A 72089-nucleotide genomic window follows, 5' to 3' on the forward strand; every position below is an offset into this window, starting at 1 on the left:
ACTTGCTGAGGTGGGTTTAAATAGGTAAGAGTGCAAACAAAAATAGACTGTTCAAATATCATGAAACTGGGATCTCAGATTCTTAAAATATATATTTATATTTTTAAGTGAGGTACCAAGCTATAACTCTCAATCTCAAACTAGCTGTGTGTGAGAGATGTCTTTTCGTTTTTCTTGTTTTGTTTTGTTTTAGGATTGTATCCATAATTCAAAGATGAAAAGAATAAAAAGCACATTCAAAGCAGGATTCTCAGGATTTTTCACTTAGACTGATTTTTGGCTCATTCAAGTAGGAAGATACCCCCCCCACACACACACACACAAATTGCTAAGGTTGATGCAAGACGTGAAGCTAGTGAAGTTCAAGTACCGCCTGGGGATGAATTTAACCAGCATGACAGGTGCAGAGCTGTCACTTTAAGACATCTTAAGAGAGACGAGGTTATTTTAAATGTCTTTCTCTCAGCCTTTTGATTACACAGGGAGCGACTAACTTTCCTAGTGAAACCAGCTGGCCGGGACGGAAGGAATAGAAATCCTCTGCTCCGCCTGCTGGAGGGAGGTGATTAAGGGCTGAGTGCACTGATTCGACCTTTCCAAAAAACGTAGCCTAGGATTGCTGGACACCCCGCAGCGAGTTGCGCAGCGGGCTCCGCTCTGCGGTGTCTGGCGCGTGCGGCCGGGCACCTTCTGGGCTGCTCTTCCTGGCCCCTAGCCTCGCGGCTGTAACGTCAGCTGCCTGCCAGGCCTCCAAGCCAACACAGTGGGACATGCCCGAACGGACAGGGGGCGGAGCCTAAGGAGGTGGGAAGCACCCAGCCCGACTGCCCAGCTGGAAACGAACTCAGTCCCTGCCGGCTCTCCACTCCGCCAGAGTGTAGCTCGGCGGTGAGGACGCTGCAACGCGCGCCCACTCTGCGGCCAGAGTGGATTCGCGCGACGTTGCGGCTGCGCGAGGGGCCTTTTCCTGGGAGCCATCCGGGAAAAGCCCGGCTTAACTACGGGCCCTTCGGCCATTGGACGGACCCTCCAAGCCGCAGAAGGACGGCGAAAGGGGACTGAAGCTGAACTGAGCTCTTTCCTAGTGGGGAGAGCCCGCTAGGGCGAGGTGGGAAGGGGGGGTGGGGCGTGTTGCGAAGCTCACGGCCAGCGGTGGATTATCCGGGACACTTTGCGCCTGGGGGCTGCGAAGTGAGCGAGGAGGACAAGGGCATGCTCAGTGGTGGCGGCGGTGATGTGGGCCTTTCCAACGCCGCGGCGCGGGGGCAAGTGGAGGCCGTGCGGCAGCTCCTGGAAGCCGGTGCGGATCCCAACAGACTCAACCGCTTCGGGAGGCGCCCGATCCAGGTAGCTGGGGGCCCCGGGCCTCGCCGGCAGGGGGCGCACAAACACGGCCCCGCGGCCTCCGTGGGAAGCGGCTGGGGACTGAGATCTCCACCGACTTAGACCTTTGTCTCTCTTGCTGGAGTATTGAGCTCAGTTGTAAAGCAGGTTTTCACCCACAAAAAAATCTAAAGAAAGGTATTGGAAACCCCACTACTTGTTTGGTTTTCTTTTTAATGAGGGAAAAAAGACCAATATCCCCTCTCCCATTTCATAAGAGATGCAAGGGATAGGTTCAACTGGAGAGGAAAGGGGGAAACGAGGTTATTTGGGAAGGAAAATTGTTTTGTCTTATCTGTTTGTCTTTCAACAAACAGCGGTCAACTTTCAACGATAGAGATAATTAAATTACAAGGTACACAATTTGGACTGAATTTAAGGAATCATACAAAATCACAGCACGTGAAAAAAAAATCACCCTGAATCTTTAAGCTGTGATGTGAAATTTTGTATTCTTTCCTCATACAGACGAATTGAATACAAAGAAAAAAGACAGGATTCCTCAACTACAATACTTAATTCTTTTTATGTTAGCAGTGTCTCTTGAGTGTTACATAAGAAAAAAATGTGCTTCTATATATTTTTGTTTAGTTATACTGAATGCTTGGATTACATAAGCATTTGCTGCAGCTTTGTTAAATGGCAAAGGGTCTTCATAAATAATTAGCCTCTTCATTGTTAAAATTCATTTATTCAATATGTTTAACTATTAATCCCACTTTAGTGCTAAATATATTTTTTAATTTCTTTAAAATCTAAGGTAATGTTTTGTGTTTTACTGTTGACTATTATGGTCATATTTCGTATTCACCTCACAATCACCTTCCAGAACCAAGCCGTTATTAAGGAATCTTGTTAATTGTGTAGATTTTAAAGAAAATATGTATTCATTCATTTTGAATTCATAGAAAATATTGGAAGAAATGACGGATTGTTTAAAGCAGCAACAATATGTAAAGTAGCTCTTAAAGACTTCAAATTATATTAATTGTAGAAAGAGGTTTGTCGTTTTTAGTTCACCATATTCTGAGATATTAAGAACCACTTTTCCCCCTCTTCTCTATGTATGAAATGCCCTTTACATCACTAATAGAAATCATATCATGGTTTCTAAGGGAGGAAATAGATGTTTTTAATATCCATGAAACAAACAAAAAAAATTTTGCATACTATCTTTTGATTCCGTGATACATTTTAAAACATAAACTCACAAGAACATATAACAACATTTTGTATATTTAATTATCAAAAATTATTTTATTATATATGGAATCTAAAAAAAAAATGGTTCTGAAGAACCTAGGGGCAGGACAGGAATAAAGACGCAGATGTAGAGAATGGACTTGAGGACACAGGGAGGGGGAAGGGGAAGCTGGGACGAAGTGAGAGAGTGGCATGGACATATATACACTACCAAATGTAAAATAGATAGCTAGTGGGAAGCAGCCACATAGCACAGGGAGATCAGCTCAGTGCTTTGGTGCTTTGTGACCACCTGGAGGGGTGGGATAGGGAGGATGGGAGGGAGACGCAAGAGGGAGGAGATATGGGGATATATGTATATGTATAGCTGATTCACTTTGTTATAAAGCAGAAACTAACACACCATTGTAAAGCAATTATACTCCAATAAAGATGTTTAAAAAAATAAAATAAAGGAAATTGGAAACTTGAATGGATAAACATTTTAAAAATTGTTTTATTGTTAAAATAAGAAAGTAAATACTTGCATAATATACATGTACACAAATGGATACTATAGGATTACTGCTCCAAAACATCCTTTTTCTAAATTATGCATTGCTCTGATGTGACTGCTAAGATCCAAGCTCTTTTTTAGATAGCGAAATGTTTACTATTCAACATTATAAAATCCTGTACAATGTAAATATAGTGTTTATTTTACATTACCTCAAATATATTATCCTCTAAACTTTAGCCTTTATCTATAATGTTAAATATTAAAAGTGGTGAACCATTCATTAAAAACAAATAATTTGTTTTCATCATCTTATAAAACTATGCATGACTTTACTTTTTCCCTTCTATCTCCAATTTTGGCTCCAATTGTGGGACTGTATTCCCTTTATGAGCAGAGACATATACAACAGTGAAAAGCAAACGCCTTCCACAGGGGATTTACTGCAAGAACTAAACAAAGTAAACCTTGTTTTAGACTTAGTTGTTTCTTATTTTCTCTCCTAAAGCACTGCTCTTAACTTCTAAAATAAATATATCAGCTGACTGCCTAGTAAATTTTTTAGACTGGGATTATGGCTGGGGTAGAGGGAAGAAAAAGGAAAATAATTTAAGACTTTAAAAGTCTTTTAACTCCACCCATAAATCATTTAACAAAATAGACTCCCCTGTTTCAATGGAAATTTTAAAGAAATCTCCCACAACGGCGATAAGCAGTTTATCATCAGCTCTTTCTTGTCTTCCCACGTTTGGAGAATAAAATGGAACTAATTAGGGCTGAGTAGAGTATAATTGGGGCTGGGGCCGGGGGGGTGGGGGTGGGGATGGTATTGCGTCAGCAAATGAAGCTTAACTAGACTCCTGAGGCTTGTAAGAGCCTCTGGATCATGAATAGGTATTTCTTTGAGAAGACTCTACCTGCCTCCACCCCGGTCCTGACCGCTCTGCTCTCTCCGGCAGGTCATGATGATGGGCAGCGCCCGCGTGGCCGAGCTGCTGCTGCTCCACGGTGCGGACCCCAACTGCGCGGACCCCGCCACCCTCACCCGACCCGTGCACGACGCGGCCCGGGAGGGCTTCCTGGACACGCTGGCGGCGCTGCACCGAGCCGGGGCGCGGCTGGACGTGCGCGACGCCTGGGGCCGCCTGCCCGTGGACCTGGCTGAGGAGCGGGGCCACCGCGACGTCGCCCGCTACCTGCGCGCGGCCGAGGGAGACTGATGGCGCGTGCACACAGCCGCCCCAAACGACTTTTCTTTTCTCTCCAGTTCCCCACCCCAACTTAGTTCAATGAGGTCTGCAAACATGGAGCGGCGGAAGTCTTCCTGGGCGACCTGATTCCCTGCAGGGAAGGAGGGGCAGACCGGGAAGAAATTTTTTTTCTCTTTCTTTCTCTGGGTGGAGCCCTCGACACTCACCGTGAAGTGAAACGCAGAGAGGTGGGGCAAATGGATTTCCAGCGAGATTTTGGAGCCGAATGTGGAATTCCCAGGTTTATTTTTCAGGGTTTTCTGGCGAAAAGTGGCACGTGAAGAAATCCGCGAAGGAACCCAAGTGCTGCGAATCTTCACACAAAAGATGGTGGGGCGGAGTGGGAGGCGGCGGTGACTGGCATTCGGGTGGGAGGCAGGTGATAACGTTCGCCCCACTGACCTTGAAGGAACCCCCCTGTAAGCCCCCACTTCAGGCGTTAGGCCCTGGGGATATGAGGGCAAAGCTGAAGACGGAGGACCAAGCAATGATGACGGTCGCCGTGGGCTCTTTCTTTACAAGCTGCACGGAGCAGAGCAGGTCACGTGCAAAACGCTCCATACTGGAAGCCTTGGGGACTCGCGCCCAGCTCCACCGGATAGTGACGGGGAAGAGAGGACCCGGAAGCCACCTCGAACTTGCCCGCTTATTCTAAAGTCCCCAGGGCAAGGTGGTTCTGAACAGCTCTCCGAGAGGGGCGCTCGTTTGCTGTTGTTAAATCAAGGCGAGATTCTTGCGACGTTCCAGCAGAGTCCGCGCACAGACTGAAGTCGGGGATTGTAGCGAGAGCAACTGTAGGTAGGCCGTTAACTGTAACGATTTGTTTAATCTATAAAGGGTAGGATACAGAGAGCCCCCTGTAAATTGCCACTTGAAAAGATTTCGTGATATTTTGTACTTCTGGGTGGTTCTTCAGTAGCAGTCTTACTTACGGAGACTTTAAAAAAGTAACTCGTGGCCCTTGGAAAAGAGGTGAGGAAGAACTACAGTTTTTACAAGAAGCTATGGCACAGTGGCAACGCCCAGATTACTTTGATCCTTAACCTATTTATTTCTTTGTTAAATTTTCTGTTTCCTTTACTACTGTCTCAGGGGGTCAAACTATGAAATATTACAAATGTATTTCAGAAGATCCATGCACTTACCCAGTAAATTATCTCGGGATATTTCCCAAAGGACTTTGCTAAAAGTGTAGATTGAATATAAAACTGTTGAAAATATATGATGATGGCTCGTGGAATGTCTTAATATCTGCTGAACAAACTAAAGGTGTACTGTTTGGGGATTTAATTTCCAGTGTTGCTTGATACATTACAGCATTGGAATAACTGATATTTCACTGTTTAATGTAAAAAAATTGAGATTGGACTCCAAGATTTTGGCTTAAAACATGATTCCATTCCTAATTTAAAGAAGTTGTGGAATCTGATGACAACCTGATATTAAGGGAAACTAAATCAAGAAAATGTGGTTGGGTATATAATATATATATATATATTTGGCAAAACCAAAACATCACACATTATTGGAAAATCAAGTACCACCTGGTTGCACTGAAATAGTAATTTATGAATACATGTAAAAGTAAATTCAGATTTCAAATCCACCTGGTAGGCAGATTTGGTCAATGTGCTTTATCAGCAGCACAAGAAGTATATACTGTTAAATCTGTTTAAGATTTCACTTTGAAGGATACATGCAAGCAAATATAGCTCTATATACATGAGCCCTGCTTCTGGCTCTATTTTGCAATTACAGAAAAATATACATGTTAATTTCTGTATCTAAATCTAAAATATTATCAAGGTTTGTACACATCTTACTACCTGACCTTCATTGTAAGATCTGGAAGTGAAATAAATTCAGAATTCAATAATGTATTAATTTGACCTCATTTTTATATTTTTTTCAGCCGAGTGAATGGATGAGAAAACAAGAATGATTTACTATGAAAGCAAAATCTATTTAAAATTTCCTGTGTTCTAATGGCTAAAATTAGTAATTTCAGATATAAGGAATGAAATAGATTCAAACAGAGAGCTCAAGATCCATACAGCTCCAAATGGCTTTGGGAAAGTGTGTTCATAGGAATGCTTTATGATATTTTATTTCTATATTATGACAAAAGCAATATGAATATGGTGTCCAGGACCAAATTAGTTCATTTTATGAAGCTAGGTAACTGACCTTCAGCAAATAAATAAAACTAATTTTACTTAGACCAACCACATTGAGATTCTGTATTGTCCTTCCTTTATGGGAAATGTTAAAAACAAACTACTTGTGTGTTAATATGTAATAATGAATAGGGATTTTTTTTACCACCTCTGCAAGTATCAATTATTTTAAAAAAACAAAAGAAATGCTTATTTTCCTTTTATGCTTTATCAGAGGCTGATTATTTTTATGATAGGGTGTAATTTTTCCAATGTTCAAGACGTTGCCACTCTACCAAAAAAAAAGAAAAAAGATCAAGTAGAATTAGTAATCTTCAAAAATGATAGAAATAATATTGGAAGCACTCTTGTGGACTGCCTTCTGAAACAAATGCAAAAGCTGGTGTCATCTACAGTCATCTTCTTAGCAGACTAAGAAGTCTGCTTTGTTATTTATGTCAGCAGCTAATCATAACCAAAATCTGACATGACTACTAAGTTTTCACTATCAACAAACTATTTCATTATCTTGTGAAAACTTGAAGAATAAATTTTAGGTTGGCATAATTTCACAGTGTTCAATTACCAAGCTTAAAAATATGGGAAGGGGGAGAAATACATAAGAAAATAAGAACATTTTAATTTTAAAAATTACTTGAAGGAGCAACAAGAGTTGAATCACAATACTTTCAATATCTTCTCCTGTTCTATTTATAATCCCAGGGAAGAAAGAGGGAATGAAGCAGAGAGAAATTAGGACTTGATTGGAAGGTAGAAAACCTGGGTTCTGGTATTAGTTCTTCAACTAATTCAATATATGACCTACGAAATCATGTGACATGATTAGCCCCAATTTCCTCATCTATAAAAGATGGGAGTTGGACTAGATTACTTCTAAGCTCCCTACCATCACTAAAGTTTTATCGCTTTATAAGTTTGTTGCATACATGACTGTAATGGGGTCTTGTATTTTATTAGTAATGATTTTGCCATTTTGCTTGTCTGAGCCAAGAAAAGCTATATAAAGGAATAGAGAGAAGAGATGCATTTTTAAATTCTGGAGCCCTGCGGGGTGGGGGATCTTCATAAGCACCACCTCCACCAGTTAGTTGAGAAGTTACCAACAAGTTTGTGGAAACTAGCACAGAAAAGATGCTTTGCAAAATAAATATGTAGTTTAATTTTAAGCTCTTTCTTACTTCGTCTTACCTCTGATTTTTTTTTCTGTTGCATTTTGCATTTCTCTCATGTGACTCATAGCCACCAAAAGAATTCACTTCTTTAAGTGAGATAAGCAGGTAGACCCAATAAATTTATTAAAATAATGCTGAAGTAGGTGTTTACAAACTAATGTAAATGCTCTGAAAGAAACAGTGTTTTTTAAGTAAACATATAACAAGTGATACTGACCTAAATGAGGTTGGTATAGGAGTTGGAACCAAGAAAAAATGTTGGGGGTATTGGAAGGAATAGAAAGTGCAAAGGCACGAGAATGCTAAAATATGTAGAAAAGTCATTAGAAGATGAATAACTCTCTGTAAATAGCTGCTGTGGAGTTTACAGACCCATTTCTAAAGGTCCGTTCTTTCTTGTTTGTTTCCATTGGATTCCATGAAGTTTTAGGTCCCTAAATGTTGCCTGGGTGATAGTAGGAACCAGCTGGTCAGGGAAGAGCTCTGTATCACCTCAATATCAATACATGTTGATTTATATTACTGTGCTTAATATGTAATCCATGCCAGTTACATATTATTTCATTAGTAGCACTGGCTTCAAAGCAAAATTTCCTGTATTACATAATTAACAAAGGGATGATAGATACAAGTTACCATTTCTATAAAGTATTTTTTTCCTTTATGGAAGGAATGCTATTAAAGTCTGAGTGAGGAATTCAAGAGGCCAAAAAGGACTCCTACCATTTGTAAAAGCTGATCCTGAGAAAAGTTTTATAGAAAATCAAGACAGTAGGGAATGAGCAGATTCCCATTATTTCAGGCCTGGGAATATTTCACAAACCCCACCAGCGTGTAGACCATAAGCAGTTTGTTTTGGTTTTATTTGATTAATTCTGTTAAACTACTGATCCATCTTCCACAAAACACCACGATGCCTCTCCTCCTTCTATTCCTTTTGTTACTTTCTTTTCATCTCATTCTCTGCCCTCCTGAAATGGCTGACTTGTATTATAATTTGAAGTTTGAAATCAATATAAACCAAAGATTTTTCTGGGGAAAAAAAAACTATGAAGATGATACACAGACTGTCTCACAGATATCTACGTTTTATTGGAAATTTACAAAGGAACCCCAAACACCTGTTAATGCCCTTCTCATTCAGAAGCCCCTGACATTAGACCTCCAGTAGATCTATAGAGTCAGTGCTGGCACATAAAATGTTTTACAACAGAGTTAAAGTGAAAACTTTAAGAGCAATTACAGTAATTAAACCATGGCTCATTTCCCTTTCAAATTTGGCCTTCTCCCAAAATGCATAAACTATTTGTCTATCTTCTCTTTGGAATACTCTACATTATGAAAGGATTGGTGCTACTTCCTTTGAACCCTTTCTTGTGTGACCTCAGGGTCTCCATTTCATTTTAACCAAACGCCACTCTACCTTCTTCTCACTTTACAAATTTCTTCATCCCCTTGCCTTAGCTGAAAACTGGGTCTCCCTGAGAATTCCACTTTCTTCTGACCAAATAATAGGTACTGAGCTGTGGATAAGAGTGGGAGTCAGAACCAGTCATGAGTGTCTGCTGTTTGGGTGGCTTTAAGTATAGTCCTAAACCAGATAGGTAAAGGTTATTCATTGTTCTTCAGTTTTCACTCATCTCATAGTATAAATAATTGCATTTTGTTTTCCTTATCAAATTAAGTTGTAAATAATTTCAGTGTGTGTCATTATGTATTTTATAATATGTTTATAAGAGATAACATATAAACATAAAACAGTAAACATTTTTTCTGTTCACAAAGCCACAGATAGGTCAACAGATTATGACAACACACAGAGTTTTCTTCTGAAGGGTGAATGTTGGAAATATTTATATCCAATGGCTTCTCATTCTGTCTGTGGGTTATGAGTACTAAGCTCTATCACCTTTCCTAGGGCACAGCAGTACCCTGTACAGTCTCCTATATCTGCTCCCAATATGCCACCTTAGAGTTATAAGCTATAAACTTGCCTAAAATATTTTGTCATCCTCTACTACTCTCTAATGTCTAGACTGCCTTGGACAGTTAGAGAGATCATATATGGATCCATTCCAGAGCTGCAGGAGCCTTTTGATCTGTTTAAATCCCACCTTGAACAGAAGAATTTAATGTCATCCCCTTTCTAGGGAAAAATTACATGACATTTCATTTTACATTCACCCCCAGGTATTTATTATATCTGTACAATGATGGTGCTGTCCCCATCAGTCATTTGAGACCAACATATAGGGAAGTTGTTCTCAACCCTGGCTCTCAATCATTCATGTTCTAAATTTTGAATTCACTGACCAACTTCAGGACTACAAAATTAGAATCTCTAGTTTTGGAGCCAAAAATTTCCATAGTTGTTACTCTGAAATTCTTGTTCATGGTAAACTTTCAAACAGTACAGAAAGTAAACAGAATTAATATCTCCTGAAACCTCCCTATCCACCATTCTCACTATCCAGGAGTAACCACTATTTTTAAAAACTTTTAATCAACTTCCCAGAAATATAGGTACACATAATTGTAAACAGCCCTGCCCCAACACACACATTTAGGAAACCATTCTGCAACTTTTTTTTGATAGTAGATCTTTGACAACTTGCATTAGGAAATAAAGGTGCAGTTCATTTTTTGTATAGCTGCATAGTTTTGTATTTTATGGATAAACCCATATTTTTTAAAACCAGTCTCTTATTGACAAACATGTAAATTATTTCTCTTTTTTTTTGCTACTACATATGCTGCTATAAAGAACCTTTTTTTCATCCTTGTATGAGCAATCTGTAGCAATTTATAGAAGTGATATTGCTGAGGCTAAAGGTACATCTCTCTTTTTCTCTCACACAAACACACACATACAATGTATGTCTGCACATATGTGTGTGTGTAAAATCTTTCCATACTTATGTATGTATATATATGTGTGTATGTGTATATCTTCAATAATATATATACATGTATATATGCATATATACTTTTCATACTTAGATGAGTTATAGGAGTGGAACTGCTGAGTCAAAGGGTAATACATATATACATGCATATGTAATATGTATTTCTTTCCATACGTATGTACACACTACATAAACAGTATACATATTTCCATACATCTATTTATGTATGTGTATATTTGCATACATAAACTCAGTGGAATTGCTGAGTCAAAGGTATGTATATGCACATACAGTTTTAATAAATACTGTAAAGTTGCCTTCCAAAATGAATGTACCAAGTTAGAATAGTATGTAAGAAGATTGTTTTCTGACAACTTTGCCAATGTTATCACTCTTTTGATTTTTGCCACACCTGTAGGTATATGTCAGTGTTTTTGTTACATTTCTTTACTAACCAGTAAAACTGAATATATTTTCATAATTTTTTGACCATTTGACTATTTGAATATCCTCTGCTCTAAACTGCCCATTATATTATTCGCTAACTTTTCTACTGGGTTATTTTTTTACTTATTTATGTATTTATATATTCTATAAATTAATATTTTATATGTGTTCAAATAATAGTTTTAAAATCTTCTAGTGTTTTATGTCTTATACCTTTGGGGTTTTTAGTTTGAGCATGTGCAATATTAGGGAAGTTTCTCACAGAATTTTGATAATCAAGAGATACCTGAGGTGGTAAGACGGGAATAAAGACACAGACCTACTAGAGAATGGACTTGAGGATATGGGGAGGCGGAAGGGTAAGCGGTGACAAAGTGAGAGAGTGTCATGGACATATATACACTACCAAACATAAAATAGATAGCTAGTGGGAAGCAGCCGCATAGCACAGGGAGATCAGCTCAGTGCTTTGTGACCACCTAGAGGGGTGGGAGAGGGAGGGTGGGAGGGAGGGAGATGCAAGAGGGAAGAGATATGGGAACATATGTATATGTATAACTGATTCACTTTGTTATAAAGCAGAAACTAACACACCACTGTAAAGCAATTATACTCCAATAAAGATGTTAAAAAAAAGAAAAAAAGAGATACCTGAGGGAAAAAGCTAGTGTCCTAGGACATCACGGCTAGGGGGTAGTTGGGTGGCGTGGCACAGACAAGGTATTAGTAAAATGCCCTCTCCTATCTCTGCCTGTGGGATGAATTTGCTGATCGAAAATAGAAAATCCTTTTAAAATATAGGAAATAATTTTCCTCCATTCAAAAACTCAGATCTGCCAAGTCAGTTTTTAGGCCAAAGGAAGAGAGCAAAGAAAAGCTCCGACATTCAATGATCCTTTTTCTGCAAAAATGACCCATCAATAGCTCACTTCCTATTGACTCTGTTTAGTACAACAGAAAGGGCACAAGGCTTTTAATCCAAAGACCTTCTTAATGATTCCAGCCCTGGCACTTGCTGGCTATAAAGTATCTAAGATTTGAGTGCCTCTAGGCCTCAGTCTTCTCACCTGTAAAATAGGGTAGTAATCCCAAATTCAAAGAGCCGCTGTGAAGATAAGTAATACAAGCGAAAGTGTGCACAAATAACACTGCTCAGCTCTTGATCATACTGTTCTTGAAGAACACAAAGCCAAAGTCATCTGGAATTCCAAACGTGTTTGGAATGCCACAAATTAGTTGTGTTGCTAAAGATTCATCTTCATAATTGTATTTTGCTTAGTCTAATATTAAAATTAGATAGAATTCCCCTGCATACCACAACTAACAAAACACAGGTGTTGGGTAGCAGGGGAAAACCAAGATGGAGTTTAAGTTTTAAATTTTATATTCATTGAACACAGAGATTACTGTATAGTAATCTTACTCAGTGCTCTTACTCAAATGGCATTCCTCTGAAGTGGGTAACTCCCCTTATCCCCAGAACAAGTTTGGGCGGAGAGGAAATGGTTATAGGTTAAGCTATACAGGCCCAATCAATACAGACAGATCCCAGAATTTAAACTTGGTTGGGAAACTGAGGCTCAGCAGACCTTTCAGGCATAATAGGATAATGTGAGGTTTAATTTTATGTGTCAACTTGGCTAGGCTGTGGTACCCAATTGTTTGGTCAAACACCAGTCAAGATATTGCTGTAAAGGTATTTTTTTAGATATAATTAACATTTAAATCCATAGACTTTAAATAAAGCAGATTATCCTCCATAATCTGTGTGGGCCTCATCCAATTAGTTGAAGGCCTTAAGTGAAAAGAGGTTGCCCAAGGAAGAAAGAATTCTATCTCCAGGCTGCCTTCTGACTCAAAACTGCAACAACAACTCTTCCCTGGGTCTCCAGCCTGCCTACTTGTCTTGCAGACTTCAGACTTGCCAGCCCCACAACTGGGTAAGCCAATTCCTTAAAATAAATCATACAAGCGCACACACACACACACACACACACACACACAATTGGTTTTGTCTCTAGAGAACCCTGACTAATAATTTCAAGAAATGTGTAATACAGGTTTTCTCACCCTCACGCACCATGGTTTACTGCCACAGCTAGTAACTCTGCCTGGGTCCAGGAAACCCTTCTCTCTTCCACTTCTCCAGGGTCCTTAAATGATACTGTGCTGAAACTGGGCAGCATTTCCCCTCCAGGATGCTTTCTCTGATCCCCCACCTCCTAAAGTACCCCTCTTCTGTTTGCCATAAAATGAAATCCCCTCATTATAATTGTATGTTTTTACTAGTCCATCTCTCTCCTATGAGGTTTTTTTTTGGGGGTGGGGGAGGAGAGGAATCATAGGTGTGGTGCAAGACCGAGCAAGACTCGCCTTCCACGGAGTTTACATACTAACTACTGACAGACAAACAAGTAAACAATTACTTATGATAACTTCTGTATGGTAAGTGCTTTAGGGGAAAAAAAAATACGGTGCCTGGAGGAAGAGCCTCTGAGGGGGGCGGGGGGCGGATACCTGAGAAGCGACCTGAAGGAGTAGGAGCTAACCTTGTGAAGAGCCAGAAAGCGCATTCGTTCTGTCACAGAGGAGCGGCAAGCAGCCTCAGCATGGTGCCTGGGTGTTCCGTAAATTCTGAGGGAGTCCTACAGGAGAGGGGAGAGGTGCATTTGTAAATGTTATTTAGAGTGGCTATTTAAGCCTGCTCCCTAAGTCTCACTCCAGCCGGCGGGTCAGGAGGCTACGTCCTGCGCGGAGGTGAGGGGTGGGGAGTGGAAGCAGCCTGCGTGCCGCTGGACCCAGTCTCTCGGTTACAGTTCAGTGGCTTGCACCATCCAAGCCTCACTTGCCTCCTCCAGATAGCGAGAGGCTTGGCGTCTGATTCATAGGACCTGTCGTCTGTCTCGCTACGGATCCACTCCTGCAGCTCGGCCAGTAGGCTCGGCCACAAGTGAAAGAAGCCACTTCGAGGCGGGCCACCTTTCAGGCTCCGAAGGCTGGGCCTAGTCCCACATCCTCTCTTACACGCCGGGCCGGCCAGGCCGCGCCTCCAGCCCGCGAGGCTCTCGGCCCATCGAGACTGACTTCAGGCCCGGGAAGTTGGGGCATCGGGTCAGCACCGCCCGCCTGAAAGAGGCGTCCTGGGCTCGACCACTCGCCTTCGGGGAGCCGGCGAACCCGCGCCAAAGCTCCATCCAGCCCGACAGCCGGGACCCGTCAGTCTGCGCTCTGGAACCCGGCTCCTGCGTGTCCTCAGGCCGCCTCCGTGTCCTCGACTCACCCCTCCTTTCTGCGGCTCTTCCCTTTCCTTCCCCCGCTTTTCCTGTGCCGAGTGGACCCCAGCAGCGCGGGGGGGCGGGGGGTGTCCAGAAAGAAAGGGTCAGTGATGTGGAAGAAAAGAGGGGGAAGAGGGAGGAGGGGAGGAGAGAGGAGAGGGACCACGCTGAAGAGTCAGGCAGCAAGAGGGAAGGGTGTCGGAGCGCCGGGCGGAAGGAGGAGGAGGAGGCTGCGGGAGGAACGACCAGTGGACGCGGGGACAACGGGAGAGCGGGGAGCAGCCGTGGGGGAGGGGAGCACCGTGGCAGGAGGAAAGAGGAAGAAGCGTTCAGATGCTTCGCTGAGCGGGATGTTAAAACCGAAAATAAAAATTGCCTGGTGAATGGACTGCTGGCCTAGCCCAGAGCCCTCCGCAACGCGGGGAGCAGGCAGGGGAAGGGGCGCCCCGATCCAGCAGGGGTTGGGGTTCGGCTCCGCCTACCTGGTCCGGCGCGGGGCCCGCCGCCCCAGCGGCGCCAGCGCCACGCAGTGTCCAGATGTCGCAGCAGTTTCCTTTAATTTCGCTCGTTTCCCAAATCGAGAAGTGGAGCATAGCGCCATTTCTTTTAAAACTGACATCCAGCCTCCTGAATGGCGGATAGACCCATGAGATAAATTTGCTTTTTTTTTTTTCTTTCTTTTTCTCTTTTAAATAATCCGGTTTGGAGAAAGGAAGAACCCCCAGCGTGGGGAGCGCGGAATAAAGGAAGGGGGACAGGGAAGCAGGGACGCGAGCTGGACCGCGGCGGTTCCTGATATGGCAGGGTCAGGTGACGGATGTTGCGAGGGGGCGGGCTGCCTGGAGATGCGTTGTGGCGTCAGGACCTTGAGCTGTCACCGCGTGGGGCGCCCGCGCGGAGGGTGGGAAGGTGGCGGCGCGGGCGGGGGGGACGCGGACAGGGCGGGAAAGAGGAGGTGGGCGGGAGGGAGAGGAACCTAGGACGCTAGCTGCCCGCGCGCGCGCCTCCAGGCGCCTCAGCCCGCCTTTCCCGCGCGCGCTGGGCGCAGAACGGTTCTGGGCTCTGAGGAGGTGGGGGGCGAGCGGGCGCGCGCAGGGAAGGCGGGTGCGCGCTTGCGGGGCGGGGATGGGCTGGGGGCGGCGCGTGGGTCTCAGTTTGCTATCGGGGGGCGGGCGCCGAGCTGCCTACCTCTGAAGTCAAAAGGCGGCGCAGCGACCGCCGAGCCCGGCGGCGGCAAGAACATGGTGCGCCGACTCTTGATCACAGTGCGGATTCGGCGCGCGTACGGCCCGCCGCGAGTCAGGGCTTTCGTCGTGCAGATCGCGCGGCCAGCGCGTGAGTGGGCAGCGCCGGTTGTGCGGGCCGCTGCGGACCTCGTGCTGATGCTAGTGAGGAGCCAGCGCAGAGCGCAGCAACCGCATCCTAGACCAGGTAGGAAAGGCCTCGAAAATCCCGGGCGCAATCGGCCCTTGGGTGACTTTGATGTAAGCTAATACACAGATAAATCATCTCCGGACGAGGTTGGAGGAGGTTGTTTCGGGGGGGTGGAGGCTCCTTCCACTTTCTCTCCATACGGGTTACAGTTACTTAGAGGTGCTGTTCTCCCATTATGTGGAGCCCGGAGCCGCCTTCACACACCTCCTAAATCCCGTGAAACTCTGGGGGAAACCGGGAGATTCTAAACCCACTTTAGAAGTCAGTCACTCCTGAATTTCCTGAGTGGGAATCAGTAAACACACACACACACACACACACACACACAAGGTGTATTTCTAAGGCACTTTATTGTGCCGTGGAGGAAAGTAGCACTAACGGTCTTAGTTTTCTGGAGGCCGCCTTTTTTCTCCCCAGTCTTCCTGCCTGGTCAACCCTCCCTCCTTCCAGTAGTGGAGGACGTTTGAGGGTGCGGGCTCGCACAGAGTTTGACTTCCCGAAATAGTAACATTGATCTTGATCGAAGGATCAGTAACTGCTAAGAGGAGCAAATCACTTGCTTTTGCAGTCAATGGAGAGTCAGACTTTCGCAGTGAGATGGAGGTTTCTTCTTTAGCGGCCTGGTGTATCTAAGTACTTGGGACAATGCCCGTATGTTTAGCAGAAGACAGAACTACAGTGGGGAGTCTAAGGATCACACCGATCATATTTTAGTCATCTCAGGCCCCAATTAACAGGCCCCAAATGAGGCCTACTTCTTGAAAGACAGAATTCTAGGTAGTTTTGTCCCCACAGAAGATAAATCTTTACATAGTCGATGTAATTTCCTATGACCAGGATAGTTGAAATATATATATAGTTACAATATATAGAGTCCCAGTTAGAACTTGGGTAATGAATCCAAAAACAATTTAATGAGGCTTCATTTTTGTGACCTTCCTCGTGGCATTATTTCCCCATGAATATGTGTTTTGAAAAAGCAAAGGTCAGCAGAGGGGGAATTATTTTTTATTGTAACGTTAATAGACTTTTTGACATGTAAATGTAAAACTGTTAACACTATCAGTGTTTAATCAGGTGCCTCAATTTCTATTGGCAAAAATCTACAAACAATTTATAGGGAAAATACACATTTTCTTTTTCATATTATTATTGAAGTTCAGAGTTTTTTTTGGAATTAGTAGAAGGAGCTTGTAAAGAATTTCAAGGCATGTTGCTGGTCTTGATTTCAGTTCATTATAAAACATTAACAGGATCCATTTTTTTTAAAACGGTGCTTTATCCGTACCAGCAAGCATTTAGCCACTATGATATGTTTTTGAATATCTTAGTTTTTAATATTATTCTCTATATAAAGTTATTTTATTTAAATTATTAAGTTGCATCCAAAACTCTAGAGTAACAAAGTAGAAAAATTTAATCTATGTAAATACTATAATTATGTGTTTTCTATTTTAGGAATACATAATATAATATTGTGCTTATTTTAAGTTAGAGAAATATTCATTTTATAATATATTTATTGTATAAGTGTTAAAAATATAAAAATGATAGATTCATTGAAAATAGCCATTTATTTCTTGTTATTTAGGTATAAATCAATTTTCAGGAATGAAAGTTATTTTTACATGCATTGACTATGTGAAAAGCCCAATTTTCAGCAAATATCTGAAGACAGAACACATGACGTAGATAGAATAGAATATGTTTTGAAAATATGTGCAATTCTCCAACTTCATATATGAAATTTTACACATATACAAACATCTGGAAGTATTAATTATAAGTGACATGTAATTATATATTTCACATTAATATATGTCTATGGTTATACTGATTTAAGAATATATATGGGTGGTAATTATGTTGGGACTCATACAATTCCTTGAGAGCAACAGTGCTAAAAACTAACTTGTATGAATTATTTAATACTAACGCAGACCTGTAAGGTGTTATTATTTTAACATATTTTTAGAGTTTTGCAAACATGTTCATTATGACTTTTTTTATATAACTGGAAACTGTATATAATAAAATTCCACATTACTAGTTTCTTATCCACACGTGCCTGATGAATTACACTTATTGACTCGTTACTTCTACCTTGGTGTGTTTACAGACTAGTCATATTTTTCTGAAATTAAATATTTATTTGTTTACCGTTACGTGGGAACTCTTAGGGTTTTTCCGCTCCTTTAACAGCATAGTGTCCTCTCAAGGTAAGCACTATATGGTTAGCATAAACCATTATTCCCAATGTGTACATGATCCCTAGCTTGTATTATGTTCTAAATGAACAATAATTCTTTCAGACATCAAGACTTAATATTCACTTACTTCTTTGGGGACTCTTGAATTTTAAAAAGTCCATTCTCATCCTAAGGTAACAACAACACAGCCTATTGCTGTCTATGTCCAACAGTATTTTACAGGTCTGCTAATTACATGTTAGTTCATCACAAGTAACTAACACGGTAGGGTTAAGCTAAACCATTTTCCCAATATGTGAATGACACCTGATAGTAAAGTGATCTACATCATCTCAAAAATACCTTCTTAAAGGAAGGCTGAACATTTGGCCCAGTGTTTTTGCTCTTTTAAAACCTTTAGTCCTTTTTGAGAAGCATGACAATCTCACTTGCCCCAGTCCATCCTAAAACACCCTAGGCCAGAGAATCCTTCTCTCTGCTACAAAATCCAACCTCATAAAAATTTTTGTGGTGCTTTATTTCTACAGTTTAAATAATATAAACAATGGGTATAGTTTCATTTTCTAAACATATAATTATAATATTGAATAGCTTTAAAAAAAACTACAGTTTTCTAAATTCTGATTTTCACATACCTGATGACTAATATTGCGTCTGTTTATTGACTGAAGATTAACGCACTTTCCTAAACACCTCACTGGCAAGAACATTTTTACATTATGTATCAAGAACTTGTAAAATAGCCATATACTTTTATTCAGTTTTTCTATATGTAGGCATTATTTTAAGGAAAGAAAGATTCTGACAAAGAGCAATACAAACAGATAAATAGTAGCAGGAAATTGAAAATTGCCTAAAATTCTAGCAATCACATTGTTAAATTATGTTCAATTATACCTATACTCTGGAATTATGGTCTGAAATATTTCAAATCTGGAATATAATAGACAATCATCATGTTTTTGAAGAATATTTAATAGAATGTAAAATTATTACATTATAAAGGTAGGTGATTTCCTTTTTTTTAAAAAAAAAAGCAAGATTTAAAGCAATAAACAATTCTTATTCTTGCTTTTCCTCTCCGTCTCTCTCTCTCTTTCTCTCGTTCTTTCTCTACACATACACATACATACACACACACACACACACACACACACACACACAGAGCAATGTATCAAAATATCTATAGTGGCTTCCTCAGGATGGTTGGTGATCTTTATTTCTTCGTTACACTTTTGTGTCTTCCAAAGTGCTATGACCATCACCAGTTAAAAAAAAAAAGGAAAAAAACCGTTATTTTCATACAGTACAGATGAACTAAGAGCTTACTTAGCGTTAGTTGGGGAAGGAGTGAGAAAGGGTGAGGAAAATAAGTTGTACATGTATCCTATACAAGAAGGTGGCTTTAAGGTCTGGAGAAAGCCTGAGAGGGTTCTGACTTCAGACTGTAGGGCACGCTGTGCCTATTCACAACGTAGTTCGTTTTTAAATAAATGATAAATGGGTGGCTATACCTGTTTCCAAGGCACCTGGGTGTTAGGCCTCTCTGGTCCCAGCACTTGCCCCTCCTCGGGATCCCCTTCTCCCAAGTCCTCTCTGGACGACTTCAGGGTGGGGCTCTCCACTTCCCAGAGCTGGGCTGGGGTCGCAGCGGGTGTCCCCAGGACCCCAGAGTAGGAAGTGAGACTCGAAGTTGCTCGGACCTCGCCTCCTTCACCTCTCAACTACAACCACCCTCCTTTGACTCATCCCTCACCCTCTCAATTCTTAGAGATGCTTCGGATGCTGGAGATTTTATTGGCCGCTGGGGTAGGACACAGGCCCACTTATCACCGAACTCCGCGAACGCACCCACCCCTTCTATTTTTAGCCTCCTCTGGGCCTCGCCTCTCACCCCAACTATTTCCGCAGGTAATATTTCATTAGAGTAACAGAGCAGAGCAGGGGTTAAACGCAGAGCAGGATGGGGGCTGCCCTGGGTGAGGAAGGGGTGGGGACAGGCGGAGTCTGAGTGGGCTTCGTGGCTTCCAGAGGGGTGCAAGGTATGACAGGGGACATCTCTGGGTCACCTCCCCCAGCGTGAAACTGACTAGGCCTTTTTTTCTGGAAGGGAGGGAGCGGGATGGGACAGGTTCACTCCGAGGGACGGAACGAGAGATCGTGAGGTGCACTTCCAAGCCTAGGCGGCTATTCCATTACCTTCCAGGCTAGGTGGCGACCAGAGTATTGAAAGGCCTCGTTTTCTTTGTTTCTCTGTCTGGGGTGCAAGGTGTAAAGAATGGCCCGTCATATTTTTCTAGTGATGATGTCTCTCAATAGTTTTCTTCTTATACTGAAGCTTTCCTCATGTTTGAAAACTTTCTCCTTTAGTCAAGACATTCAAATAAAATCATTTATTAGAATGAAAAAACATCAGTCAGTATTAAAATAAGGTCAACTTCTATGTCAGTAAGACAACCGATGGAGAAAACCTTAGGAATAAATAAAGGCTTTGTTCAGTAGGAGAAGGAAGGTCCTTTAAAAGACTGCTCCATCTTAGAAAATGCCCACCAATCTGGGGTCTCCGCAGAGTCACCATATCCTAATTCATGGTATTTCACTGTGTGTTCAGCAATCCCATGTGTATTGACAATTGTTGAATTTACTAAATGTCAATAACATTTGTTTTTTAAAGAAAGGAGGATTGAAGAAAATCTCTGCCTGTCAGTGCAGTTTTATATTTCATAAACCCTGGAATGATTATTGCAGTTGGGTAGAACTACATAATCAGAAAGAAGTCATAAAGGAGAAAAAATTAAAATGTCAACTACAAGATTTAAAATTACAGTGCCTCAGAGGTCCTTTGAAAAAGAATAAGTTGATTTTTATTTTTTATCACAAATGACTTTTTAATTCTTCTTCAACTAGCTCTCAATTTCCCCCTTTACCTTCAAAAAGAAAATCTCAGAATTTATTTAAATGGTTGCGAAGCCAGTAGGAGTTTTTTCTCAGGGAAAAAAAGTTTTGTAGATTGTAGAGGTTCAGAACTATATGAACAAAGACATGTAATCTCTTAAACAAATTGCAACTAATAAAATTGTGCAATCAGAGTGGTGTTAATAAATATGCCCTCACTTTCTTAATTTAAGCATGAGAATAATGTGACGTCTAAGAAGTAAGGCAAAGGTTATCAGCAGCATCCTTACCTGGGCTGCTGTTTAAAATACATATTTCTGGAGCTCACCCTCAGAATATCTGATGCAGCAGATTTGCTGTGGGTCCCAAGAATCTGCATTTTAAAGCATCTAAGGGGGATTCTGTTAGGAGGTGGCTCCTTGGGACAAATATGGCCAACATTGCTTTTTTAAACCTTATTTTTGCTCACTTATTTTTGAATCGAGGTTCAGGCTTTTAGATAAGATTTAAAATTTTAGAATCACACTTTGGGTGTCAGGAAGGACACTGAGAATCTGAATAAATCATTGGAGGAGCTATTTTACCAAATGAAGGAGACCCTTTATTATTATTATGTGATCCTTCATCTGAATTGGAAAAGATTATCTCTTAGATGCCAGATCTCTACAATCAGAACACATTTTGGCGCGAAGAATGTAACAGGATACACTTGTGCATTAAAGCTTGTAGCACCAGCCAGAAAATTTCCACAAAAGACATCACCTTTTTGAAACACTACATACACTTACTGTTGTTTACATAGGATGGAGGGTCCTCGATAGATAGATAGATAGATAGAGTAATAAGTAATAAGGGATTTCTTTTATTTTACTTTATCTTCCAAACCAGAAACCAGGCAGTAAACATAACAACGTAAAATTATGTAAGAGAAGAAAAAGAAAACATAAAAGTATTCCACAGATTTAAATTATATTTATTTATGATCAAGGCAAAATTGCAGTAGAATGTAGCCATAACAGAATAAGGCACTTATAGACAAAATGAGGGGTCTTTGTGTCTATAAAAGCACATTGATGAGGGGGAAATATATAGAATAATGTAAGCTAAAGAATAATTTGCCGTTTAAGTAAAACAAAAATATTATGCCTTCCAACTTATAATTTTTCTGCTTTTAAACTACATTTTTCTAATGTTACACCTATTACTTTGCTGATGTATTAGGGGGAAAAGCTTACGTTTTACTTTCTTTTTTTGAGTGCCACCATTTTCTTGCTCTGAATCTCTCAGGCTGCCAGACCATCTGACTCAGCAATTGTACAACTCTTTCACCCAATTTAAAGAAACAGCAACTATCCAAAAACAATGAATCCCCCCAGTTGCAAATCTTTCCCAACCTGTAGAACTAGCAGTATATTTTAATTCTGAAATAATTGTTAAATGTACATACAACATGGGACACTTTGAATTTTACTCCATTCAATTTGCATGCTGAATAATTGAAACTGAATATATTTTATGTAACACAATTTTTAAAAGAAGTTTATTGAAACTTTCTTCTAAAAGCATATGGTCAAGTTTGCTTTCTCTTTTCCCTCAAAATAATTATGAGGAGCTTAACAGTAATAGAGCACATCAACTTACATTATCTTATTTAATTGTCACATTATCCTTATGTTTTAGGGATTTTATTCTCTCATTTCATAGACTGGAGACTGAGGCTCTGATAGGTTGCATGGTCTGTCAAAAGTCATTGACTAGTAATTCGTGCCAAATTGAACTAGGTGTGCTTCTTGCCCCAAATGCCCTAACTTAGCCCTTTATAACTGCCTCTTGAGTGAATACATGTGTTATATATATATATATATATACACACACACACACACACACACATATGTGTGTATATATATATATACACACACACACACGTGTGTGTGTGTATATATATATATACATACACATATATATAACCTATATGTGTGTATATATATATATGGTTTCAGTTCCATCTCTTATAGTTAGTTGTTGTTTTGTAAATTGCTTAACTCCCTTGGATCTCTGTTTTACTCAGCATCAGCCACATATGTTCTAGCAAATATTGATTAGGTGAATGAAAAGTTCTGAAAAATAAGGCAGTTTAATAATGGAAGTCCTAAAAGCCATTGAATCTCATAATAAAACAAGAAAATTAACTTCTTTCAGAAATTCATTTCTTGCCCAGAATAAAAGTAATTGAAAACTCCCTTATAAATTAAGTATAAATTACTCACTTACACTTCGATTTAAGAGCAGTAAATAGGAAACCTATGCACCAGCATAGGAATCACTTGAAGCACGAAGTAGAAATGTCACTTTCTTGGAATATATGATCTGTGATTAGATTCCATTTCCTTTACTTACTGGCTGTGTGGTATTAGGACTAAGTACTTAAAGCTCTCAATGCTTCCACTTTCTTATCTGTAAACCTAAGGTGGTACCCTATAGTACTCATTCATTAAGAGCTAGATAAAATAGTATATGCAAAGATATGTTGTAAACTTTCAATTCATCACATACATTTGTCAATTATTGTTAAAGTGCCTAATTAAACTAATCCTTAAAAGCACATTAGTTTACTTTTACAGTAAATGCCTTCTTAACTATAATTTAATTATTTAGAGTAGTAGAAACTCCTCAACTCCATTTTAAAGAATATCATAATAAAAATATATTTATTCAAATCCCTGGCATATTCCAAGGTGTCAGGTAAATTTGTACAAAAAATCAGTGTAAACTTGTACAGAAACCCTATATGATGGCCTTTACAGTGTGATTCTAAACTTTTCTAGTATTCATAATTACTAAATAGCTATTAAACGATAGTCATGAACTTCTGTTTTCTAAGATAAGAAATTAAATTAGTTTTAGAAAACTGAAAAAAGTTATTAACTTGCCTTCAATTTATGAAAAAATTCAGTAACTCCAAATAATAATTTCTGGAGGGAACACTGAGATAATGGGCTCTCGATTCCTTCAGAACAGTTGCTGCAGTCTGAATATCTGAATCAATAGTTTCGGCACAGAATTTTCTAAAAATTCTTTAGTGTGAAGAGTGTGCATGCGTGCGTGTGTGTGTGTGTATGTGTGTGTGTGTGTGTGTGTGTGTGTGTCGTGGAAGGAAAGAGGGGAAGAAGCATTAAAGTCATCCTCAAAACCTCCAAAATGTCTGCTTTGGAAGGTGGCCTGCAACTATTCTTATTCACATTTAGTAGGATATCAAAGAGACAAAATATGTTAAATATACTTCCTTAGGCAAAATTGACTTAGGTATATAAAATTAGTGCAGAGAAACATAAAGTATGCTCTGTTATCATTGCCTTTAAAAACTGAAGTCTGGGAGTTATCATCTTAACCATAAGAAAGAGAAATATAAAACTATACCCTCAACCCAGAGACTCAAAGGAAAACATGAGTGGGAATGTTAAATCTGTAAGTGAAAGGTGCTAAAACATGAATAGGAAGCATTTTCTGATTTATTCAGGATTGATGTATATCATCATGAAGTTGATTCCTTCCAGAGGAGTGTAATCCCATATTGGGTGAAGAATGTGACTCCAGGAAGAGTGAGCCAACACAGAAAATTTTCTTATGATCTTTTACAATATCAGAGGATAGTTTGGCTTCAGAATTTTCAGAAGTCCAGGAAAGGCAAAAAAAAACAAAAAAAAAATGAAGATAACAGACTCTAGAGCCCAAAGAAGGCAGGCTACTCTTAAGGGATAGTTGTGGGGAGGGTGGTAACTAGGTCTCCCTTTGAAGAGGAAAGCTTCAATATAGATGTTTCCCCAAAATTAGAGTATCCTAAATCATCGTTAAACCCAATCAATCAACCATGAACACTCAACTTCCACCAAGAGTGAAAACTGAACACAATATTACTGCTCTGTGAGTTTCACTTTCTCAAGGCAATAATAGCACATACAAGCATCAGCAGGATAGGCAGAAATGGAATACTGTATGTGTTCAAGGTTAGCAATTAAGAGAGCAACACGTGTTTGAAAGGAGAAAATCTGTGCAATCAAGGAGGAAAACGAGGGAGGTTGGGAATAGAGGTTTAGAGAAGGTAAACTTTATAATTTCTCAGTTTTGCCTATAGTTTCCCCATTGTACTTTCTACTTGAACTGCACTCCAAGGAATGGTTGTGGGTAGCAATGAATGCAGAGGAAACATTGAACACAGTGACACACTCCATTGTCACTTCCCATGATTTAATGAAAGTTTTTGTGGAAGTACTTTTATTATAATACAGCCAACTTTATTACAAAGAAGCTCTGTTTTCATGGGGTTAGAACTCAAAGAAGATAGAGTTAATCACACCTTCTGGAAGGGAGTTTGCTTGTTCAAACCACAGATACCTGCCAGAATGTATAGTAATGAGAAAAAAATACCCAAGAGGAAATTGACTTTGATGGCCTAAATGAATAAGAAGATAGTAAATGTCATATCCTTAAAAAAAAAAAAAAGTAAGTTCCATTTATTGAGAGCCCACTGTGTGCCTAGATTTTTCTATATCTGACATTCTTTATTCCTTATAATAACCCTATGAAATATGTTTTATTCCCCACTTTGAGAGGTGAGGAAATGGAGGCTCAGAAAGTTTATTCAAGTCTGCAGAACTGGTAAATGAGGGATGAGGGCTACCTGAGTATGAAGACTGAGATTGTCCCATTACCTATGCTGCATTTGTGTCTTCTCCAAGATTATTATTTAAGGCTGTGGTTGACATCCTCACCAACCACATTTGTCTCAGTCAGTGTAAGTAGCTGTGGCCATAGAAAGAACGTGAAGAGAGGACTGGGTTTAAGACCTGCAGGAAACACTTATTTGCTGGGTAACCATGGCAGTGCACTACCCCTCCATTTCCTTATCTATAAATCATAAGGGTAGCTTTTTGAAAAGCAATTTTTCAATATGTGTCACAAGACTTAGACTCTTTGAAAACCTGCAGTACTATTTGTTGTAGCAGTTAGAAGCACCTTAAATATCTGACAACAGGAGCATCAGTAGGTAAACTGGAGCTTTTTTCCCCCCGTGGAGTATGTTGTAGCTTTTAAAAGTAGTGTTTATAAAGCAATTTTGGAGAATTTGGGAAAATGCTCTAATGATGAGTGAAAGGAAAAACTCATTTCAAAATTGTATTATATCCACAAGAACTGAGCAAGGATAAAAGACAGGAAGGAAATATTTCAAAATGTTGTTACTGTTTCTGTGTAGTATAATTTTTCATTTTCTTTATGAAGCTCATTTCTTACATTTTTTACGTATGTGAACTATAATCAGGAAAAAGTCATTCAAAAATGAGGGGACTGGATTAAGTCACTTTGAGGGACTTCGAGATCCAAATTTCTATCACTATGTGTATTATTATCCAAGAATAATCACACAGAAGCACAGTAATTCCCAAAGGTGGAAATCCTGTCACCTTGGTCCAGAATTTACAACCTGCCTGATGGCACAGTTCTCATAGAAAAGGAAGCATTGCTGAGTTGTCCACCATGTCCTGTACAAATCAATCAGCAGGGAAACAGTGGGGAGAGTGTGCACCTCTCAGACAGAACTGGGAACCGTGGGCTTGAACTCCATCTCCTTGTACCTTGTGACTTAAGCACTCTGGGCTTCTTTTTTTCTAATTAATGAAGAAAGGATACTACTCTCTATTCCACAAGACAGTTGTGGGATTACAAATGACATATGTAAAGCTGCTTAATGCTTATCACATAATTGGGGTTCAATAAATGGTAGCCATTATGATTTTGCTGGCAACTTTAAATGAATTTTCTGTTGTTTCTGTTTCTGTCTGTCTCTCTCTCCTCTAATTATATGCTTTACTTATTTTGTCCCTCAGGATGAGGCTAATTCTAATTCTCCATATCTGTGCATGTAAACAAATTATGCACGTATGCACACAAATACATACTGTATCTATTGATATATATATACATACCATATATATATAAAGCAAGAGAGAGAGACACACACACACACACAGTGCTAGTCTTTTAGTTTTTTTCAACTGGCCAAGTAGCCACAGATAGGCATAAGTAATTCAACAAAAGAAACTTCTCAACAAACAAAAACAGACATTTACAAAACAATTGAGTTAGGGAGTGATTGTTTTCATGAGCTTCAAAGCTTCCTCATTTCACAAGCCTCCACTCTAGAGATATTTTTAATAGTAAACTCCTTACATAGATTTAAAATTACATTTGTTTTGCACACAATTTCGAAAAGACATCTGCTATATAACAAGTTATCCTCAAAATGATCTTGGGAAGATGATGATAGATACTACAGATTCTATACCCAGTTAATACTTTGGAAAATAAGACTGAAAAATTAGGACTTACCTATAATTATGTATCAGGTTTATAATAAGTTAAAGGGATTTTGAGTTTTGTGCTCTTTGCCCAAGTCCTGTTTGAGCAGGAAGATAAATTTTACAATAATTCTGAGTGAAAGTGAAAAGAGCTATCATAGAGTCCCTAAAAGAGTGCCTTATTCATAGCAGATACTCAATAATTGTGCTGTATTGAATTTAGTTAGAGAATAGTAAAAAGGAAAAGAAAATATCCTCCACCTTGAATTTTCCAAAGATCTAATCCTTGGGGGCACATTCCCTTGTCTTAACTAACCTGTGACAGAGGTCTGCTCTTTTTCTCAGAGGTCTCCCTTTTTGTTAAAGTTACCTTTTATCCTTGCGGAAAAATAAATAATTAAAGGAAAACCTTGCATTCGTTGCCATTTTTCACCCAAGAAAGTCCTTCTTTCCCATTTAAAATACCCAGATTGGACACTGAGCCCTCAGAATTCTTACCCAGGGGCACTTTGAGGGGCACTTTTCTTAGCTGAACAGCAATCTCTTGAGGCACAGTTGCTATTATGCCCACTTTGTAGATGCAGATTTCAAAGCCAGAATAAAGTATTACTTTCTCAAGGTAATAAAGTCGGTGGTGGAGCTAGGCCTGTGGTCTTTACTTTGGTAACTCTTTCTATATTAAAAGGGGTACATGAAATTATTCTTCCGTTGCTTTAGTCTTCAAATAATCCTCTACCGCACCCAGCATTCCACCCTAGAGCCCATCTATTCAGGCTTAACCCAGCTATGTCCAGAAGCTCCATTAACAGAGCATACCTGCTCTGATAAGCTATTTCATAAGGAGGTCTTGTTAATTATTGGATCCTCTCCAGACCCTGAAATACAACATCTTTTTCCTAGTAACACAGGTCTGAAGTGTCAGTTGTCAGAGTGCATCCTCCTTCTCCTATACTGTTAATGTAGGCTCCCCTAAAGCGTGCATTCCAATTCCAGACCAACTTCCTCCTCCAGAGAATCAAACATGTCGATGGTTGTTACCAATTTACCCTACCCTTGGCTAAGGACCCTTCTTTTTTTGTATACACAACTTAAAGCCAAGTGCCTGACATATAGTATGAACTCAGTTACTCTTTCTCAAATAAAGTTATGAATGATGGTTTTCAGAAAAGCAATGCTCAATGCTTATTTGTCTAATAAAATGTATTACGTTTACTTAATTAATTATATGGCTAATATATGCATATAGTACAAAATCCAAACAATACAAGTTGTAGAGTGTGACAAGAAAATCACATGCCCATCCCAGTTCCCCATTTCTTCTCCCCACAGTTAACAGACTTTTCTATATCTGTCCAGAGGTATTCTATATATATTTTATTTTTAACCTCAAACTATATTTTGAACAATTCTTTTATAACAATACTAATATTAAATATGGTAAACAGATGTATGCTTTTGTGTGTATTGCCTCACTTGATATAATAACCTCATGAGATATAAAGGTAGAGCAAGATAGAGTCCATTTTAAGGATATGGACATTGAAGCTAAGAATAGCCTCAAAGGATTTCACAATCAAAAAGCATGTTGTTAGATAGTCAAATCAGGACTGTCACTTGGTCCCAATTCAGAGCTGTTTATCCAATACCCTTTATTTTCCTGATAAAATGATGTTAGTTTACATATGATGTATTTGCATATCATGCATATCATACCTTGCCAATCCTGCAGTGCCTTGTAAGAACCAGAACCTAATTTCAGAATACTACCTTCTCAAATATCTTTCTTTCTCTTTCTGGTGATGTGTTGAATTAATGTTCACAACTAGAATTACTATTCTTGGATTTGTAGGGTCACAGGAGCACCATCATTGCAAGGCTTCCTTTAATTTAAAGAGTCAGGTGCTCCTCTAGTGTCACCTACCCTCAGCTGGGTTCTCCAGGCTGATGAAAAGCCTTCTAAGTCCGACTTAGCCCATCCCTCTTTCCTCATAACAGATATCCTAAACCTTCACCACTCTCACTTCCTAACCCACCATCTTATCATCACTGAAAACAAGCCAGCCTCTTTGTTCATGGAAGGAAGTGTTTCAACTTCCTCCCTGCCCTGACCTTTTCTCCCTTCTCAAATCTAGCTGAATCTCCTGCATCCAAATTTGTGATGACTCCCTGTGCCTTATATTCCTTTGCTTCCTTACTTTTTAGGTGCCTCAGGTCCTCAGAAATACCCTATCTTGCCTATGTCCTCAGTTTCTCTTTTTTTTCTCTCCTAACTGTTCTTCCTGTCACCTGGCACTTTTCCTTTAGGGTACGTGTGTGCTCAGGCCTCTTGCACCTTCCCTCTGCCTCCCCTCACCACTCACTGCCTTGAGCTGTCACAGCTAACCTGTGAAAGAGTAGCCTGCACAGAGCGTCCCCACTTCCTCGGCATCCCATTCACTCCTGGTTTTCCTCCTGACAATCTGAGCAGCACTTAGCAGATGCCTTTGCAGGCTTTTCTTCCAGAAGTTTATTTTTCCAGTTTCTCACCATGCATCCCAGTAAATTACTTTCAGTTTTCCCAAACTTCTTTGCTCTCACTTCTGCCTGGAACATCTTTCTTCTTTTCCATCTTTATACTCCTACACTTTTCAAGACTAAGGTGAGCTTTCAGCATCCATGACGACTTTGCCTAAGCCACCAGAATGAGTTTGGTTCCATTTGCATTTTCTTGTGTCACCCTCTGCTTCCCTTTGCTCTTCTACACACATTACATATAGTGCCTCATTTAATCCCTACAACAACTGTTTGAGGCGAGTACTATTATCCCAGTTATACAGATGAAAAAACTGAGGTCCAGGTACATTAAGTTACTTTGTTATAGAGCAATTAAGTGAAAAGTCTAATCTGAACCCAGGCATTCCAACTCAAGCCCATATGTTTAACATCTTCTACCCACCCCCTGCACTTAATACTCTACCCTTAACCTGTGAGCTTGTTGAATGAACATTTTTTTTAATGAATAATCTTAAAAAACTGATCAGAATTGAGACAGATTTTTATTTCATAGTATAGATTTTCAAAACTGCGAACACAGCACAAACCTAAATAAGGCCATGACATCCTCAGGGAAGAAGAGAAGAAAGAAAGTTTGAGGAGGGTAATGTAAATAACCAACAAACTTTAGAATTTTTGAAGCTTTTTGACATATATCATCTTATTTTATCAATCCATGAAATATATTATAACTCCATTTTACACATGGGGAATCTGAGACTGGCATAACCAGCACCAGGATCCTGGGCTTTATATTTTATTTCTTCTGAGGGTTTTCCCCTCAAGACTGAGCTGATATACATGAGTAAATTGGGAGTTTGGTAGTTCTTTGAAAGAAAAACTAGGAAAGCTTTCATACTATTATTAACTACTTATTTACACAAGATTTCCAGTGGAGTATGGGATCAACTTCCAGAACAAAGGGGCCATACTCAAGGATACCATAATCTTTGGGGAACTCTACTGTAAGTGCTGGAGCTAATGCATACCTGTCTGAAACCTGCTCTTGAAGAAAGTCAACCTCCATGTCTGTATATAACGCATCCAAGGGATGTTTTTTGTGTTTTTTTGTTGTTGTTTTTTTAAAATTTATGGCTGTGTTGGGTCTTCGTTTCTGTGCGAGGGCTTTCTCTAGTTGTGGCAAGCGGGGGCCACTCTTCATCGCGGTGCGCGGGCCTCTCACCATCGCGGCCTCTCTTGTTGCAGAGCACAGGCTCCAGACGCACAGGCTCAGTAATTGTGGCTCACGGGCCCAGTTGCTCCGCGGCATGTGGGATCTTCCCAGACCAGGGCTCGAACCCGTGTCCCCTGCATTGGCAGGCAGATTCTCAACCACTGCGCCACCAAGGAAGCCCCAAGGGATGTTTTTATATGATTCCATCACCCATTTCCTCCAGTAACCGTCCAATATACTGCATGAGAGTTTAAAGAGTTCCTGATGTAGGAATCTATAGTTGAGTTTTAGAGGAATTTCTGAATTCCCTAAAAGTTATATGTGCCAGTGAACACACTTTTTAAATAAAATTGCATACTTTATTTTTTGAGGAGAGGATATATAGCTTTCAACAGGTTCTCCAAAGGGCCTACTCTCCCTGCCCTAAGATTAGGAACCATCTTTTTAGTGATGAGAACTAATTTTGATATTAGTCTAAAAAGCCGGACATATTACAAGGGAAATCTGTTCCCTCCATCCCATCACCACAATGGCTATTTTCCCCTCCCCCATATAATACCTTAAGCTACATTAAAAGAATTTTATGTTCTCTACCACAGTTTGAATTTTCCACACCATTGTTGCCCTAATAATTGAGAGGTGCCTGGGGGAAAATATAAATGGCACAGTGATGGATTTTTATAATGGATTTGATATCCCATACGTGTTTTAATTGGCATCACTTAAAACTTCATGTGTTGCCTAATCTAACAGCAACTGAAAGTACAGTCAGGTATTCTGGGTCTTCAAGAGGAGTCAAGTCTGTCATACGGAGTGAAGTAAGTCAGAAAGAGAAAAACAAATACCATATGCTAATGCATATATATGGAATCTAAAAAAAAGAAAAAGGTTCTGAAGAACCTAGGGGCAGGACAGGAATAAAGACACAGACGTAGAGGTTGGACTTGAGGACACGGGGAGGGGGAAGGGGAAGCTGGGATGAAGTGAGAGAATGGCATGGACTTATATATACTACCAAATGTAAAATAGATAGCTAGTGGGAAGCAGCTGCATAGCACAGGGAGATCAGCTCGGGGCTTTTTGACCACCTAGAGGGGTGGGATAGGGAGGGTGGGAGGGAGAAGCAAGAGGGAGGAGATATGGGGATATATGTGTATGTATAGCTGATTCACTTTGTTATAAAGCAGAAACTAACACACCATTGTAAAGCAATTATACTCCAATAAAGATGCTAAAAAAAAAAAAAAGAGGAGTCAAGCAGGTATTGAAACATAACTTTTAAAATAGAGCTGGGTTATGTAGTAGACAGATGAAGCATGTGACTAAGGCATCTGCAAAGCCTGAGCAACCCAGTCTTTTAAAAAAGTATATATATGTGTGTGTGGTGTGTGTGTGTGTGTGTGTGTATATATATATATATATATATATATATACACATATATATGTATATATATATATGTAATAACCACAGGATAAATTAGAACCTTGTTGGATTTTCTTTTGCTTATTATCCTCTTCATTTTGTTTAACTTTTCATTAAATATGTCGGTTTTTGGAGGATGTCTATCATTGTTTCGGTGATTAAGGTCTTCTTCCCTTCCCTTTTATATAATATTGATAATTCTACCCAAAGCATTTTCTTCTTTGTGTCTCATAACAGGATTGCAAAAGAATCCTCAAAATGGATAATTTAAGAGCTAACAGGCATATTAGCTTAGGATGTGTGACACTGTTCTAAATACTTATGTGTATATCAATTCATTTAAAACTCAGAACAGTCCTATGAAGTAGGGACGACTCTTAACCCCCCATTTTATAACTAAGAAAATTTTAAGGTCTTTCCAGTAGGAAGGAGAGGTGTAGGGGGCGGGACAGAAGCGGCGCCAGGACAGTGTGTGAGCCTGGTCTCTGAATCAACTCTGAATGCAACTCTGCCCCTAGAGCGCTGAGCACTTTTTCTGATCTAGGAGGAATTATTTATTAAGAACGGAGCCTATCAGCCCAGTGACTCCCTTGCCACTTTCCTATCTGCTTATACGCAGAAATCTCCACCATCCCTGTTAAACAGACCTCATCTTCTCGGAGCCAGCCCGTATACTAGGCACTAGTACCAGGCATTGTGTAAGCCTCGGAAACGCTCTCTCCCGACATCCGTTTTCATGTGTGTGGAGGGAGGGAGGCACAGGCTGGCGGGTGAGCACTCTCCAAAATGAACGTTTGAGCTAGGATTTCTGGCACAGCAGAGCCAGCGCGCGAAATCCAAGTGCAGAGTGTTGGAGGGGGAGTGTGTCGTCTTAAAGAAGGGAAGCCTCATGGTGGGATGGGTGATACCGATCCTCGGCTCTTACCGCGAGGACAGGCTGGCTGTTTCTTCTGATTAAAAGAGGAAGCAATACTTTGCCTAGGACACCAAACACACTGGTTCGAACTTGGCGGTTAGGAATCCCGTGCAACTCTCTAATGCCAGGCGGGGTGTACACGCGAGGAATTTCGCTTTGGTGGAACGAACTCGCTCAGAGCTGCGCGTGCGCCTCTGCTGTGGGTGGGGGCGCAGCGCTGGGAGGAGGGCGCGGGGGACGCGGGGAGGGGGCAGGTGGGAGGGCCCTGGGCGCCCTCCAGCCGGGGCTCCGCCGCGCTCCAGGGGCGGGCCGCTTCCGGCCGGTGCCCCCGGGCGGGCGGGCTGAGGACTCGTGACTGCGGAGGCATGAAGTGGGGCCCCTTCAGAGGTGTCTCATTTGCAGCGCGTTGGGAGCAAAAGGCGCCTCCTGGAAGAACGCGCGGAGGGCGCTCTCTGGAGTGGAAAAAGTTCGCGGGAGGAGTCGAGGAGCCGAGTCTGGGGGCCGCTTCCGCGGGCCCCGGAGGAGGAAAGAGGAGGGGCGGGCTGCTCCCGGGCGGCCGGGGCGGGCCGCCTGCACTCCAGGGAGGGGGGAGCGAGGGAGCGAGGGAGCGAGGGAACGAGGGAGCGAGGGAGCGAGGGGTGAGCGTTGGGGAGCAGCATGGAGACCTGGGCTGACTGGCTGGCCACCGCCGCCGCCCGGGGCCGGGCTGACGAGGTGCGGGCGCTGCTCGAGGCGGGGGCGCCGGCCCACGCGCCGAACCGTTACGGTCGGAGCCCGATTCAGGTAGGTCGGCAGGCTTGCCGCGGGAAGGTGGCGGGGGAGCGGGGGGGGGGGTGGCGGGGGGGGATGGCGGACGACTTAGAAGGACGAGGTTGGCCAGTGGATCGGAACCAGGTAAGCGATTCTTGGTAAAGGGGAGACTTCCTGGGGAGTTTTCAGACCGAGGTCGGAGTCGGAGACCTCCTTTCACCGACGCCCAGGGGGCTCAGGAAGCCACCGGAGGACTGAAAGGCACATGGGGTTCAGATCTGTAGACTGGTATGAAGATCTAGAGGGGAGAGCCTATTTGTGTTCATATAAACCGAAGTATGTTCTTCATCAGATGCGAAATTGACGAACGTTTGGGGTAAGAGTTTAAAGAAATGGAAGATTTGCTGGACCACTTAACCCCGAACTCACTGAATGGGGAATGGAGCTGATCATCCTCTTTGTTGGGAGTGGGGGGAGGGATTTCAGTGGAAATCTCCTGCTGTGTATGTTGGAATAAAGGTCGATTGAAATTTTTCAGAAGTAACTACACATCGTGTTTATTTTTTTTAACCGAGTAAGAAAAATATATGCTTGTTAGGAAACAGACATATCTGAAGAAAAACGTTAATGTAACCTTGACTGAAATAATGCTGTCAATTTAGTAAACCACTTGGGGAGTATCTCCTATCATTTTGGGTATTTTAAACTTACTTGATGTAGGTTAATTTATTTGAGAGTTTTCAATTCCTCATAGTTTAAAAATGTCATTTCTCCCCTCCCCACTCCAGTTTTGTGTGTGTGAGGGTGTGTTGAGTTCGTTTTTCTGTTGTTTTTCGCCTTCACTAACTTCCTAAATCTGAGGCTAAAGACACAATCTTCCTGGCAGTCACTACCCTTGTTTTACGCCCAGTTTCGACAATGATTTCTGATTCTGAAAAACAAAAGTTATATGAAGCAAATGCACATTGCAAAAACTCCAGTCTAACAAGACAAAGGAAAAGTAACTGCACTTGGAACTTAACAGGTTTCACAAGTGAATCTTCCTTTCCTGAAACTATGCTACATAGGATAAATTTTACACACTTTTAGATACAGATATAGAAATAAAACTAAAATGCCTTCAAATTTGAGATTATTTGGGATTTGAAATGTGGAGAGATTTGGGGAGAGAAAGGTTGAATGGTTGTAGAAGAGAAGCATTGAGTCCTTTTTAAAAAATGCATGCCTGAGTCATAATTAGATATCTCTAAAATTTTGCCGGCACCTTGCAGACTGGGCGTTCAGCCTTCGAGTTCTAGAAGGTGTTAGATGAGACCTTATTGTTTAAATACAAAAAGAAAGTTGGATAATTAATTTTAAATCATTTTTAAATAAGATAAAAGCATAGACAAAAGGGGGTATGATTTTAGTTTTGAACCCTAACCAAATTTGTGCTTAATAGAAAAATACTTAGTTTATAGAAAAATTTTAATTACTAAATTAAATTTAGGTCATCAAGTTGACTTAGGCACCCTATAAATATTAGTTTGTTTGATTAAGTTTCTTTTTGCTTTGGATTGCTATTATTTAAATATTTAAATGTTATGTTACTTTTCAACCTTTAATACTGTGGCATATAATAAAACATTTAAAACCAGTTTTATGACTAAGATGAAGGACTTTATTTATCCAACCCAACTAATATATTTTCACCTGCATTATATACAGGCATGGAAGTGTACATACATGTACTAGCTCTGGCACTTGCAGTAGAGCTTCCAAAACATTATGACATCATCCTTGGGTGTGGCCCCTTTGTTTTGGAAATTAACCCATAATCTATTAGAAATCTAATAGTGTAAATAAGTAGTTAATAATATTGTGACAGTTTCACCAGTTTTTCTTTTAAAACAATTCTTTCTTCTAATGCACTGCATTAGTTTTTCTTTCTTTTTGTAGCTGTAAGTTGGTTCACTTATATTTTCTCTCTGTCTTTTTGAAAATTAAATCAGTTTCACTTTCTCCAGGACAGGAATCAACAAACGTACTGTAACTTGTTATGATTCCTTGGTTTGGACAGATTCATTTATGTTTAATACAGAATGTAACTAAAAATAAGTAATTCCTCTTTATAGTCACTATGGTCTTGCTAATATAACCAAATAATGGTTACCCTAAAAAAAGAATAGTCTACCACCACCACCCACCATGTAACACTCAGATTGTAAGGTTGCTGTGATTGTGAACACCATTTCAAAATTCCTCTTTGGTAATGGCTTTGTATCAAAGATTATTTAGGAGCCAAATGAGATGAGCACCCCCTACTTAGTGAACTCTCAGAGTGTAATCTTGGAAAGTGTCTGAGTTTCCTATTTCTGCTATAACAAATTACCACAAATTTAGTATCAACATAAATTTATTATTTTATGGTTCTGGAAGTCAGAAGTCTAAAATGGATCCACAGGGCTGCACTCCTGTTGGGAGTTCTAAGGAAGAATCCATTTCCTTGTCTTTTCCAACGTCTAGTGACAGTCAACTTTCCTTGGCTCTTGGCCCCTGCATCTTCTCTCTGACCTCTGCTTCCATTCTTATATCTTCTCTCTGACTGTGTCCTTTTTTATAAGGAAACTTGTAATTAAGTTGAGCCCACCCTGACAATACAAGTTAATCTCCCTCAAAATCCTTAATTTAACCACATCTGCAAAGTCCCCTTTGCCATATAAGGTAATATATTCACAGCTTTTGAGTGTTAGGAAGTGGACATCTTTGGGGGGCATTACTTAGTTTACCAGAAGAAGGAATTTTAGGACTGGTTAGACAAACTTTCTCATTTTATTCTTAAAGAAATTGAAGTTTAACGTTCAGGGAAACCAAGGGTAGCTTAAAGTTTTGCAAGAATTAAGTTTTTGTCGTTTTTTTTTTTCTTTTTCATTTTTGCTTTTAAACAATTACCACGTTCTGGGCTTGGCTATACAGCAGTGAACCATACAAAATCTCCGAGCCTTACATAATTTCATATCAAAATGAGGAAGAAAATACAGGAGGTTAGGCTGTAGTGAAAGCCAGTTTGTTCTTCACCCTTTTGCTGTTGTCTGTGACTCTGGCAGTTTTCTGTGCGTGGCTGGAACCCTGCAGAACGTTGGAGAATATAACAGAATGTGTACAGGAAAATGGAATAGGTAGGAGAACTGGCTAAGCGAGTTGGTAACTGAAAGAAAGTAGTACCTAGACACCTATGGCTTGTAAGGGCGTCTGCAAGTTCTGGGGGCTCCACAAGTAGTTTCTTTATTCCTGCCCTTGCCCCCACCCCGGTCCTGACCGCTCTGCTCTCTCCGGCAGGTCATGATGATGGGCAGCGCCCGCGTGGCCGAGCTGCTGCTGCTCCACGGTGCGGACCCCAACTGCGCGGACCCCGCCACCCTCACCCGACCCGTGCACGACGCGGCCCGGGAGGGCTTCCTGGACACGCTGGTGGCGCTGCACCGAGCCGGGGCGCGGCTGGACGTGCGCGACGCCTGGGGCCGCCTGCCCGTGGACCTGGCTGAGGAGCGGGGCCACCGCGACGTCGCCCGCTACCTGCGCGCGGCTGCAGGGGGCACCGAAGGCGGGAGCCACGCCCGCGCAGACTCCGCGGAAGGTCCCGCAGGTGAGGTGGCTGATCCACGAGTTTGAACTCAGCTTGCGCAGCCCAGCGCACTCACTTTTCGGAAGAGAAAGTTGGGCCCAGGAGACTAGGGTATTTGGTCCTACCTCAGCTCACCCTGCCAACCCGTGGGACAACTCGTCTCCCGACCGCGCTGCCTCGTTAGGACTGCAGACGGGAAATAGCCCAAGATGGACTGTCGCACGTTAAAGCCCATCCCATAAACCGTGCCTCCCATCCCCAAAACACTTGAGAACCAGACGGTGGAAAATTGAGCACTCCGGAGGCTAGAGGTCTAGTGGCCCCTCTTCCTGCAAATTAGCTGGCTAGCTGCATCCTTTCAACCTTTCAACGGCCCCCAGTTTCCCCATTAGTTTAACAAGGCCGCTGAACGAACCCTGGAATTTCCAAAGCCAACTGCGCGTGGCATCATCTGGCAGAGATCTATCATTCCCGGCTCTATTGCAAAACTCTACTAAATCTGACCTTCCGCTCTATGCGGTGGAGTTTTTCAGAGCTCCCCCAGTGGGTTCTGAGGGCGACTGGGATGGAGACCTCGCCAACTCTCGCAGTCTGCACACTGGGATTCGCTGCACTCTCTGAGAAACAGAGACACTCTCTTAAGCTTTTCCCTCTCTTAAGCATTCTGTTATGATGGATATGCGGACCTCCTTGCCTCTTCCTACGACCACGAAGACTTCTTTTCCCTTGGCCCATTTCCCCCACCTCACTCCTACCTGCTTAAAGCACCAACTTTACTCTGACTTTTTTCTGAAGGGGGAATCATTTTATCTACCTATCTACCTACCTACCTACCTACCTACCTATCTATCTATAGCAATATACGAGATTACGCGAAAATTTAAGGTAAACCATGACTTCGAAGAGACTGAAATCTATCGTATTTTGGCTCAGAACTGGGGCACTAGGCTCCCTGTGCCTTAGGGGAGCCTAGGAGGACGGAGTGGAAAGGCTTGCTCTGGACGTTTGGGAGATGTCTTGAGTGCTAGGCCTTGGGTGTGAGAGGCACCCATACCTCCTTTAGCCTGCCACCCTCTCTCTCCTCCAACTGAAGCTTCCGTATGGAATGCGGCGTAGGACTAGGGGCCAATCACAGGGCTGTTGGGCGGAGCAAGAACTGGGAGGAGCTGAAGAGGAGGAGGATTTAGATGATCGAGTTGGTCCACAGGCAAATGAATAATCAAACCTAAGATATTTAACCCAGGTACACACGATCCCTCCCTCCTTCCCTCCCTCCCTCCCTCCCTTCCTTCCTTCCTTCCTATTTTTTTTTTAAGTTCCTACTTGCGTGATCAGCCCCGTTCTAGATCAGACACAAAAGTGAATAGGACAAAACAGGAATCCTGCCCTCATAGAGCTTACATTCTGGGAAGTAGATTTTTAAGCAATATAACAGTGTATTTCGAAGAGTGAGTTTGTAAAACCGATGTGGTGGATAAGAATGAAGTGTGAATAGGCGGGGAGACTGTCTTAAGAGTGGTCAGAGAACCTGAGTCATGAGAAGAGATTAGCCACGGGAGGCAGAGAAACTCGAGTGCAAAAACTTACGTGGAAAAGAACTTGGCAGTTTAAGAGGACCCAAAGGCCAGCTGGAGCGAGTACGCAACGAGAGCAGAGAGGAGGGCAGAGGTCAGATAACGTAGTGGCCCTGTAAGTCCAAAAAAAAGGATGTTAGATCAAAACATGGATTTTGTTCTAGAAACGTTAGGAAACCATTAGCAGGTTTGGGAGACAGGGTCTGGGAAAGAAGATAGGACTGGAATCGAAGGTTCTCACACTGCGGAGCGCCCCTGAGCCTGAGGTGCTCTCTGGTTATGCGAGTTCGCCGAATCGCTGTTACCTGGGGACGTCCGAAGGGCAAGGCGACCCCTTCACCTCCAGTCGCCTGGCATTCTGTGTGGCAAACAACTTGGCACTCGTTATAGACTTGCTTGGTTCTCGCAACCCCGCAGGTTGCGCGGCTGCTCTCTCCCTGCCCTCGTCGAGCGGGTCCCGAGCGCGGGAGCGGCCTGGCGAGCCCGGAGAAGCCCAGCGGGTCAAGCGGACGCGCTGCGAGATCGGGGAGGCTCGGGAGTGCGGCGGCGGCTGGGAGGGTCCAGACTCCCTAGACAGACCCTGTGCTGAGGATGGTGGATGTTAAGAAGAGGTGTCTGCACAGCCCGTGGGGGGCTGCGAAAGAGGAGGGAGGGTCGCACGTCTTCGACTTCTGGTTTCTAATGTCGTTTTTCTTTCTGCCTTCTACAGACAGTCCCGCCCTAAAGAATCATTGAAATTTAGAGACACTTCGACTACGTATTTTGATCTTCAGTCGTCGAAGTTTGAATACAAGAACTACCCCCACCATATCTAAGTCTTCCCTGCTTAGTTCCAATTCATCAAATAACGCTTTTTAAAAATTGGAACTGCCTCCCCCTTCCTTCCCTTAAATTTTGCTATAAAATTAAAAAAACAAAAACAAAAAACCGACACTGTTCTTGTCTTTTCATCGGGTTAGAGTTTTCGGGAGCGAGTACTCAGGCTCTGGGAACACATCTAAGCGGGCACTTCCTCTTTCGAGCCTCGCACCCGCCAGGCGCTGAGGTTATTACAGCCATTTTGTGAACTAGGAAAACGAAGCTTAAATGGATTACGTGACGCTTCTTGTGTCAAACTGCCCGCAAGGGGCGGAGCCCAGGCGCAAAAAAGTTTAAAACAAATAGGGTTCTTTCCGTTCACTCAGTCAACATTTATTGAGCACCTATTATGGCACCTTACCAGGGGTATAGTTGTGTGGGGGGGGGCGGGGGGAACAGATGTCCCTGGACAGGGCCAGGGACATCAACTAATAAGCACACAACACATAACTAGAAATTTTAAGGCCTATTTCATTGAATCGCAGATATAGCATTGTTTCCGAGACTCACCATTGTTTCACATACCTCTTAGAAAGAAAAACGCTGCAGGTAAGAGTGCATACCATAGAGTAATAAGACACATTCGGATTTCAGATAATGAAATGTCAAAAGCTGGAACTTTAGATCGATGAAAAGGGGTAAAAAGTGATAAATGGAAACTCCAGGGAGACCTCAGATTGAGACTTCCCTTACTTACCTGGCTCCAGAATCCGAGCCCCGTAAGTAAGGTTTTGGGTATTTTGCACAAAGCGTCACAGTCAATAGTAGGTGGCGGAGCCTGCAGAACGTGACCCACAACCAAGCGCAGAGTTCTGCATCCCGCTGGGGCCTGCGTGAGCTGGCCCTCCAGGCCGGCCCAGCGCTCCGGGATTCGCCAGTGGCGGGCTGTGAGGTTGTGGCTGTGACCGCCACCCAAGCCAAAAGCAGCTCCGCGCTTCTTTGCCAGAGCAGGGATGTTGCAGGAACGTAGCTCCAACTTCAGCTGGGGCTGCCTCAGTCTCCGTTGCTTATTGAGGTGAAATTCACATAAGATTAACAATTTTAAAGGGTATAATTCAGTGGCATTAGTACACTCACAATGTTGTGCAACCATCGCCATTTATCTAGTTCCAACATTTTCATCATCCCCAAAGGCGACCCCATACCCATTAAGCATATTCATTAGATCCTCCCTGTTCCCAGACCCTGGCAACCACTAATCTATTGTCTCTATGGATTTACCTATTCTGGACACTTGATGGTAAGTGGAATCATACAATATGTTGCCTTTTGTGTCTGTCTTCTTTCACTTAGCATACTTTTTTTTGAGGCTTATCCATGTTGTAGCATGTAGCACTCCTTCTTATGGCCGAATAATATTCCATTGTTTATCTTGTCATCTGGTAATGAACGTTTGGGTTGTTTCCACCTTTTGGCTTTTGTGAATAGTGCTGTGAACGTTTGTATACCAGTATTTTTTTGAATAGTTTTCAATTTCGGGGGTATATACCTAGGAGTTGAATTGCTAGGTCATATAATAATATGTTTAACTTTTTGTGGAACTGCCAAACTGTTTTCCACAGCAGCTGCACTATTAAACATTCCTACCAGCAATGTACAAGAATTGCAATATCTCCACATCCTCAATAACACTTGTTATTTTCCGGGTTTTTTTTAAAATTTATTTATTTATTTTATTATTTATTTTTGGCTGTGTTGGGTCTTCGTTTCTGTGCGAGGGCTTTCTCTAGTTGCGGCAAGTGGGGGCCACTCTTCATTGCGGTGCGCGGGCCTCTCACTGTCGCGGCCTCTCTTGTTGCAGGGCACAGGCTCCAGACGCGCAGGCTCAGCAGTTGTGGCTCACGGGCCCAGTTGCTCCGCGGCATGTGGGATCTTCCCAGGCCAGGGCTTGAACCCGTGTCCCCTGCATTGGCAGACAGATTCTCAACCACTGCGCCACCAGGGAAGCCCCCGTTGTTCTTTTGTTTTTTTTGGTTTTTTTAAGAAGCCATCCTAGTGGGTATGAAGTGGTAACTCATTGTGGGTTTGATTTACATTTCCTTAATGACTACAGATGTTGAGTATCTTTTCATGTGTTTATTGGTCATTTGTATATTTTCTTAGGAGAAATGTCTCTCCAAGTCCTTTGCCCATTTTAAAACTGGGTTGCTTTTCTTTTTGCTGTTAAGTTGCATGAAATCTTTGTATATTATAGATACTAGATCGTTATCAAATATATGATTTATAAATATTTTCTTTCATTCTATCTGCTGTCATTTCACTTTACTGATAGTGTCTTTTTTTAAAAAATTTATTTATTTATTTATTTATTTGGTCGTGCCAGGTCTTAATTGCTGCAGGGGGGCTTCTTAGTTGTAGCAGTCCCCTTAGTCGCAGCAGGCAGGCTCCTTACTTGCGGCACATGGGCTCCTTAGTTGTGTCATGCAAACTCTTAGTTGAGGCATGCATGTGGGATCTAGTTCCCTGACCAGTGATCGAACCCAGGCCCCCGGCATTGGGAGCACGGAGTCTTATCCACTGCACCACCAGGGAAGTTCCGAGAGTGTCCTTTTATGCACAAAAGATTTTAGTTTTGAAGAAGTCTAATTAATTTTGGTTTTTTTGTTTGTTGCTTATGCTTTTGGTGTCATATCCAAGACTCCATTACCAAATCCAAGGTCATAAAGATTTACCTCTATGTTTTCTTTTTTTTAACTTTGTGCTTTATATTGGAGTAGAGTTGATTAACAATGTTGTGTTAGTTTCAGGTGTATAGCAAAGTGATTCAGTTATACATATACATGTATCTATTCTTTTTCAAATTCTTTTCCTGTTTAGGTTGTTACATAATATTGAGCAGAGTTCCCTTTGCTATACAGTAGGTCCTTGTTGAAGATTTACCTCTATGTTTTCTTCCATGACTTTTAGAGTTTTATAGCTCACACTTAAGTCTTTGATGCATTTTGATGTATTCTTTTGCATATGGTGTAAGGTAGGGTTGTACCTTCCCTTGCAAGTGGACCTCCAGTTGTCCTATCACCATTTGTTAATGAGACTGTTCTTTGTCAATTGAATGGTTTGGGATTCTTGTCAAAAATCAATTGAGTATAGCTGTATTGGTTTATTTCTGGATTCTCAATCGTATTCCACTGAGATATATGTGTATTTTTAATGTCTGTTCCACACTGCTTTGATTACTGTAGCTTTGCAGTATGTTTTGAAATTGGGAAGTGTATTCCATTTCTGTTCTTCTTTTCAAAATAATGTTGACCTGTTTCAAGTTTGTATCTGGGTTCCCTTACAATTCCATGTAAGTTTCAGGATCAGCTTTTTCATTTGTACCAAAGAAAAGGCCATTGGGATTTTCATTAGGATTGCACTGGATATGTAGATTACTTTAGGTACTTTTGCCATCTTGACACTATTAAGTCTTCTAATTCATGAACACAGGATGTCTTTCCATTCATTTAGGTCTTCTTTAATTCAACAATGTTTTGTAGTTTTCAGTGTACAAGTATTGCACCTATTTGGTTAAATTTATTTCTAAGTATTTTACTCTTTTTGATGCTACTGAGAATTGAATTTTCTCAGATTCCTATCTGGATTGTTCATTGCTAGTGTTTAGAAATACAACTAATTTTCATGTGTTGATCTTTTATCCTGCAGTTTCACTGAATTTGTTTATTAGCCCTAATAGTTTTTTGTGGATTCTTTATGATTTCCTATATAAGATCATGTCATCTGCAAAGAGGGGTGGTTTTACTTGTTTCTTTCTAATTTGGATGCCTCTTGTTTCTTTTTTTTCTTAATATTTATTTATTTATTTATTTAGGCTGCACCAGGTCCCAGTTGTGGCACGTGGGCTCCTTAGTTGTGGCATGTGGACTTCTTAGTTGTGGCATGTGGGATCTAGTTCCCTGACCAGGGATCAAACCCGGGCCCCCTGCATTGGGAGTGCAGAGTCTTACTCACTGGACCGCCAGGGTGCCTCTTATTTCTTTTTTCTTGCCTTATTGCTCAAGTTAGACTTTCAGGACAATGCTGCTTACACAATTTTGAATAGAAGAAGCAAAAGCAGGCATTCTTTTTGTTGTTGTTGTTCCTGATCTTAGGGGGAAATCTTTCAGTCTTTCACTATTGATGTTAGTTGTAGTTTTTTTTTTTTTTCATAAATGCCCTTAATCAGATTGAGGGAGTTCTCTTTATTCCCAGTTTGTTGAATGTTTTTATCATGAAAAAGTGTTGGATTTTGTCAAATTATTCTTCTGCATCAGTTGAGATGATCACGTTTTTCCTTCATTCTATTGATATTGTATATTACTTTGATTGATTTTTATATGTTGAATCCCTCTTGAGGTAAATATCATTTAGTCATGGTGTGTAATTCTTTTAACATTTTGCTGGATTCGGTTTGCAAGGATTTTATTGAGGATTTTTTGCATCTATATTCATAAAGGATATTGGTCTGAAAATTTCTTTTCTTGTGATGTCTCTGGTTTTGGCATCAGGTAATGTTGGCCCCATCAAATAAGTTAAGAAGTGTTCAGTGCTTTTCTATTCTTAGAAGAGTTTGAAAAGGATTAGTGTTAATTGTTCCTTAAAAGTTTGATGCAGTTGACTAGTGAAGCCATCTTATCTGGTCCTGGACTTTTCTTTGTCAGAAGGGTTTTTGTTTGTTTGTTTTGTTTTTTAAACTACTGACTCAATCTCTTGTTATAAGCCTGTTCAGATTTCCTTTTTTTTTTTTTTCTTGAATCAGTTTTGGTGGTCTGTGTGTTTCTAGGAATTTGCCCATTTTATCTAGGTTACCTAACTTGTTAGTGTACACTGTTCAGAGTTTTCTCTCATAATCCTTTTTATTCCCTTAAATTCGCTAGTAATGTCCCCATTATGTTGTGTTTAAGTCATCTTTTTCTTGATTGAGGATTCACTTGGATGCTACAAACGTTCAGCTATTTCCCAGAATTCCCACAAAGTCAATTCTGACACTTACCTTTTTGGGGTTTCTGTGTAGGGACGGGCCCGTGCAGCTTCCTATTCTGCCATTTCCATTGACGTCCCTTCTAATTTTTGTTTTGTTTTGCTTTCGAGCAGAATGGCAAAATGCCTCTGATGTGCCAAGTTCCTTCCTCCATACATCCTCTGTGACTGGGAAGCAAGTCTTCCATGCCCCGCCTTCCCACCCTCTGGGTTACCTGTCCCCCACCACTTCTCTGAAGCCCCCTCTAACTCTGTCAGCTACTCCCCTCCAAATTTTCTCCACCGCCCCCCTTTCTCTTTTTTGCACTGTTAAGAGCTGGCCCTTCTTTCCTCAACTTTCTTGCACGCACGCACGCACGCACACCCTGCTTTTCTCCTTTGGAGATTCCTCACACGTAGTAATTCCCCAGCCGCTTGCCAGCAGGCTGGAGCGCCTCAGGGGCAGCACGGACGCTCACTTGTAAGCCCCGAGGGCCTCCGGCCAACCAGAGCTCCTCCCGAACCTGCGCTCGCAGAGCAGAGCGTGCACGTGCGCGTCTCCCGAGCACGCAAAGCGCCGGCCCGGCCGGCCGCTTGCGCCGCCGGAGCGACGTGGAAGTGAAACGCGCGGGGTTGGGCTGGGGCCACCCGAGAGCGGGCCGAGAAACTCGGCGGCTTTCTCTGGTTTAAAAAACAAACAAACAAAGAAAAGAGAGAGCGAGGAGGGTGAGAGAAAGGGAGCGAGAAAGAGGAAAGAGGGAGCGGTTCTAAGCTAGACGGCTGGGGCCCTGAGGCAGGAGAGGAGGCTGCGGGACCGCAGCTCGGCTCGGAGGCCGGAGGCCGGGGCTTTCCCGTAATAACGGACGAAACTTCGGAGCCAATCAGCCGTGGAGGAAAGAAAAAAAGGTACTGCCGCACTGAGGCATTTTTCTAGCTTCAGTGGGGAGCGCGCCGGGTGCAGCGACCTGGGAGCCCGAGGCCCCAGAGAGTAGCCCGGGATTTGGCCGCGTCTCCCAGGTGCCCGCGTAGGCCGGGCGGCCGGCGGGAAAGGAAGCACCTCCTCCCAGAACTCACGTACCGGATTGAAGCAATAACGTTCGCGCAATAAGCAAACATACCTATTTTAAAGTGAATATTACTATTCCATTTTTTTCCTATTTGAACTTTTCTTTAAGTGAACTGTCTTACAATAATTTAGTCTGTTTTCTGAAATCTCAATTGTCTTTTCCTTTAAATAGCTGAGTAAATCATCGGGTGTTGCCCCAGTTCTGTCTGTAGACGGCTTGCTCTTAGAGAATTGTTTCTCTTGAGGGATCGCAGCCAAGGAGCAAGTCTGCATTTACATTTTCTGCCTATGGACTGCTACCTGAAATTATTTAAGTTATCTCCTCTGTTTATTAATATCTTTAAGGTATTTATGAGCAAACAGAATAATCATTCCCTAACCTCTGTCTCCATTCAGGTGGATAATGGAGCTCCCCCCGACCCTGTTTGCACTCCAGTTTACTAGGAAAAGATATGTGAGAGCTGAGGGGGAAGAATGTGAGGAGTTCTTTCTCCGTAAGTAATCTTATTCATTAATTGACTCAAGAGATAATTATTGAGCACACCTTGTATGCCAGGCACTGTGCCAGGCAGTAGGACTACAGGACTCACCATCTCTAAGGAAAGATAAAAACAAAACAGAAAGTACTGGTATTGTTCATGAATCTACCAATGTTCTCTTCTAGTTACCTTCTGAGAAAATCTTTCCCCTCATACAAAGACAAATTTCTTAATGGACTGGAATCACATCTATTTTCCAACCAAGCCAAATAGCTTTGATTTGGTAAAGATTGCCAGAAAGATTTTTGTGATGAATAAGAGAACAAATCAACATGTTATCTCTACCCAGAAGAAGCTAGTGATAGTATTTTTTCTTTTTTCTTTTTTTTTAAAATATAAATTTATTTTATTTATTTTTGGCTGCGTTGGGTCTTCGATGCTGTGCGCGGGCTTTCTTTAGTTGCAGTGAGCGGGGGCTACTCTTCATCACAGTGCGCGGGCCTCTCACTATCGTGGCCTCTCTTGTTGCGGAGCACAGGCTCCAGACGTGCAGGCTCAGTAGTTGTGGCGCACAGGCTTAGTTGCTCCGTGGCATGTGGGATCTTCCCGGACCAGGGCTCGAACCCGTGTCCCCTGCATTGGCAGGTAGATTCTTAACCACTGCGCCACCAGGGAAGCCCAGTATTTTTTCCTAATTGGAGGAGAGAGAGAGAAATAGTGCTCCCCTCACTATAAATCATATAATGAAATGATTTTTGTTGTTGTTGTTGATAATAACTCAGGTGAGAAAACTGTTGTCACAGATGAAATTTGAAGTTAGCAATCCAGGAAGTACATCTCAGGATCCTTCTACCTGCTAACCTCTAAGTCACTATTAGTTGCTATATAATTTTAAAGCTATTTTAACATGTAAAAAGTTTTTTTTATCAGTTGCCATATTTTCAAGCTTTGTATAGGAATAGTAAGAAAAAATAGATTTGGCCTTAGAAATCAAGGAGTCTATCTTTGTAGTTGGGGAACTGGGGAAACTAGTTTGCACAAAGCTAAATAGTAATGAAATAAAGTGTTTTCCTAAGGAAAACACTTGAGGTGAGATTGATGAAAGGGGGGGAAGAAAGAAATGGGGACAGTGTGTTTATTTTTTGCCAGGAAAAGTACCTCAAGTAAATAGTTCTCAGGAGGAGGCAGTAGCTACACCACAGAACCAAAGGTGGAAATTTCTGGAAAGTGCCCTCAGAAAGTGACCTAGGATTGTGAGGGGTCGATCAGCTTGAAAGGAGTGATATCTTTTAAATAGAAGAGCAGAATTAATAATTTCCATGCCCAGTCCTACATGAAGTAGATCAATCACGTATAAAGTAAAAGAGAGGGGAATAGTTTTCACAGTTTCAGTTGAAAAGTAGTACAGTTGCAGGAAATGGGGGGTTGATGGAACTGCAACTTGCCCCTGGGCAAGGTTGAAGAAACTACCTTTGGGTGCCAAATGCAAATGAAATAGATTTTTTCTTTTCTTTTTTCTGTCTTTTCCCTCTTGTATAAGAAAATGTTACCAAGTGTTGGACGTGGGGTATGAATAAACATTGCTTGGGGAGAGTGAAATTATATAACATCTACAGAGGAAAATTATCAATATCCATGAAAAATTTTAAGGGACATCTATTTTATTCAGCAATTGCTCCTCTAGAAATTATTCTGCAGATACATTTGCACATGTGCAAAATGGCCCGTGTATAACAATAGCCACTGTAGCTTTGTAATAACAAGATATGAGACAATTTCAGTGGCCATAAATGAGGAGGGATTAATTAAATTATGAGGCTTCTCTAAAATTAATCATGTACAGCTATGGTCCAGAATGCAGCAGATCTAGCAAATATGTAATGATTTCCAAGATACATTGTTGAGTGAAATAAGAGAGGTACCGGACAATGTATGTAAAATGCTTCAAATTAAACTTTAGAAATATTTGTATGTGTGCTTGTATGTACGTAGAATATTTCTGGAAAGACACACAAAAAGTTGTTGACTATTGTCTCAAGGGAGGGAAGTAGATGTACTGAATACAATTTACTGCCAGTTTTAAAAACAAGTGTATGAACTATCTAATACAAGTAAAACAAATAACTAATAAAGCAAGTCAAGTACTGGTAGAAGGAAGTTGTTTCTTGAACTGACCACATTCTGTTTTGTAAGAATTCTGCAACTGTCAAAATTGCATTTACAGGAAGAGAAAAAAGAAAACTCCAGGGTAAGTCATTCAGTTAGTCCCTTATCTAAGCCTTAGTTTCCTCATTTGTAAAATGGGTATGAGGGTGACTACTTTGCAGGCTTGTTGTCTGTATTAAACATAAAGAATATAAATTATTATACATGCTAGCACGTGCATGTGCACGCGCGCACACACACACACACACACACACTTCTGGCTCAGGCTTCCAGTTTCCCCAAAGCAGTTCCCAAAGGAAGACCAAGCGGGGCTTGAAGCAGGAAGAATTTAGGTACAACCAGGGCATTTTCTCACCAGCACAGGATTTAGCATTAGCAGTAAGTCCCATCCCTTTGGATTTCATTCACTAAACAAACATTACCTATCAAGTACTGTGCTGGCCGCTTGGATACAGTGGTGAACAAGACAAAACTGTGCTTTAAAAAATATTATGCAGTTTATACATGAATGTGTCTGCATTCAAATGATGTAAAACAAAATTAATGTTCCCCTTTGCTGCTGCTGTTTTCCCCAGAGGTAATTGCTGATATCCTCATAAAGTTGGGGGAAATACTTTATGACTTTGTTTGGTGCATGTTGTTTCCCCCCTTACAATAGCATCACACAATACACACTGTTCTATAACTGTCTAGAATATCAATATGTCTTGGAGATTTTTGCAAAGAATCAGAAAGATTCTCCCTCATTCTTTTAAACTGCTGTAGGTAGCCTATTGTATGGATAAATGTACGATTTAGTTAATCATTCCCCTAATGATGGACACTTAAGTCATTTTCTATTTTTTACGAGTATAAAATGGGCTATTAATGTTTGGTTATATATGTTACAAATGTTCTCTGCCGGCTTGTTGCTTGTGTTATTACTTTATATATGGTATTATTTAGCCTACAGAATTTTAAAACTTTGATGGAAGCAAATGTATCAGTTTTTTAAAAAGATGTCTTAACAACTTTGTTGTCTTAAGGCCTTTTACACACCCAAGATTATGAACACATTCTCCTACATTTTCTGTTAATGTTTGACATTGACATATTTTGTTCACCTGGACTTTCACTGTGTGTGAAGTTGTGGTAGGCAGTATAATGCCCTTATCCCCAAGATGTCCATGTCCTAATTCCTGGAAACTGTGACTATATTAAATTCAAAATGGGATGGAAAAATAGAATGAAGGTTTCAGATGGAATTAAGGTTGGTAATCAGCAGACCTTGAGATGATGGTATATTAGTTTCCTATTGTTGCTACAAGTTCTGTGGCTTAAAACAACACACATTTATTCTCTTACAGTTCTGGATGTCAGAAAGCCAACATCAGTTTTCACTGGGCTAAAGTCAAAATGTTTTCAGGGCCGATTTTTTTCTGGAGTCTCTGAATGGAAAGTCCCTTTTCTTGTTTTTTCATCTTCTAGTGGCCACTTGTATTCCTTGGTTTGGGGCCCCTTCCTCTATCTTTGAAGCACATCCCTCTAATCTCTGCTTCTGTCATATCTCCTTCACCTCTCTTTCATGAAATCTCCCTCAATCTCTCTCTTATAAGAACACTTGCAATTAATTTAGAGTTCACCCACATAATCTAGGATAATCTCCCCTTTTCAAAACCCTTAATTTAATTACATATGCAAAAGTCCCTTTTTCCGTATATGGTAGCAATCATAGGTTCCAGGAACTCAGGCTTGGATATCTTTGGAGGACATTATTCACTCTGCCATGTGTATAGAGATTATCCTAGAGTATCCAGATGGTCCCAATGTAATTATAATTCATATAAATGGAAGAGAGAGGCATAACAAAGAACCAGAGAGCTGGCAGTGTGAGAAAGACTTAGTCCGATGGTGATGGCCCTGAAGATGAAAAAAGAGGGCAGTAAGCCAAGGAATGTGGAAGGCCTCTAGAGAGTGGAAAAGGCAAGAAACAAATTATCCTACAGAGCTTCAGAAAGGAACACAGTCCTGTTAACACATTGATTTTAACTCAGTGAGACCCATTTCGGAGTTTAATTTTAGTAAGAACACTTGAGATTTATCCTCTTAGTAGTTTTTTAAGTATACAATACAGTATTGTTGACTATAGGGTAGATACAGTGTTGTAGAGCAGATCTCTAGAACTTATTCATCTTGCTTAACTGAAACTTTATGCCTATTGATTAATAATTCACACATCCCCTCTCTCTGGCTCCTGGCAACCACCATTACACATTTTGATTCTATGAATTGGACTATTTTAGGTAGCTGGTATAACTGAAATCGTGCAATATTTGTCTTTCTGTGACTGGTTTATTTCACTTAGCATAATATCTTCAAGGTTCATCCACGTTGCATATTGCAGAGTTTCCTTCTTTTTAAAGGCTAATAATTCATTGTATGTGTATACCACTATGACTCTATTCATCTGTTGATAGACATTCATGTTTTTTCACATCTTGGCTGTCGTGACTGGTGCTGTAATGGAGTGTAATGAACATGGGAGATTTCTTTGAGATCCTAGTTTCAGTTCTTTTGGATAAATACCTAGAACTGGGATTGCTTGGTCATATGGTAGTTCTATTTTTATTTTTATTTTTTGGCCACACTGCACAGCATGCGGGATCTTAGTTCCTCGACCAGGGATCAAACCCGTGCCCCCTGCATTAGAAGCGCAGATTCTTAACCACCAGACCACCAGGGAAGTCCCAGTAGTTCTGTTTTTAATTTTTTGAGGAACCTCTATACTGTTAACCATAGTGGCTACACTATTTTGCTTTCCCACCAACAGTGGACAAGGGTTCCAGTTTCTCCACATCCTAACCAACACTTGTGGTCTTTTTTTTTTTTTTTTTTAAATAATAACCATCCTTACAGGAGTGAGGTGATATTTCATTGTGGCTTTGATTTGATTTGTATTTCCATGATGGTTATAGACTGTGGAGCATTTTTTCATATACCTGATAGCCATTTATATGTCTACTTTGGAGAGATGCCTATTCAAGTCCTTAGCTCATTTTAAAATCAGGTTTTGGTTTTTGGCCGTTGAGTTGTAGGAGTTCCTTACATATTTTGGATATTAACCCCTTATAAGTTATATAGTTTGCAACTATTTTCTCTGAGTCCATAAATTGCCTTTTCACTCTGTTGTTTCTGTTGCTATAAAGGAGCTTTTTAGTTTGATGTAGTCCCAATTGACTGTTTTGCTTTTGTTGCCTGGGCTACTGTTGTCATATACAAAAAAATCATATTCAAGACCAATGAAGCTTTTCCCCAACATTTTCTTCTAGGAGTTTTACACTTTCATATCTCTTCTTTAAAAGTTAATCCATTTTGAGTTGATTTCCGTGTATGGTATAAGATAAGGGTACTATTTCATTCTTTAGCATATAGATATTCAGTTTTCCCAACACCAGTTGTTGAAGAGATTATCCTTTCCCCATTGTGTATTCTTGGCACTTTTGTCAAAGATCAGTTGACCATGTATGCATATGTTTATTTCTGGGCTCTCTAGTCTGTTCCGTTGGTCCAAATCTCTGTCTTTATGCCAGTACAGTACTGTTTTGACTATTGTAGCTCTGTAATATATTTTGAAATCAGGAAGTGGAGTACCTCCAGTTTTGCAAGATTGCTTTATCTATTCGGGTTCTTTGGTGTTTCCGTATGAGTTTTAGGATTGCTTTTTCTACTTTTGTGAAAAAATGCTGTTGGAATTTGGATAGGGGTTACATAGAATCTGTAGATCACTTTGGGTAGTATGGACATTTTAACAATATTAACTCTTCAATCCATGAATATGGGATATCTTTCCATTTGTTTGCGTCTTTATCAACGTCTTATAGTTTTCAGTGCACGGGTCTTTCACATCCTTGTTTATATTTATTCCTAAATATGCTATTGTTTTTTATGCTGTTATGAATGATATTTCTTTAATTTTCAGATAGTTCAGTGTTAGTATAGAGAAATACAACTGATTTTTGTATGTTGATTTTGTATCCTGCAAATTTACTGAATTTATTAGTTCTAACAGTTTCTTGGTGGAGTCTTTAAGATTTTCTATATATAAGATATTGTCATTTGCAAACATGGACAGTTTTACTTCTTTCTTTCCAATTTGGATGCCTTTTATTTCTTTTTCTTGCCTAAGTGTTCTAGCTATAATTTCTAGTACTATGTTAAATAGAAGTAGCAAGAGCAGTTATCCTTGTCTGTTACTAATATTAAAGGAAAAGCTTTCAATTTTTTACCATTTAGTGTGAGGTTAGCTGTGGGCTTGTCATATATGGCCTTTATTATGTTGAGGTAATTTCCTTATATTCCTTGTTTTTTGAGAGTTTTTATCATAAAAGGGTATTTGAATTTTGTCAAATGCTTTTTGTTCATCTGTTGAGATGATTGTGTAATTTTTATTCTATATTCTGGTATTGTGGTGTATCACATTTATTGATTTGTATATGTTGAACCAACATCCTTGCATCCCAGGGATAAATCCCACTTGGTCATGATCTACAGTCCTTTTAAAAAGCTGTTGAATTTGGTTTGCTAGTATTTTGTTTAGGATTTTGCATTTGTATTCATCTGGGATATTGGCCTGTAGTTTTCTTTTCTTGTAGTGTCTTTTTCTGGCTTTGGTATCAGGATAATGCTGACTTCATAAATGAGTTTGGAAATGTATATACTTCTCTTCAAGTTTTTGGAAGAGCTTGAGACAGATTGGCATTAATTCTTTTAAAATGTTTGGTAGAATTCATTAGTGAAGCCATCTGGTCCTGGGCTTTTCTTCCTTGGGAGATTTTTGATTATTGATTCAACCTTCATACAAGTTATAGGTCTTGTTAGACTATAGTTGAGACTTTTTTTTTTTTGGGGGGCTGTGCCATGCAGCTTGTGGGATCTCAGTTCCCTGACCAGGGATTGATCCCAGGCCACAGCAGTGAAAGCCGGGAATCCTAACCACTAGGCCACCAGGGAACTCCCTAGACTTTGTTTTTCTTTATGATTGGGTCTTGGTAGGTTGTATGTTTCTAGGAATTTATCCATTATTTCTAGGTTATCCAGTTCGTTGGTGTATAATTGTTCATACTGGTCACTTATGATCTTTTTAATTTCTATGGCATCTTTTTTTTAAAATTCTTTTTTAAATTAATTAATTAATTTTTTGCTGTGTTGGGTCTTGTTGCTGCACGCGGGCTTTCTCTAGTTGCGGTGCGTGGGCTTCTCGTTGTGGTGGCTTCTTTTGTTGCGGAGCATGGCTTTAGGCACACAGGCTTCAGTAGTTGTGGCACGTGGGCTCAGTAGTTGTGGCTCATGGGCTCTAGAGCTCAGGCTCGGTAGTTGTGGCACACGGGATTAGTTGCTCTGCTGCATGTGGGATCTTCCCGGACCAGGGCTCGAACCCACGTCCCCTGCATTGGCAGGCGGATTCTTAACCACTGCACCACTAGGGAAGCCCCTATGGCATCTTTTTAAATGTCTTCTCTTTCATTTTATTTTGTCATCTCTTTTTTTTCTTAGTCTTTCTAAGAGTTTGTCAATTTTATTTACCTTTTCAAAATATCAGCTCTTAGTTTCATTGGTTTTTTTCACTTGTTTTTCTATTTTCGATTTCACTTACTTATGTTCTAATCTTTCTTATTGCCATCTTTTTGATAACTGTAGGCTTAATTTATTCTTTTTCTCGCTTCTTGGGGTGTAAAGTTAGGTTGTTTGAGATTTTTTTTTTCTTTTTTAATTAAGCATTTATGACAATAAACTTCCCTCTTAGTACTGCTTTTGTTGGATCTCATATGTTTTGATATGTTGTGTTTTTATTTATCTCAAGGTATTTTCAAATTTCCTTTTAAATCCAATTGTTGTTCAAGATTATTGTTGTTTAATTTCCACACTTGTTAATTTTTCCAGTTTTTTGTCTACTATTGAGTGCTAGTTTCATTCCATTGTGGTCAGAAAAGATATTTGGTATAATTTCAATCTTCTTAAATTTGTTAAGACTTTGTTTTGTGACCTAAATGTGAGCTATCCTGGAGAATGTTCCATGTGCACTTGAGAAGAATGTGTTCTGCTGCTGTTGGGTGGAATGTTCTATACAGTAAGTCCCCTACATACAAACGAGTTCCGTTCTGAGAGCACATTCATAAGTCCAGTTTGTTCGTAAGTCCAACAAAGTTAGCCTAGGCACCCAGCTAATACAATCGGCTATAGAGTACTGTACTGTAATAGGTTTATAATACTTTTCACACATATAATTCATAAACAAAAAATAAAGAAAACATTTTTAATCTTACAGTACAGTACCTTGAAAAGTACAGTGTACAGTACAACAGCTGGCATACAGGGGCTGGCGTTGAGTGAACAGGCAAGAAGAGTTACTGACTGGAGGAGGGAGAGGAGGTGGGAGATGGTAGAGCTGAAGGATCAACAACAATAGGAGACAGAGGGCAAGCTGCAATTTTCACTCACACCTGACGATGGCACAGGTTCTGGTTCCTTGCTGGATTTAATTCTGTCTACCCTCTTGAAAAAACGAACCAGTGATGTCTGGGTAGTAGCTCTTTTTTTCTCATCATAGATGACATGGTAGCACTGGATTGCATTCTGAACGGCTGCTGCAACCTTCGTGTACTGTTCTACATTCTGGTCCTATGCCTCAAAAACTAACAGTGCCTCCTCAGATAAAGAAAATCCCCTTGCCATTTCCTGCATCGTGAATCTCTTCGGTTCTTCAGTTACTTCTTCTTTCTCTTGTCTCTCTTCATCCTTGCTCTGGGCCTCCAATTCCATCAGGTCTTCATTAATGATCTCCTCATGTTGCACAGCAAGGAGTTCAATGAAGTCGTCCTCTTGCAGATCTAGCTGAAATAAAGATACTATACTACTGTACTCTGTACAGTACTGTACAGTAAAGTACACAGAAGCACAACTACTTGTAGAGGATGCATGCAAGTGACAATATACGCCAGACAAGTGAACTAACTTACGTGATTGGACATGCGAACACACGTTCCTATCTTTGAAAGTTTGCAACTTGAAGGTTCGTATGTAGGGGACTTACTCTGTATGTCTGTTAGGTCCATTTAGTCTATAGTTTTGTTCAAGTCCTCTGTTTCCTTTTTGATCTTCTGTCTGGATGTTCTATCCATTACTGAGAGTAGAGTCTCTTACTATTATTGTCTTGTCTTGTCTTATATTGTTTATTTCTCCCTTCAAACTGTCAATGTTTGCTCTATATATTTAGGTGCTCTGATGTGTGTAATATATATAATTCTTATATCTTGTTGGTAGATTGGCACTTTTATCAGTATAATGTCCTTCTGTCTCTTATGACAATTTTTGACTTATAATCTATTTTGTGTGATATAAGTATAGCCAACCCTGCTCTATTTTGGTTACTATTTCTGTGGAATGTCTTTTTCCATCCCTTCACTTTCAACCTGTGTGTCCTTTTTAGACAGCATATAGTTGAGTCTTGTTTTTTTAATTCGTTCAGCCACTCTTTGTCTTTTAACTAAAGAGTTTAATATTTTTTCATTTAATGTTAATTACTGACAGAAAAAGATTTACTGTTACCATTGAGTTCACTGTCTTCTGTTAGGTTTTTTGTTTTTTGTTTTTGTTTGTTTTGTTTGTTTGCTTTTTTCTCTGAAAGATCCTTTTATGAATCATGGTGGAATTACCTGTACCAGATATTTTAAATATGCAGAACTTTATAATCATGAGGTGATTTCAGTGAACAAGAAAAGCTTTCCAAAGTGAACTTAGCCAAAATTGTATTTAATCTTCCTTAAATATAGACACATTTTAGTTATTGGGGAGAAAGTCTGTTGAAATATAACAGGAAGTATTCGGATCCCTCTCTACTACTCCTCCGCCCTGCCCCCTGTAGCTTCACATAGCCCAGAATCCATTTACTTTTTTTTTTTTTTTAATAAATTTATTTATTTTATTTTTGGCTGCGTTGGGTCTTTGTTGCTGTGCACGGGCTTTCTCTAGTTGCGATGAGCGGGGGCTACTCTTCACTGCAGTGCGCGGGCTTCTCATTGCGGTGGCTTCTCTTGTTTCAGAGTACGGGCTCTAGGCGCGGGCTTCAGTAGTTGTGCACAGGCTTAGTTGCTCCGCGGCATGTGGGATCTTCCCGGACCAGGGCTCGAACTCGTGTCCCCTGCATTGGCAGACAGATTCTTAACCACTGCGCCACCAGGGAAGCCCTCCATTTACTTTTGTTCCAATAACCATTATACTTTATATTCTTTTAAAGTGGAAACTTTGAAGTTGTAATAAATGGATTGTATCATACTACTCAGTTTGTTCAATTCAGTAAGCATTCATAGAGCATTAGGCATCCCTCTAGTTTAGGTACCAGAGAGCAGTAGCTTTCAAACATTTTATACCATGAAAAACAACATTTTATACCATGAAAAACAACATTTTATACCATGACTCACAGTAACAAGTATCAATATGGTTAACATTGTAACCCACCATGTCATTTGTGTGCACCTATACTCATAACTGAAACAAGTCTCATGAAATAACACTTATTGGTATTATGGGAGATATACTTTGATATTTTCTGTTCTATTTTTTTTCTTTTTAAAAACTTTTTATTGAAGTATAGTTGATTTACAGTGTTAATTTCTGCTATACAGCATTGTGACTCAGTTATAAATATATATAATATTTTTCATATTTTTTTCCATTATGGTTTAATCACAGGATATTGAATATAGTTCCCCGTGCTATACAGTAGGACCTTGTTGTTTATCCATCCTGTATATAATAGTTTGCATCTGCTAATCCCAAACTCCCAGTACTTCCCTCCCACATCCCCACTCCCTCTTGCCAACCACAAGTCTGTTCTCTATGTCTGAGTCTCTTTTTGTTCCATAGATATGTTCATTTGTGTCCTGTTTTAGATTCCACATATAAGTGATATAATACGGTATTTGTCTTTCTCTTTCTGACTTACTTCACTTAGTATGATAATCTCTAGGTCCATCCATGTTGCTGCAGATGGCATTATTTCATTTTTTTTAATGGTTGAGTAATATTCCATTGTGTGTATATATACATATATACACACATATCACATCTTCTTTATCCATTCATCTGTCGATGGACATTTAGGTTGTTTCCATGTCTTGGCTATTGTACATAGTGCTGCTATAAACATAGTTTCCAGAGGAGGCCCTCCACCGGTGGGTGTTTGAGGTGGTGGAGGCTCTGCAGGAACATCCTTGGGACCCCGACCAGATCCTCATTGGCTACAGCTTGGGCCTCATCGTCTTCTGGGACCTGCAGGGCAGCCGCGTGCTCTGTCATTTCCTCAGCAGCTAGCAACTGGAGAATATCTGCTGGCAGCGGGATGGTCATCTGATAGCTGCCATTCTGACAGCAGCTACTGCCAGTGGCCCGTGTCCGGTGATACCCAGCAACCAGAGCCACTGCACAGCTGTGTGCCTTATGGTCCTTTTCCTTGCAAAGCTATCACCAACATCTTCTGGCTGACCACCAAGCAGGGGTTGCCCTTCACCATCTTTAAGGGTGGCATGCTGTGGGCCGGCTATGGGGACTGCCACTGCATCTCGGTGGCCCACAACAGCCAGCAGACAGCCTCTGACTTCACCTCCCGAGTCATCGACTTTACTCTTCTCGTTGAGATGGACCGTGCAGCTGCCTTTGATGACCCCTACGCTCAGGTGGTGCTGGCTGAGGAGGAGCTGGTGGTGATTGACCTGCAGATGGCCGGTTGGCTGCAGATTTAGCCTCCCTACCTGGCCTCCCTGAATTGCTCTGCCATCACCTGCTCCCACCAAGTCTCCAACATCCCCCTGAAGCTGTGGGAGCACGTCATTGCTGCTGGCAGCTGGCAGAACACACACTTCTCCACCGTGGAGTGGCCCATAACTCATAGGGCATGAGGACAGCATGGTGAGGTTCTGGGATGCCTCTGGCATGTGCTTGCTGCTGCTCTACAAACTCAGCACTGTACAGGTGTTCCTCACCAACACAGACCCCAGTGAGAGCCTCACTGCCCAGGGCCAGGATGAGTGGTCCCTGCTCTGCAAGGTGGGCTCCTTCGACCCCCACAGTGACGATCCTCAGCTGGGCATCCAAAAGATTTTCCTCTGCAAATACAGTGGCTACCTGGTTGTGGCCACCACGGCAGGGCAGGTGAGGTTGCTGGAGCTAAATGACGAGGAGGTGGAGCACTCCATGGAGCAGGTGGAGGCTGACCTGCTGCAGGACCAGGAAGGCTACCTCTGGAAGGGGCAGGAATGCCTGTGTGCCTGCCCGGGGCCTGTGCGCTTTGAGCCTGGCTTTCAGCCCTTCGTATTGGTGCAGTGCCAGCCCCTGGCTCTGGTCACCTTCTTGGCCCTGCACTCCCAGTGGCACCTCGTGGCCTTCGGCACCAGCCATGGCTTCAGCCTCTTTGACCACCAGCAGTAGCAGCAGGTCTTTGTCAAGTGCACACGCCTCAATGATCAGCTAGCCTTGGAGGGCCCGCTGTCCCACGTGAAGTTCCTAAAGACATCTCTGTGCCAGTCCTTCCGCTGGACACGTCGCAGCCGGGTGTCCAAAAGGTAGCAGTGGACCACTGGCCCTCCAGGAGATGTGCAGGAGGGGAGCACCAGGGCAGAGCAGACCCACATGCAGAACATGGAGCTGGCACCCGTGCAGTGCAAGATGGAGGCCCATTTGGCAGCAGACACCTTCATGGGCTTAGTCCGGACCCTCTACTTCACTGACATCTACCTGAGGAACAACTCTCGCCTCTGCCCCTTGCTGTGGGCTGGCACCAATGGTAGTACCATCTATGCCTTTGCCTTGTGCATGACACCCGAGGAGCAGAGAATAGATGAGCCGGTGCGAGCGGAGCAGGCCAGGGAGATTCAGCTGTTGCCTGGTGGGCATCCTGGTGCTGGACGGACACAGTGTGCCCCTTCTCAAGTCCCTAGAAGTGGCCCATGACCTGTCAAAAAGCCTGGACATTCAGGGAAGCCACCAGCTACTCACTGTGTCAGAAGAGCAGTTCAAGGTGTTTCACGCTGCCCAAGATCAGTGCCAGGCTGAAGCTGAAGCTAACCACCCTAGAGGGCTTGCGGGTGCAGTGAGTCACTGCGGCCTGCTTCCGCAGCTGTCGAGCTGAGGACTATAGGGAACATCACCTGGCTGTCCTCACCAACGTGGGTGATGTCCAGGTGGTCTCACTGCCCCTGCTCAAGCCCCAGGTTCACTATAACTACTTCTGCTGGGTGGATGTCAGCAGCATTGCTTTCTGCATCTTCACCAAATATGGCCAAGGTTTCTACCTGATCTCACCCTCCGAACTTGAGCACTTCTCTGTCTCCACCACGTGGCTGGTTGAGCCCCAGTGTCTGGTGGATTCAGCAGAAACGAAGAACTACAGCCGCCCCCGCAATGGATCGGGCCCTGAGAAGGCCTTGGGCGGAGCCAGGAACTAAGCCAAAGTGATGGAGAGGAGAGGAGAGGAGGTCGGCCCGAGATGGAGCATGCTCTGCTCAGTGACGAGAGGGTCCTGAAGGAGATCCAGAGCACGCTGGAGCGAGACCAAGGGCACTGTGGCAATTGGCCATTCTTAGCAAGTGGGTTACAGCCTCAGCAATGGGGGAGGATGCTCCTGAGTTGCTATCACTCTATCTCCTTCTGCGGCAGAGTGAGTGGTAGGGGCATCCAGGCTGCATGATGAGCACACACTACTGAGGCCTCTTCCTTGGGTCACCACCCCACCTGGAGAGGCCCATGCACTGGGCCATGCAGGGGCTAGGGGGACCCCCAGTTTCCACCCTGCTGCTGCTCCTGGCCTCGGGAGAGGAGACACCCCACGTCCTTGGGGCTATCCCTTCCTGGGCCTTGACTATCTTGGTCCTTTTGTCAATGTTGCACAGTTTTTAAACCCCCCACTCCCCCCTTTTTGTTCGTCTTTTAATTAGTTTGTCTTCCTTTTCCTCTCTTGATGTCTTCCTTTGTGTTTTGTTGTTTTTTTGTATAGCTGTGCTTTGATTCCTCTCTTTCTTCTGTGTAGTTTCTGTAGGTCCTTCCTTCCTTCCTTCCTTCTTTCATTGGGTCTTCTTTGCTGCGTGCGGGCTTCCTCTAGTTGTGGCGAGCAGTGGCTACTCTTCATTGTGGTGCGTGGGCTTCTCATTGAGGTGGCTTCTCCTGTTGCAGAACATGGGGTCTAGGTGCGCGGGCTTCAGTAGTTGTGGCTCGCAGGCTCTAGAGCACAGGCTCAGTAGTTGAGGCGCAGGGGCTTAGTTGCTCTGCGGCATGTGAGATTTTCTCAGACCAGGGCTCAAACCCGTGTCCCCTGCATTGGCATGAAGATTCTTAACCACTCCGCCACCAGGGAAGTCTGTGTTTTTCTTTTTTATTGTGGTAAAATATACATAACATGATATTTACCATCTTAACCATTTTTTAGTACAGTTCAGTGGTGTTAAATACATTCACATAACTTTTTCATCATGTAAAACTGAACCTCTGTACCCTTTAAACAGTGACTCCCCATTCTCCCCTCCCCTCAGCCCCTGGCAACCACCTTTCCACTTTCTGTCTGTATAATATTGACTGCTCTAAGTACCTCATATAAATGGAATCATACAGTATTTGTCTTTTTGTGACTGGCTTATTTCACTTAGCGTAATGTCCTCAAGGTTCATCCATATGACAGTATATTGCAGAATTTCCTTCAAGACTGAATAATGTTCCATTGTATGTATATACCACATTTTGCTTACTCATCTATCCATGGACACGTGGGTTGCTTTCACATTTTAGCTATTGTGAATAATGGTGCTATGAACATGGGTGTACAGATACCTCTTTGAGACCCTACTTTCCATTCTTTTGGGTATATACTCAGAAGTGAAATTGTTGGAGCATATGGTATTTCTATTTTTAATTTTTTTAGGAACTGCCATGCAATTTTCCACAGCCACTGTGCCAATTTACATTCTTATTGGTAGTGCATAAGGGTTCCAATTTTTCCACATCCTCACTGACACTTGTTTTCTGTTTTTTGATAGTAGCAATCCTAATGGGTATAAGGCTGTAGGTATTTTTTTACATGGTTACGTTGAGACTTACATACAATATCTTAGAGCTGTAACAGTCTATTTTCAGACTGATAATAACTTAAGTTCAGTCACCTACAAAACCTCTACATTTTAAGTCCCCCACACACTTTATATTATTGTTGTCACATTTTACATCTGTTCATATTTGTACCTTTTAACATTTTAAAATTATAGTTTTTTTAATACTTTTTTCCTTTAACTTTTATACTGGAATTAAAAGTGACTTACTCATCATGATTAAAATATTACAGTATTCAGTATTTGTCTACATGTTTACCTTTAAACAACAAATTTCATATTACCAGCCGAAGGCACCATCTCAACTCTCCTCCACGTGGCTAGATAGTGTTGGACCTGCCAGAGCTCCAACATGAGCAAGAGAGAAGCCAGTCCTTTGAGGAGCCCCATCAGAAAAGCTGGGGAGGGTGAAATAGGTAAAGGGGATTAACTGAATGGTGATGGAGGGAAACTAAATTTTTGGTAGTATGCATGCTGTAGTGTATACAGAATTAGAAATATAATGTTGTACACATGAAACTTATATAATGTTATAAATCAATGTTACCCCAATAAAATAAATTTTAAAACATATCAGTCCATCAATTACAGAAAATGTATTAGAGCAATGCAAGTTGTTAATAATAGGGGGAACTGTGTGTGTGTGGCAGGAAATAGGAGGAAGTATATGAGAACTTGGTAATTTTTGCTTTTTTTCCCATGAACTTAAAACTGTTCTAAAAAATAGTCTATAATTTAAAAAATATTTTAAATTATGAGCATCTGCTACTTTTGTAATCAGCAAAGAATCAGCAAGAAAAGAATACATACTGTTTTTTTGAAAGAGTCAGTATTATGTGTGTTTGGAATTTAGGAGTGCGTAAATAGGGAGCTCTGGGACACCACCTTTAGTCATGTACGCAGGGAACTAAGAAATGCCAGTTTCCGGAGAGAGAGACTACATCATTTATGTTTAGTAATCAAAGGCGAATGGCCATGTGGCTCAGAGAAAGAGAGAGAGCCTGAGAGAATGGCTGCTTTTGTTCTGATGGCTTTCTTTTTCCTAGTTTTAGTATCCTTTTAATTAACTTTACTTTTTGCCTAATCTCTAAAGCATCACCCTGCCCCTGAAAATGTCTTTTTTTGAGAATCTTCCCAAAGGGACAAGAAAGCCAGCTTAGTCATCCCCAGCATCTGTAAAATGGAGGCATGAGCTTTATATACGCAGTCATTGTAATAAAACTCCACCATCACGTAAATAGCTGTGGGATCTGCTCCCGCTGAAGTTGATCTATAGTAAAAATGAGGAAGAGTGCCCTGTCTTTAAGGCAACTACAATCTGGTAGGGGAGACAAGGCATGAATTCTTGAGAAGTCTATGCAGGCAACAAGTCACCATCTATAACCAACTGACAGCTGTGTACTACATGCTGAGTAACTGATATAGATGACAGTGCTACATACTTCGAGGAAGGAAATAGCACTCAGTTTTGAGTCATGGTGACAGTACTGAATATGAGGGAGAGCTGTAATCACTAAAACTAAATTTAAGTTATGAGTAAATGATTCTACGCAGCAAACTACACAGAAACATCCACTGCATTTGTCGATTATTGTTTTAATTAATTCTTAGTGAGAAACTGAAACCAACATCAATCTGTCTACAAGTAACTTAGGTATTTTAACATGTTCACTAAGTTCTTGTTCTTTTTATTTGTTTTTAATTCTGAAGTCTAACATACATACAGCAAAATGCATAAAATATAAACATTCAGTTTCACAAATAATTACAGAGCAAACACCTGTATTCCAACCAACTAGGTCAAGAGATAGGCTATTTTAAGTTCCACAAGTCTCCAGAATGTCTTTTCTTGATCACAAGCTGTCCCTTTTCCCAAAATGTAACCTCTGTATTGACCTTTGTAATAGTTACTTCCTTGTTTTTCTTTATAGTTTTCCATCTATATATTGATCCCTAAAAATGTTGTTTTATTTCTCCGATTTTTATCTTTATATATATATAGAATCATGCTATATGTATTTTTTGTTTTCCCTTTTGCCCAACATTATGGTTTTTTTGAGATGCATCATGCTGTTTTCACTCTTCAATAGTGTTCCATTGTATGGATATACTAAAATTTATCCTTGCAGAGTCAAGATAGCGTAATAGGAGGATGCAGAATTCGCGTCTCCACACAACTAGGGCACATGCCAGGCACCAGTGGGGGACCACGGACACCTAAGGGGACAGGAGGAACCCCCAGTTACTGGCTTGCAGGATCTTGGTTCGCAGGCTGGAGGTTGGGCCCGAGCTCCTGTGGTGGGAACTCCGAGTCCAAAGTGCTGGACTAACAGAGAAACTCAGACCCCAGGGAATATTAATCAGAGTGAGGCATCCCGGAGGTTCTCATCTCAGTACCAAGACCCGACTCTATCCAACTGCCTGCAAACTCCAGTGCTGGGTGTCTCAGGCCAAACAACCAGTAAGACAGGAATACAGCAACACCAGTCACCAAAAAAAAAAAAAATGACAAAAAAAATGTTACAGACGAAGGAGCAAGGTAAAAACCTACAAGACCAAATAAATGAAGACAAAATAGGCAACCTACCTGAAAAAGAATTCAGAGTAATGATAGTAAGGATGATACAAAATCTCAGAAACAGAATGGAGAAAATACAACAAACATTTAACAAGGATCTAGAAGAACTAAAGAGCAAACAAACAGTGATGACCAACACAGTTACTGAAGTTAAAAATACTCTAGAAGGAAGCAATAGCAGAATAACTGAGGCAGAAGAACAGATAAGTGACCTGGAAGATAAAATAGTGGAAATAACTACCGCAGAGCAGAATAAAGAAAAAAGAATGAAAAGAATTGAGGACAGTCTCGGAGACATCTGGGGCAATGTTAAATGCACCAATATTCAAATTATAGGGGTTGCAGAAGAAGAAGAGAAAAAGAAAGGGTCTGAGAAAATATTTGAAGAGATTATAGTCGAAAACTTCCCTAATATAGGAAAGGAAATAGTCAAGTCCAAGAAGCACAGAGAGTACCATACAGGATAAACCCAAAGAGAAACACACCAAGACACGTATTAATCAAATTAATAAAAATTAAATACAAAGAAAAAATATTAAAAGCACCATGGGAAAAGCAACAAATAACATGCAAGGGAATCCCCATAAGGTTAACAGCTGATCTTTCAGCAGAAACTCTGCAAGCCAGAAGGGAGTGGCAGGACATATTGAAAGTGATGAAAGGGAAAAACTTACAACCAAGATTACCAAGCAAGGATCTCATTCACATTCGATGGAGAAAATAAAACCTTTACAGATAAGCCAAAGTTAAGAGAATTTAGCACCACCAAACCAGCTTTTCAACAAATGCTAAAGGAACTTATCTAGGCAGGAAACACAAGAGAAGGAAAAGACCTACAAAAACCCAAAACAATTAAGAAAATGGTAATAGGAACATACATATCAATAATTACCTTAAATGTAAATGGATTAAATGCTCCAACCAAAAGACATAGAGGGGCTGAATGGATACAAAAACAAGACCCATATATATGCTGTCTAGAAGAGACCCACTTCAGACCTAGGGACACATACAGACTGAAAGTGAGGGGATGGAAAAAGATATTCCATGCAAACGGAAATCAGAAGAAAGCTGGAGTAGCAATTCTCATATCAGACAAAATAGACTTTAAAGACTATTACAAGAGACAGAGAAGGACACTACATAATGATCAAGGGATCAATCCAAGAAGAAGATATAACAATTATAAATATTTATGCACCCAACATAGGAGCACCTCAATACATAAGGCAAATGCTAACAGCCATGAAAGGGGAAATCGACAGTAACACAATCATAGTAGGGGACTTTAACACCCCACTTTCACCAATGGACAGATCATCAGAAATGAAAGTAAATAAGGAAACACAAGCTTTAAATGACACATTAAACAAGGTGGACTTAATTGATATTTATAGGGCATTCCATCCAAAAACAACAGACTACACTTTCTTCTCAAGTGCTCATGGAACATTCTCCAGGATAGACCATATCTTGGGTCACAAATCAAGCCTTGGTAAATGTAAGAAAATTGAAATCATATTAAGTATCTTTTCCGACCACAATGCTATGAGACTAGATATCAGTTACAGGAAAAAAACTGTAAAAAATACAAACACATGGAAGCTAAACAATACACTACTAAATAACCAAGAGATCACTGAAGAAATCAAAGAGGAAATCAAAAAATACCTAGAAACAAACGGCAATGAAAACCTGATGACCCAAATCCTATGGGATGCAGCAAAAGCAGTTCTAAGAGGGAAGTTTATAGCAATGCAGTCCTACCTCAGGAAACAAGAAAAATCTCAAATAAACAACCTAACCTTACACCTAAAGCAATTAGAGAAAGAAGAATAAAAAAACTCCAAAGTTGAAAGAAGGAAAGAGATCATATAGATTAGACCAGAAATAAATGAAAAAGAAATGAAGAAAACAATAGCAAAGATCAATAAAACTAAAAGCTGGTTCTTTGAGAAGATAAACAAAATTGATAAACCATTAGCCAGACTCATCAAGAAAAAAAAGGGGAAGACTCAAATCAACAGAATTAGAAATGAAAAAGGAGAAGTAACAGCTGACACTGCAGAAATACAAAGGATCATGAGTGATTACTACAAGCAACCATATGCCAGTAAAATGGACAACCTGGAAGAAATGGACAAATTCTTAGAAAAGCACAACCTTCCAAGACTGAACCAGAAAGAAATAGAAAATATAAACAGACCAATCACAAGCACTGAAATTGAAACTGTGATTAAAAACCTTCCAACAAACAAAAGCTCAGGAACAGATGGCTTCACAGGTGAATTCTATCAAACATTTAGAGAAGAGCTAACACCTATCCTTCTCATACTCTTCCAAAATATAGCAGAGGAACACTCCCAAACTCATTCTACGAGGCCACCATCACCCTGATACCAAAACCAGACAAAGATGGCACAAAGAAAGAAAACTACAGGCCAATATCACTGATGAACATAGATGCAAAAATCCTCAACAAAATACTAGCAAACAGAAGCCAGCAGCACATTAAAAGGGTCATACACTCTGATCAAGTGGGGTTTATCCCAGGAATGCAAGGATTCTTCAATATATGCAAATCAATCAATGTGATACATCATATTAACAAGTTGAAGGATAAAAACCATGTGATAATCTCAATAGATGCAGAAAAATCTTTTGACAACATTCAGTACCCATTTATGATAAAAACTCTCCAGAAGGTAGGCATAGAGGGAACCTACCTCAACATAATAAAGGCCATATATGACACACCCACAGCCAACATTGTTCTCAATGGTGAAAAACAAAAACCATTTCCACTAAGATCAGGAATAAGACAAGGTTTCTCACTCTCACCACTATTCAACATAGTTTTGGAAATTTTAGCCACAGCAATCAGAATAAAAAGAAATAAAAGGAATCCAAATCAGAAAAGAAGTAAAACTGTCACTGTTTGCAGATGACATGATACTATACATAGAGAATCCTAAAGATGCTACCAGAGAACTACTAGAGCTAATCAATGAATTTGGTAAAGTAGCAGGATACAAAATTAATGCACTGAAATCTCTTGCATTCCTATACACTAATGATGAAAAATCTGAAAGAGAAATTAAGGAAACACTCCCATTTACCATTGCAGCAAAACGAGTAAAATACCTAGGAATAAACCTACCTAAGGAGACAAAAGACCTGTCTGCAGAAAACTATAAGACACTGATGAAAGACATTAAAGATGATACAAACAGATGGAGAGATATACCGTGTTCTTGGATTGGAAGAATCAACATTGTGAAAATGACGATACTAACTAAGGCAATCTACAGATTCAGTGCAATCCCTATCAAACTACCAATGGCATTTTTCACACAACTGGAACAAAAAATTGCACAATTTGTATGGAGACACAAAAGACCCTGAATAGCCAAAGCAATCTTCAGAAAGAAGAACGGAGCTGGAGGAATCAGGCTCCTGGACTTCAGACTATACTACAAAAGCTACAGTAATCAAGACAGTATGGTACTGGCACAAAAACAGAAATATAGATCAATGGAACAGGATAGAAAGCCCAGAGGTAAACCCACGCACCTATGGTCAACTAATCTATGACAAAGGAGGCAAGGATATACACTGGAGAAAAGAGACTCTCTTCAATAAGTGGTGCTGGGAAAACTGGACAGCTACATGTAAAAGAATGAAATTAGAACACTCCCTAACACCATACACAAAAATAAACTCAAAATGGATTAAAGATCTAAATGTAAGGCCAGACACTGTAAAACTCTTAGAGGAAAACGTAGGCAGAACACTCTATGACATAAATCACAGCAAGATCCTTTCTGACCCACCTCCTAGAGAAATGGAAATAAAAACAAGAATAAACAAATGGGACCTAATGAAACTTAAAAGCTTTTGCACTGCAAATGAAACCATAAACAAGATGGAGAGACAACCTTCAGAATGAGAGAAGATATTTGCAAACACAGCAAGTGACAAAGGATTAATCTCCAAAATATACAAGCAGCTCATGCAGCTCAATATCAAAAAAACAAACAACACAATGTAAAAATGGGCGGAAGACCTAAATAGACATTTCTCCAAAGAAGATATACACATTGCCAACAAACACATGAAAAGATGAATGCAAATCAAAACTTCAATGAGGTGTCACCTCACACTGGTCAGAATGGCCATCATCAAAAAATCTACAAACAATAAATGCTGGAGAGGGTGTGGAGAAAAGGGAACCCTCTTGCACTGTTGGTGGGAATGTAAATTGATACAGCCACTATGGAGAACAGTATGGAGGTTCCTTAAAAAACTAAAAATAGAACTACCATACGACCCAGCAATCCCACTACTGGGCATATACCTTGAGAAAACCATAATTCAAAAAGAGTCATGTACCACAATGTTCACTGCAACTCTATTTACAATAGCCAAGACATGGAAGCAACCTAAGTGTCCATCGACAGATGAATGGATAAAGAAGACGTGGCACATATATGCATTGGAATATTACTCAGCCATAAAAAGAAGCGAAGTTGAGTTATTTGTAGTGGGGTGGATGGACCTAGAGTCTGTAATAGAGTGAAGTAAGTCAGAAAGAGAAAAACAAATACCATATGGTAACACATATATATGGAATCTAAAAAAAAAAAGGTTCTGATGAACCTAGGGGCAGGACAGGAATAAAGATACAGACGTAGAAAATAGACTTGAGGACACGGGGAGGGGGAAGTGTAAGCTGGGACAAAATGAGAGAGTAACATTGACATATATACACTACCAAATGTAAAATAGATAGCTAGTGGGAAGCAGCTGCATAGCACAGGGAGATCAGCTTGGTGCTTTGTGACCACCTAGAGGGGTGGGATAAGGGGGGTGGGAGGGAGATGCAAGAGGGAGGGGATATGGGGATATACGTATGCATATAGCTGATTCACTTTGTTATACAGCAGAAACTAACACACCATTGTAAAGCAATTATACTCCAATAAAGATGTTAAAAAAAATAAATAAATATTTAAACAAAAATTTATCCTTTTGCATTTTGATGTGCATTTGCGTTTTTCTTCAGTTTTGGACTTTACACCCATTGTTGCTAGAAGACATTCTTGTGAATATATCCTGGAACACGAGTACCCAAGCTTATAATATCTGAAGTCTTTGTGATTCTCTTTCTGTGTCTCTAGTTTCTGACTCTTACATAGAATCTTTCTTTATCTCTGTACTTACTTATCTTTGTAAACTGATTATCCTCCTTGAAAATCATTTGTAAAAATAATTTGAGTTCTGGTATTAAGGTGCTTGCCTCCAGGGAAGGCTTGTATTTACTTTTCCAGGCAACATTGGACAGTTTAGTACAGAACTAACTTAAACCGAATTTCTGGCTTGAGTTCCATGGCCAGTTCAGGCAATGTGACCCTAGGTTGCAAATCTCTGGACAGGTCAGTTTATTTCTAGTTCCTCTGTACCTTGAAAGTGTAACCTCTTGAGTACTCTAAACTGGAGAAACATGGAGAAAGTCTCCTGTTAGACACTGGAACTTGAGGAGGTCTTGGCTTTTATTTCTAGTCCCCTAATTTTGCAGGGGCATTAAGACAACAGTGAATTTTCTCTGATCAGCAAGTGTCCTCAGGAAAAAAGAAGCTTTTGTGGTGGCTTATCTCTCTGGGTTCCTACTTTCCCGTTAGTCTTTGTCCGGTAATTCCCTACTAGCTTGTTAGCTCTCCAATGCGTTTTAAATGGTTTTAAATCTTTTAATTCAGACTTCTTAGCTGCTTTTTTGTAGGAGTATTACTTCAAGTTACCCAGCTCACACTCTCTGGAAACAAAAGTTCCAGGCTAAGTCATTATGAGGTAATTCTAGAGCCTGCTACAGAGGATAGGGTAAAACTGGATTTGGCTTTCTGCAATCTTGGCATGTAGTACACAACTTTACTAGCCAGTGTTCTTGCCTTTTGTTAGATTCTGGTCTTATTCTGCCCATATTGGTCTGCAGACATACCCCAAATCCTTCTAGCTGGAAAAGCATTGTCTTGACCTCTAACAGTATGTTCTGTATTTCTTTCTCTCAGAGTTGCCATTACATCTTAATTCTCTTCATTCTTTTCTAAAAAGCCAGACTTTAGACTGGGCCAGAGACCAAAACCTTGCTACACAAATGTCTGTGTCTTTAACCATCTTTTTCTTGGTTTTTAATCTGTTAAATATTAGTGTTTTCTGGCTCTCTAGCATATTTATGATCATCCTTCATTTTAATAACAGAAAATTTGGACTATTTCTGTATGAAGACAGTGCCTGGTGAGGCAATTTCTCATTCTTTAGTTTGCATACAGACATCTTTGCTTTCTCTCAGTTCTCTTAAAACTTAAAAACATCTAGTTGTTCTTGAAAAATTCTAGAGATCAATATGGCCTGTTACCAGTTACTTTACAGTTTTTCATTGTGTAGTAGAAACATATAGGGCTGGGGAGGAAGACTACAGAGGTAAAGTGCCATGTTCACCATATCATAAAAAGAGTACATACTATCAGCATGACTTATCAGTGTTGATGATGACCCTGATCACCTTGCTGAGGTAGTGCTTGTCAGGTATTTTTCCACCACTCTTTTATTTCCCCTTTCCACACTGTGCTTTTCGGAAAAGAGTCACCATGCACGGCCCACACTTAAAGAATGGGGAGTCATGCTTCATCCCCTTTAGGGTGGAAAAGCTGCATACATTATTTGGAATTCTTCTGCATGGAAAATTGTCTCTTCTCCCCCATTTTTTTGTTTATTCAATCGTTTATTCGGATTAATATAAACTCATGGGTATTTATTTTAGAGCTTGGATTGTAAGCCAATGTTACTTTATTTTATTGCTCAAATGTTCCATATTTGACCATTGGGAGCTTTTTCAGTTGGCTCTTTCAGTGTAAGTCCCTTTGACATAACTCCATCTTTTGGGTTTGTTGTTGTCAGCATATCTTTACTTTCTGACACTACAAGATACTCCAGGCTCATCCTGCATATTTCCTGCTCTAGTTCCAGAACTAGCATTTTTTCCTAAAGAGCAGTGGTTCCTTTTATTGGAGAATGGTATCATAAACCAAGAATTGGATGCAGATGTGCTCATTGTTCCTGGGGTATTGTTGCTTCTAGACCTTCTCAGCTGACAGTGCAAGGAAATATATGTGTATACTAATCCATGTATATGTACATATCTATAAGTCTTTTTATATGTAATCATTTGTATCTACATTAAACTTAAAGCAATTTCATATTAATGTCTCCAAATGTAACCTGTTATCAGAAAGAGCATTCTAGCTTCCTTCCCTTATCTGTAAACTCCCACTCCAACAGTGAGAAATCTGCCTTGCACCATCCCTAATTTACTGTAATTTACTTAATTGTTCAAGTCTGGTAATCTGTATAGAGTATTAGAGTTGTTAGCCTGAATCTCTGTGGAAAACAAGAGTCTGGCCCTTATGGACAGTTTCTTTCGCCTTTTGTCTTACAGACTCCACTCATTTCTGGAAGTTAATTAGGTCAGCAATTCCCCCATTCCCTACGGTAAGGTAATTTCATATATTTGTAAATCAGTTAGATTATTTTGTCACGTTCTGCACTTTTTCCTGGAGTTTCCTGATCTCCTAAATGATTTTTTTTAACTGCATACATTAAGGTTCACTCTTTGTATCGTAAAATTCTGTGGTTTTAAAAAATGC

At 40.8% G+C, this 72089-nt stretch overlaps 2 protein-coding genes and 1 pseudogene across 5 annotated transcripts; all 3 read left to right on the forward strand.

Moving 5' to 3' along the window:
• The first annotated feature begins 673 nt into the window (after positions 1–673).
• CDKN2B (cyclin dependent kinase inhibitor 2B) lies at positions 674–5569 on the forward strand. 2 transcript variants are annotated; one of them, XM_036854755.1, is made up of 3 exons: positions 674–1347; positions 3480–3543; positions 4042–5569. In XM_036854755.1, the coding sequence occupies exons 1-3, from the start codon at positions 1235–1237 to the stop codon at positions 4300–4302; spliced, it is 438 nt and encodes a 145-aa protein (XP_036710650.1). In that variant the 5' UTR covers positions 674–1234; the 3' UTR covers positions 4303–5569. The 2 variants fall into 2 exon arrangements, with proteins under 2 accessions (XP_036710650.1, XP_036710651.1); XM_036854756.1 differs by lacking the exon at positions 3480–3543 and having other exon boundaries at positions 676–1347.
• A 10037-nt stretch (positions 5570–15606) lies between these two features.
• Positions 15607–40057, forward strand: LOC118896648 (cyclin-dependent kinase inhibitor 2A-like). 3 transcript variants are annotated; one of them, XM_036854753.1, is made up of 3 exons: positions 15607–15740; positions 37315–37621; positions 39884–40057. In XM_036854753.1, the coding sequence occupies exons 2-3, from the start codon at positions 37318–37320 to the stop codon at positions 39907–39909; spliced, it is 330 nt and encodes a 109-aa protein (XP_036710648.1). In that variant the 5' UTR covers positions 15607–15740; positions 37315–37317; the 3' UTR covers positions 39910–40057. The 3 variants fall into 3 exon arrangements, with proteins under 3 accessions (XP_036710648.1, XP_036710649.1, XP_036710646.1); XM_036854754.1 differs by lacking the exon at positions 15607–15740 and adding an exon at positions 19743–19864; XM_036854751.1 differs by lacking the exon at positions 15607–15740 and adding an exon at positions 33891–34029.
• Positions 40058–55631: 15574 nt separating this feature from the next.
• On the forward strand, positions 55632–60341 carry LOC118896354 (annotated as a pseudogene).
• Positions 60342–72089: the final 11748 nt, after the last annotated feature.

Source organism: Balaenoptera musculus, chromosome 6, assembly GCF_009873245.2.
Source record: "Balaenoptera musculus isolate JJ_BM4_2016_0621 chromosome 6, mBalMus1.pri.v3, whole genome shotgun sequence".
In the NCBI taxonomy this organism is placed as follows: domain Eukaryota; kingdom Metazoa; phylum Chordata; class Mammalia; order Artiodactyla; family Balaenopteridae; genus Balaenoptera; species Balaenoptera musculus.

What these genes read in the sequence shown, in the direction of transcription:
- CDKN2B (XM_036854755.1), top strand. Translation starts at nt 1,235, where the DNA reads ATGTGGGCCTTTCCAACGCCGCGGCGCGGGGGCAAGTGGAGGCCGTGC. An exon ending in TCGGGAGGCGCCCGATCCAG is followed by an intron (nt 1,348 to 3,479) that starts GTAGCTGGGGGC and finishes CTTTATGAGCAG; the next exon opens with AGACATATACAACAGTGAAA. An exon ending in TACTGCAAGAACTAAACAAA is followed by an intron (nt 3,544 to 4,041) that starts GTAAACCTTGTT and finishes TCTCTCCGGCAG; the next exon opens with GTCATGATGATGGGCAGCGC.
- LOC118896648 (XM_036854751.1), top strand. Translation starts at nt 33,904, where the DNA reads ATGGAGACCTGGGCTGACTGGCTGGCCACCGCCGCCGCCCGGGGCCGG. An exon ending in ACGGTCGGAGCCCGATTCAG is followed by an intron (nt 34,030 to 37,314) that starts GTAGGTCGGCAG and finishes TCTCTCCGGCAG; the next exon opens with GTCATGATGATGGGCAGCGC. An exon ending in CTCCGCGGAAGGTCCCGCAG is followed by an intron (nt 37,622 to 39,883) that starts GTGAGGTGGCTG and finishes TGCCTTCTACAG; the next exon opens with ACAGTCCCGCCCTAAAGAAT.